This window comes from Rosa chinensis, chromosome 2, assembly GCF_002994745.2.
Source record: "Rosa chinensis cultivar Old Blush chromosome 2, RchiOBHm-V2, whole genome shotgun sequence".
NCBI lineage: Eukaryota > Viridiplantae > Streptophyta > Magnoliopsida > Rosales > Rosaceae > Rosa > Rosa chinensis.
Genome location: NC_037089.1, coordinates 33371699 through 33443787, shown reverse-complemented (window position 1 = coordinate 33443787; position 72089 = coordinate 33371699). Strand labels below are relative to the sequence as shown.

Sequence of the window (72089 nt, the reverse complement as noted above, 5' to 3'; positions counted from 1 at the left end):
GGTTGATCCTTTGAGAGAGGAGGGGGGAGAGGAGGAGGAGGTGGTGAAGAAGAGAGTGAAGCGAGGAGGAGGTGAATATAAGAGGAGGTGGTGAGAGGTGGATGTTGACATTTGAGAGAGAATGGGGAAGAGAAGAGAGACAAACAGAAAGAGAGAGGAAGGAGATAAACAGAAGGAAAAGAGAGATGGGGAAGAAGAGATAAACAGACAAAAAAAAAAATAATAATAATAATAAAGGGAATGGATAGTATGGACATTTCGCAATTGAAAAGGCTGAGTTGGTGTTGACTTTAATGCCACGTCAGCCTATAAACGGAGCAATTGGACGGAGTGTACCAATCAGACGGAAATTATGACCTCAGGGACTTTTTGGATGAAATTAAAATGTCTGGGACTGAAACGATGTTGGAGGCAGAGTATAGGGACTAAACAAAATTTAATCTTTTTTTTTTCTTCTATTTATCTCCTCCCCTCCCCTCCCCATCGCCACAGCACTTCATCCTTGCCATTGCCTCCGCCACTTCCACCACCATTACTACCCACGTTACAGGCAAAGGCTACTGCAACAACCACCCCCCCCCCCCCCCCCCCCCACACACACACACACACACACTACTACCAACACTTCCTCCCACATGTCCCTTTTCTTTCGTCCAAATTAATGCCACAATTCCCAGCAAATGCCACCTAATCGCCGCTTTCCTGCAACCAAATCAATGTGAAGCAGAACATATCATCTCCAAGCTTCAAATCTCTAAGTAGAACACCTATCATCTCCAAGTTTGAGCAATTAGTCCAACATCAGAAAGAGGAATTTGCAAGGGCCTGACAGATCAATATGGGTCTTGATCTTCGATTTTCATCAAGAAGATCGATATGGGTCTCGACCTTCAAGTGCTTCAGCAAAAATACCAGCAATAGGTGGAGATGGCGGAGACGGCGAAGTGAGCGGAATAAGATACTGAAATAGGTGGTAGTGGTGGTGGCGCTCCATTTTTGTGCGCTTCATCATGGTTTGGCGTTAGAGGTGCTCCTCTTCTCAATCTCTGCTTCTCTTCTCTCCTTTCCCCCAACAAAGGTACTCTCTCTACACACAATTTCTACACCCAAAATCACAACCAATTTGATTCAATTTTGCATCTTCAATTAATTTAGGGCTCAGAGTTTCCCAGAACAATGCCCCTTCGCTTTGAGCTTTCATGCAAAACCCAACATTCCTACAAATAGGAAGGGGTTGGGGTTTGAGGTTCAGGTGAGGAGGATTCGGTTGATTATGGTGCCGAGTCGTAATCCATGTACTCGTCGTGGCCAAGGGAGATCCAACGGCTACACTTCTCCCACATCTTCTTCATCTGCTGGAGCATTCGATCTCTGAGCGCTTCCAGATCATCATTGTCCAGCCGATCTAGGGCTGTGATTTTCTCTTCAAGCTTTTCCTCCACCGTCAACACTTGCTGCTGAATTATCTATAAACCAATCAAAGGAAAAGTTCAATTATGTTTCTGGAGATGTGTGTGTGTGTGTATTCCAACGATAAGGAAGAGAGAGAGAGAAGAGAGAGAAGATTGTACCTCTTGGATAGTTTGCCATTGTTGGATTAGGTGGATTTGCAGAAAGTTTGATTCAAATGAAGGAAATGAGATTTGAGAGAAGAAGAGGGAGAGGGAGAAAGAGGGCTGATCTGGGTGAGATTTTGTTAAAGATGGCAATGGAATTGGAATCCAGAGGGGAGAGAATTCGCAGGCGGACAGGGGTGGAAGTGCTGATGCCGGCGGCAATTGGGAGGGCGGATAGTAGGTCGTATTGTCGTAGTGTTGGAGGATAAGAGATAAAAAGAAAGAAAGAAAGAAAAAAGAATAGATTAAAAAAAAACAAAAACAAAAACAAAAAAAGAGAAAAGAATAAATTGAAAAAAAGAAAAAGAAAAAGGAAGTGAGGTATAATAGACATTTTACTGTAGAATGACTGGTACGTCAGCAATTTAACGGAATTTTTGGACGGAGTGTAACGGAATGGACCTATTGGTCTAAAATTGAGAGATGAGGGAATAAATGTGTGAAATTGAAAAGGCAGGGACTGAACTATTTTTCCCCTGAAAGTTCAAGGAGTAAACAGTATTTAACTCTATTCTTATCTATGAAACAGGGCCATACATTGGTATGTATTCTTTATCTCAAAAAAAAAAAAATATATATATATATATATATATCTACTCATATATACCTAAAACTTAAACGGTTAAGATGAAATATATGATTAAAAAGTGGGTTCAATGAGCGATCCATTAAAATAACCAAAAAAAGGAATCCCTCATTAGAAGGGCCCTGTATATATGTGTGTGTGTGTGTGTGTGTGTATTGTCTAATATATTAGACAATACATGCATACATATATGTGTGTGTGTGTGTGTGTGTTGTCTAATATATTAGCCAATACATGCATACATATATATGTGCGAGTGTGTGTGCGCGCGTACGCGTTCATGCACATGTTCTTCTCCGAAATTAAATACTGCAAGCTATACTTCAAGAACCCTAATTAACTTATTACTTAGGTAAAAAGTTAAATATAGATTAAATTATTTATTATTTGGAACAAGAGAATAGGCCAGGCCCAACCAGAAAAAAAAGAGGGCTACCCAGCCCGGCTAAAAAAAAGCTAGCAAGCCATGGTTTTTATGGACGAGCTTGGATCTTGAAATTTATAATGAAGCTCGGCCCGGCCAGTTATATGTAAAAATATTGTAAGGCCCGATGCAACACGTTGACGACCCCTACTCCAAACAAATGAGAAAGCATGAGGACAATCTCGTAACAAATGAACAATAAGGAAAGTTATGGTGGACAAGGCAAGAAGAATCAGTGGACACTATTAGTGAGCAATTTACAATGACATATCAGCCAGAAAAACATTTTAATATTGGTAAGGTAAAAGTCCGATTAAAGGGAGTATTATTCTCATCTTGAAGTAAAGTAAGGTATACAAATTTAACTGAAAACGAGTTGGAGCTTAATATTGGTAGCAAGCAACTCTATTTACATCTCTAGATGCACATTTATTAGAAAAATTACAAAAGATGGAAATAGAGTTGAAGGCCATGTTTTCTTTTTCTTTTACAATGTTGAAGAGAATTATAATTGTGTGTTTATTATTGATAATAGGAGCCCTTAATAGGGAGTTACAAGGTACACAAAAGGTAAGAATCCGAATACAATTGAATACCTAGAACATTTTCCTATTACAACTCTAAACCCTAGTTTGTAGAGGCACACATTATGTCGACATCCTTTAACACTCCCCCTTGTGCCGCTCAAACTTGGTGATGAAGTTTTGACCGTTGCCTCACTAAAAACCTTGCCAGGTAACAAAAATCATGTGGAACAAAAATAACCCTGGTCGAAGGGCAAAAAGAGCACATCACGTCCTTCACTCTTCGAGATCGAACATGTAGACATCATACGCCCTGATGTCAATATCTCCCCCTGATTGCTACAATCATGGAAGTTTGGATAACTTTCTTAATCCGATGCTCTTCACATGTTTCTCGAAGGTATATTTAGGTAACGACTTAGTAAATAAGTCCGCTACATTATCCTCAGATCGGATTTGGTTCACTTCAATATTTAGGAGTGCCTGTTGTTGCTGATTGTAAAAGAACTTAGGCGATATATACTTGGTGTTGTCGCCCTTGATCAAGCCTAACTTCATTTGCTCAATACAAGCTGCATTATCTTCATAAATGCACGTAGGTTCATCTGTGGTAGACTTCAAACCACAAGTTCCTCGAATGTGTCTAACTATAGACCTTAGCCATATGCATTCTCGCACAGCTTCATGTAGAGCAATAATCTCTGCATGATTTGAGGAAGTAGCAACAAGGGTTTGCTTTGTAGACCTCCAAGATATCGCAGTGCTTCCCATGGTAAAGACATAACCCATTTGGGAGCGACCTTTGTGAGGGTCAGAGAGATACCCTGCATCAGCAAAACCCATCAAGACACCGTTGTCATTTTGATGGAGGGGAGGAGAAGCACGGAAGGTGGCGTTTTGCCTTGTGGAGTCCGATCCCACACTTCCTTTATTTCTTTTCTCTCTGTTGGGATAAAAGAAGTCCATATCAATCGTACCTCTCAAGTATCGAAAGATTGTCTTTACACCAATCCAATGGCGGCGTGTTGGCGCAGAACTGTATCGAGCTAACAAGTTCACTGCAAATTAGATATCCGGTCTTGTGCATTGAGCTAAGTACAATAATGCACCTATTGCACTTAGATAGGGCACTTCAGCCTCTAATAAGTCTTCGTCCTCATCCCTTAGATGAAACGGATCTTTTCCGGCTCAAGACTACAGCCGATCATGGGAGTACTCACAGGCTTTGCTTTATCTTCATTAAAGTGCCTTAGTAATTTTTGAGTATATGCTGACTGATGGATCATAATCCCATCACCACGGTGCTCGAGTTCTAATCTGAGACAAAACCGTGTTTTCCCAAGATCTTTCATCTCAAATTCGGATTTCAAGTATTTAGCAGTTTCCTTTAACTCATCTAGAGTTCCAATTAGGTTCATGTCATTGACATAAACTGCTACAATTGCAAATCCGGAACTTGTCCTTTTAATAAACACGTGGGCATATTTCATTATTTACATATCCCTTCCCAATCAAGTAATCACTTAGACAGTTATACCACATCCATCCGGATTGTTTCAATCCATATAGTGAGCGTCTCAATCTTATTGAAAACGCGCTACGTGGTTTAGAGCCACTTGACTTGGGTAATTGAAGTCCATCTGGAACCTTCATATATATATATATATATATATATATCTGAATCTAGATCCCCATAGGGAGTTACAAGGTACACAAAAGGTAATAATCCGAATACAATTGAATATCTAGAACCTTTTCCTATTACAACTCTAAACCTTAGTTTGTAGAGGCACACATTATGTCGACATTCTTCAACATACAATGTATTATTTTATTCCAAAATAAGAATTCTTTTATTACTCATGCATTTCGTCAAACATTTGGTATGCACTATCAAATTCTGTTTTGATGAAGTATATGAGTTGTATTGCTATATCGAGTACATCTTATGGTGATTCTCTCTGTTCTACATGGTTTGTGTATAATTTTGCACATAATAAGCATTTCTAGGTTATCTTTTTTAGCTTTATCCGAAGAAATTTAGCTACATGTGGTATTATGACATATGGTGATCCATCAGAGTTGTAGGACCTTACCACAATCTATTATGCGCTAGCTGCATCATTATGGCACTTGATTGAATGGTTGAATTACAACATGCTGTACTTGCATAATTGTTAACGAAATAGATTCGATCAGTTCATGGTTTATTGTTGGTAAAACTGTTATCTTGTTAAAGTTGAATGAGAAGATGTTCAGTCCTTCCAAGTCAGATTAGTAATAGGAGATGTTCAGTCCTCCATTTTTCTGTTGCCAAAAAGCAGTCCATCCTTTGTTATATAGGAGAAGATCCCATGAGTCCACCTTTATATTGATTGTGAGAAGTCCAGTCCTCCTTTATGTTGATTATGGAGATCTTCAGTCCGCCGTATGCTTTGTAGTGAAGAAATTTTACGGATCAGAAGAAAATTTGATTTCAGCCTTAAGGTTCAGTTCATTGTTATACACTTCAAGGCCGATTTTCATAATTATTGGAGGCTACATTCATTGCTGCAGTTAACAGTTTTTCTAATTATATAAATGAAATCATATAGTTTATTTCAGCAGGCATCTTTTGCTGAGAAATAACAAAGGTGATCAAAGAAAGCAAGCAATATGTGCTTTTATGAGGAATGAGTACTTGGTTTCATATCTATGAAAAATCTTGCTCGTAATTGTAAATATGCTAGCAGCCCTTCTAGAAGAAAGTATAAGATGAAAAACAAAGCATTTCAACTGCTTGCTAGCCTTAACTCTTATTATAGAGACTTCAACGTACTGCAGGGTATATCTGCACTAACATCTTTTATTCAATACACGTTATGTGCATAGCGCACAACATCTCTAAGGGTTTGTCATGCCTGGAGTAGGAGGAGGAGGATTAGTGAGCAAGTAGACTACTTCCCTCACTGTAGGTCTTGAAGAGCTGTGATTCTTGACGCACATCATCGCTACCTTGAACATATGCTCGACACCTGCCAATGGGAACTTACTGAGCCTAGAGTCTACAACTGCAAGGACAGATGATGCATTGGATGACTGAGGGATTTCTGATGTGGTTTCCCTTACCCAAGTTACTAGGTTCACAGGTTCGTCGACTAGTTGCACCACTGGTTTCCTCCCTGTTACTAGTTCCAGCAGAACCACACCAAAGCTGTACACATCGATTTTCTCATCCACTTGTAGTGTGCAACCGTACTCTGTTCGATCATACCATCACAACAAAAAGAGATTCAGCATTATAATTGAATCCTTACATGGTTGGTTTGTTACTTTATCATTTTCAAAAAGAGTAAGATATAAATGATGACTATATGGTAGTGCTTGTGACATTGGCCTAGATAATTGAAATTACGCACCTGGGGCAATGTAACCAAAGGTACCAGCAAGCGAAGACATGCAATCTGTTGGTCCTTGAAAGTACTTGGCAAGCCCAAAGTCAGCAACATGAGCTTCAAAGTTAGAGTCCAGCAAGATGTTATGGGACTTTACATCCCTGTGTATAATCAGAGGCGAACAGTCATGGTGGAGATAACACAATCCCTTGGCAGCTTCCACAGCAATCTTGTACCTGATTTCCCACTCCAAATGCCTTCCATTAGGCCCACGCAAAAGTTGTCCCAAGCTACCATTAGGCATGTACTCGTACAGCAACAAATTCGTGTCCTTGTTCGACATGTACCCCAGCAGCCGCACTATATTTCGGTGCTTGATTTGTCCCAATGTTTTAATTTCAGCTGAAAATCCCTGATCCCTCTGCAGCTGTTTGATTGCAATATCACCACCATTTGGCATTGTCCCCCGGTAGACAACTCCAGCACCACCCCTGCCGATAATGTTCTCTGCTTTTAGACACTGGAGAACATCCTTTATGTTGAGATCGAGCTGTACTTGGAAAACTGTTAGCTTCCAAGAGCCACATTTCTCTATCTTTCTGGTCTTCCTCTTCCTATAAACCCTGATAACTACATATATAAGAAGCAGCATGAGTAGCAAAGTTAGCAGAGCTCCGGTCAGTCCAACGGTGATGACTTCATGGTCTCGAGGTCGTGGGTGGTTGTCAGAGCTGCATAACACCTTTTCCGGCGAACACAGATTGGGATTTCCTTCAAACGAAGCATTCCACCATAAAAACTGACCTCCGGTTGGGATCCTACCAATGAAATTGTTATAGGAGAGATCCAAAGTTGTGAGGCTCGACATGTATCTGAATACCGTAGGTATTGGACCTGTCAGGTTGTTCCTTGAGAAATTAAGAATGCCAATTACTGTCAGTTTGTCTATCCCTCTTGGGATTTCCCCGACAAAAGTGTTTTGACTAAAATCTAGGGACATTAGAGAGGAACAACCAGAGATTGAAGCCGGAATTTCACCACCAAAATTGTTGGTGCTGATGTTGAGTTTCTCTAGCAATTGTAAACTGAAGATTTCCTCGGGTACTGGCCCAGAGAATCTGTTCATATCTAGTGAAAGAGTTTGTAAATTCCGGAGATTTCCAATGGTAGGTGGGATTCTTCCAGAAATTTGATTACTAGAAAGAGCGAGGAATCTGAGTGAGGCACTAGACAGCTGCATCGGTAGTTCTCCGGACAGGTAATTACCATTGAGCTTAATCATGTTCACATCAGGCAAGCTGAAGATTCCGGCAGGAATAGTCCCGTTGAGTGTGTTTTTCCCCAATCTGATTTTGACTAGCGACTTGCACCGACCCAATGCCTCCGGAATCGGCCCAAATAAGTGGTTCTCCTTCAGAATCAACGTCTTTAACCCCCCTCCTTTGCACAAATCCCGAGGAATGAACCCGGTGAGGTGGTTACCGGCTACATCGAGGTATTTGAGCCTTCCATTCCGGCCAAGACTCTCAGGTAGTTCAAATGTAAACTTGTTCTCCCAAAGTTGAAGCACCTCCAGATGAGGAAGATCGCCGATGAAGTTGGGTATCGGGCCGTAAAAATTGTTCTTAAACAGGTTGAGCAGGGTAAGGTTCTTGAGCTCCGAGAGACTTTCTGGTATTTCTCCGGTGAGTTCGTTAATAGAGAGATCCAAAGACATCAGACTCACCATACCTGAAAGTTTTGGAGGTATATAACCACTCAAATGGTTAATATGTAGAAACAACGCGCGTAAGTTCTTCAAAAAGCCTAGACTGACAGGAATCGTGCCGGTGAGGTTACAGCTGGCCATGTCAAGCACTTGCAGCGACTCCATCGTTCCCAACTCTGGTGGAATTCCACCGCTGTAAGTGTTGTAGTAACCAACGTACAATTCCTTGAGATTCTGCAACAGAGCCAAGCTGGGCGGAAACTTTCCGCCAAGCGAGTTAGCGTGCAGGCCCAAATATTCTAAGCTTTGAATCTTTGAATAACTTTCGGGAATTTCTCCGGCGAAGTAGTTCCCGCCAAGATGTAGATGTTTGATCTTTTTGAGTTTGACGAGCGCTACCGGAAGTGGACCAGTGAAGTTGTTGTCATTGGCGTCGAGAACCTCAAGCTCTGTCATTCTAAGCGTGACTTCTCCGGGAAATCTTCCACTGAACAAGTTGTTGGAGATGTTCAAGAGCTTTAAACAAGTCAGGTTGGCCATCTCCCGGGGAAGACTCCTTGTTAAGTTGTTGTTGGCAATGGTGAGGTTGACGAGCTTGTTCAGAAGCCCAATCTCCGCCGGAAGCGAGCCAAACAGAGGCAAACCGGACACGTTGAGAGCAACAACTCGTGATTGGTGGTCACATGAAACTCCAGAGAAGGAGCAGTAGTACTGAGAAGAGGGGTCCCAGTTCTCTAGCCCTGAACCTTTGGGGCCAATCATGGCTTTCTTGAGCATCAACAGTGCGTCAAGGTCACCAACGCAGAAACAACACTGTGGAAGGAAAAGGAAAATGAAAGAAATGTGGAGGAGATTATGCCAAAAAGGGGAGCCTACCAGTACCATCCTTTTGTTTCAGTATCAGTAGGGCACCTGGTTCGCTCTGTAATTGGAATCGTAGTAGGGCAGGTTACAGATTCTAGTAAAGGATTGTGGACTCCCTAGTTTTTGAACTAGTTGTATATATAGACCCCGTTCTACGTAGGGATTTCTTTTTTCTTTTTGTGATACTCACTGGTCAGTCACATTACGGGTCATTAAAATTGGTCAGAGAAATTTGACTGAAAAGAAGTTTTGATTCATAAAGTTTTGAAAATGAGTAAATCGAACTTGCTTAGGAGTTCGGAGCTTGAACGGTGAAATATCTAGCAAGTTTAGTAGAGAGAAGTTAAAAGACCTAATGGGAGACATTAGAAAATAATTAAAGGTAAAAGTTTAGTTAAAGAGAACTTTAATAAGTTGACCCAAATTAAAATGCAGTAAGATTACATGGTTTTGATGACCTCATGAACCTCATCATAGTCCAACTGTCAAAGATTCCCCATTAAAAAAAAGGCATTAACAAATAAAGGGAACAAAAAAAAAAAAAAATATGGTGTTTCTTGATCATTTGTTATTTTTTTTTTTTTTTTAATGGGGAATCTTTGACATTTGGACTATGATGAGGTTCACGAGGTTTGATTTTGGGGAATCTTTGATTTTCAAGATTTCAGCATTTCAATAAAAGTCTTGAAGTTCTACCTTTTCTGTATTAAAAAGAATCCAGTAATTTCTTCTACCATTCACACCCAGAGTTCTTAATTGTTCTTCAAAAGATTCAAACAATTTGTTTTCCTGAGTTGTCATCATCGTCCTCAATTCTCATATGGGCTGAGTTATCATGCTCTCTACCATCACACAACCATTTCTTACTCAAATAGAAAACCTTAGAAGTTAGAACCCCAAATCTTGAAATTCCACCGGAAAGTCTTCACCCCAGCAAACCCACCTTTTCTTCTACCGATTACAGCAGTTTATCCAAGATTAGGAGAAGGAAAAAACATCCATTATATCAGATTCTTGTCAAGAAACACCATGATTATAAACATAAAGCAACTAATGTCCTATACACGAGTCAACATGACTGAACTTTCATTCAATTAGATAACCAGATCCAGCAATTCTCAGATTGCATGGAAGAAACCAAGAACGTAATAATTCAATGAGGACCCAATAGCTAAAACAAAAATGAAGAACAGATTAAGACGAACTTGGAACTTGGAATTTGGAAGACAAAAGGAGGCAAGGATTCGAGCCCAACTTTGTTTAAAGTATTGAGCGAAAGATCCAGAAATACAGAGGAAGGTGAAGTGGCAAGGACGATGTTGATATATTTTATTTTAATCCAGTTACGGATAAATGAGTTAACAGACTCAAACAGTGTTAAGTTAATAAGACAGGTGTCAGATATATAGACAAGAGACAGGTTTGGCACAGGTATTTTAGGGACATCAGATCTCCTCCCTTATTGTAGTTTTGTGGTAATTATAATTAGTCATGGATAGTACTTCGCTGACCAGGTGTGGTTAGCTCTTCTTAACCCGGTTTTGAGGTGTTCCTCTAGGAGGTTGACACATGTCCTTCTTTTTATTCTTTTTCAAATACAAGCATAAATTAATTTCTTAGAACAAAGAACTACCCTTCAATATGTCACAATTTCACCTAACGATATCATGTCTAAATGGTTACTTCACATGGCAGAATCACTGCTGTTGTAAGCTTGAGATACTAATCTTAGCTTGATAAATGGTAGGATAAACAGATATTTAGTAAAACTTAAATATTTTTTGTGACGGTGTACTGAGCTTCATACAAGAATTTAAGGCTAAATACTGTTTAGTACCCTATGGTTTGAGTCCAAAATCAATTCAGTCCCTGAACTTTCAATTTCATCAAAAACACCCTCACGCTATCATTTCTAATCCAATAGATCCTTCCGTCAAATGAAGCCGTTAAGTAGCTGATGTGGCATGCCAACTTGGCATTGGTGGGGCCTACATGGCAGGTAAATTTAAAATAAATGTCAGAAAATTAAAATAACACATTTGATTCTCTCTCTCTCTCTCTCTCTCTCAAAAAAAAGGGTTGGCCCTTTTCTTTCCGTAATATGTGTTTTACACACTGTTGCTTCCCAGCCTTCACAATGAATCTCAACTCTTTGCTCATTCTCTCTCTTCACCTCTGCCCTCTTCACCTTCATCAACCAAAAACTTCTCATTTCTCTTCTTCCCTTCTCTAATGTATCTCTTTTGCACACAATGCATACGCTTCAAAACCACACAAAAGTGACTAGTTCTGGGACAAACCTAGAAGCCTGAATAATGCAAAACAAACCAGCAAATATGGATTTTGTTTCTTTGTGGGTTTTAAGTTACGGTTTGGTGTTTCAGATTCTGGGAAATTAAAAATTGCAAAAACTTAGAATTTTATTTATTTATTACAAGCTATGGCTTGTGGAGTCACCAACAAGAATTTTGGAACGATGGATTAAAAATTGATTCTCATCGATTCCCAAATCCTCTAGTGTTTCCCAAAATCGATCCTCGTCGGTTATATATGGATTACATCCAGATCGACGCCGATGAAGTCCCGATGACTCTCGAGAATACCCAAACTCAAGATTTAGATTCTGATTGCGATAGCCTCCACTCTGAATCGAATTCCTGCTATTCTAAAGAAATGCAGCAGAAAGACCAAATTTGCATGTATAAAACAAGACCAAATTTGCGGCACACAAACAATGAATTTCTGTAATTGAATTCAACATTCTAGCCGAATCAAGAAGGCTCAATTCAAACACAAAACAAGACCCTACAAAGTCGAAGTACCAATTTCGGAACCTCAACAAGATCAAGTAGCAAGTGCCATTGACAACAAATCACATACATCAACAACTTCCTAATTCATTGAAAAAACGACGAAAAAATGATAATTTTGATACACTGTTGGGTGCCGTTTGAGCTTGGAGATCTTATCTGCAAGTTAGATGCAAGTGACGTAGATGCAGATTTAGAAGGAGATGTAGATCGAGGAAGTGGGTAGAAGGCGGAAGAAAAGCGTATCAAGAAACCGGGCTGAAGCGGAGGTAGATGGGGATCGACTGACCGAAATCTTCCTAAAGTGAGCTGAGGCGGCGATTCTACAAACAGAGAGAGAGAGAGAGAGAGAGAGAGAGAGAGAGAGAGAGATGCAGTCGATGGCGATGGTAGTCGAGGTCGATGGCGACAAAAACTGACTCCTGTTCGTCGAGGTTCTAGCCCATAGCGGCCTAGGCCTGGGCGAGCCAGTTGCTGGTGACGACGCCGTGGTGGGCAGCCTGAGTCTGGTAGTAGTGGAGCTGACATTGGGGCTTTGCAGGGCAGAGAGAGGAGAGAGAGAGAGAGAATCAAATGTGTTATTTTAATTTTCTGAAATTTTATTTTAGAATTTTAGAATTTTTCCTGCCAAAGCCAAGTTGGCATGCCACATCAGCTACTTAACGGCCTCATTTAACGAAATCATGACGGAAGGATCTATTGGATTAGAAATGATAGCGTGAAGGTGTTTTTGATGAAATCGAAAGTCTAGGGACTGAATTGATTTTGGACCCAAATCACAGGGTACTAAACAGTATTTAGCCCTAGAATTTCTTTATTCAAATATGAATACAGACTAAAAAATCTAGATCCTCACTCTCGGGTAAACAAGTAAAGGCTGTTTTAGTTACTCATAACTGAAATATAGGTACTTACTTGGAATGGATTCCCCACTTCCCACACAGACTCTTACAGAAAGAAAGAACACACTGCTACTATGGCTGTCTTTCTTGAGAGAAAATTATTCTGCTCAATTTTTTGATGTCTTACAAACTGAACTTAAGACTCCTTGATGTAGAATGGATGGCAGCCCAATTTGAAGAACAGTTAGATCGTGCTAAAGGAGGAAAACGAAAAGTGACTAGTAGACAGGAAACAGCTCGGAGTCCGATTGGGACGTACCTTACCTTTCCGAAAAGGGAATCGCGCCAGAAACATGACTCATTGCATTGCCATGAGCTGTAGCATTTTTCGGGCTTTCGGGGTTGTTTAGGGCCTCAAAACTGCATTTTTCTATTTTACCCGTTTTTGGTTTTTCTAGTTATTTTTCCATGGGCTTTAGGGTTTCAATGTTAGTCGCCCTAGGGTACTTTTCTCTTGCGGCTGCAAAACGCATCTTTCATCTTTTAATCAATAAAAATAGAGGTTTTCTCTTTTATCTCTGGTGGACTCAAGAATCATTTTGTTAGGTTTATTGCTGGTAAACCTAGATTACTATTCAGACTGCGTCACTCCTTATATAGGGAGCGGAACTCAAACTGAAATTCAAAACATAAAAATGTATAGAACACTCCATTATTTTCTGCTCTCGCGAGTGCTCAGGATGATTAAGGTCGATTGGTGAAAATCAGATTCCTAGGTGAAGTGTTTTTCACCTTCCTCTTTTTGAAAAGCAAAAGCATCTTTTAGGAAAGAGCCAAAGTTGGTTTCGGTGCTGCTGCTTCACATGTTCTCATCTGTTTCAGAATTGTGGCCTAGGACAAAATAGTTGCTTTCCATCCTAGCTTTGGTTCCATTTTCCTCTACATCTGTATCTTCATACATTTTGTAGTGGTTGTCATTTTCAATTTTTTCGATCCACTGAAAACAGGCCAAAGTGGAGCCTACTTCCTTTCCCTTAAGAGATAGAAAAAGGTCACTGCTAATGACCTCAGGATGGTCATATGCGGTTATTATGATTTTTTTTCCTGCTGCCAGGAATGCATTTTCAGTATCTTCTTCGATGATCTATTTGATGTATTTCAGAGACATAGCCTTCATCCAAGGAATGCTAGAATTTGGTTGGCCATTATATCCAACACAAGCAGGTTGCAGATATCTTACTTGAATGATTCTCACATAATGGTACGGAGAGATATAGTCAACTTCGCCATTTTTCTTTTGAATCCACTCTGGTGGAGTAGATATGAATTTTAGCCTGAGAATGCAGTCATTTTTTCTCACATTCTTGACAGTGTTGACTATGATGGATGGCAGACCCTTGAGATCATCATTTGTTTTGGTCCAAAGATTATGGACAAAATCATTTTCAACAAGCCAGAGCTTGTGTTCTTGAGGATGTTCACTCTGAACATTAACCACATATCTTCCAACATAAGGTCCAGGGACAATGAAAAGGGTTAGAGGAAGACATGTGTCACGCCCCGAATTTTGAATAAATAAATTCAAATCCGAAACGCGATAACTTAACAAGCACAAGAAAAATACATAGAAAATTTTTCATATAAACTAAGCAACTAAACAAACTGAGCTCACAATGTCAATACCGACTCGTTCTTTAGAGTCACATATTACATTACAGATAGTTTACAAATTGCATGTAGTGCAGATATAGCCTGCAGCAGCATTTCTGGTGCAAACACGACCAATTAGAGTGTGGCTTTGAAGTCTCTAAAATAAGAGTCGAGGCTAGCAAGCAGTTGATATGCTTTGTTTTTCATCTTCAGCTTTCTTCTAGAAGGGCTGCTAGCATATTTACACTTAAGAGCATGATTTTTCATTGATATGAAACCAAGTCATTCCTCATAAAAGCACATATTGCTTGCTTACTTTGATCACCTTCATTATTTCTCAGCAGAAGGTGCCTGTTGAAATAACTATATGATTTCATTTATAATTAGAAAAACTCTCAAATGCAGCAAATAATGTAGCCTCCAAATCTCCAATAATGATGAAAATTGGCCTTGAAGTATATAACAAGGAACTGAACCATAGGGCTTAAATTTCTGGTCTCTCTAACATGAAAATATTGTCGCACCTTTGTCATCCCTTCCTATCCTCATGGTATCGTCAACATATCTGTAGTAATCCTATGGTTTGACTGATCAGGAATCTGGCGAGCTAAAATAGTGATGGGGATAATCATTTTGCATACCTTGTAGTAAACCAGATATATATATATATATATATATATATATATATATCCATTGTGGATTGAATCAGAATTGTGTGTGTGTGTGTGTGTGTGTGTGTGTGTATTGTGCATTGAATCAGAATTGCATACATGTCAGTCTATATACATACATATATATACATATATATATATATATATATATATATATATATATCCATTGTGCATTGAATCAGAATTGCATACATGTCAGTCTATATATATGTATATGCACATATTATTTTTGATTTCAACCAGCCACAGATCGATCATATATAGAACATCCAATTCAAGCATAGCAATATCATCAGATGAATCAAAACATATGAGTATGTAGCTATTAGATTGCTAGCTTATTAGTATATTCAACTTTGAATTTTAGAGTTGGTGCTGCTTTTTCGGGGGCTCTGGTGCTGGTTCCCAGTTGTGGAGCTTAAGTGCTTAACTGCTATTCCAGGATTTGTAACTCTAGTTTGACGTGTCTCCAAGTTGCTGTTAGTTGTAATAATACTAGATTAATTTTGATGTCCACATCCCTAGACCTAAATTTATTAAAACATGCGATTTGTATTAGGAAAGATGGTTGTGTAGGAAATCTATGTTTTGCTTGTACTCAGGATCCGGAAACTGGAGAGGGAAGTGCCACATGAATTCACGTATGAACCCCGAATTCACGTATGTTCATAATCACTCATATATGTACTTTTCAAGAACTCAAAATAGAGCACCTTGTGGAAGAGGAACATATCAATTTCTGCTTGTTAGCAACTCCTTTTGTGTTAAGCTCTTAAAACTTAAATGACAGCATGTCATTTTGGTTGGATAGGTTCTACGTACAGTTTGAAAATCATGATATATAAAGCTTAGACCTTTCTGATAATTGCCTTGCCAACTTTATTGTAGAAGATATAATTTATTCCGTAGAACGTATTAAGGGAGGTTCAAAATAATAGAGATAAAGCAATCTATCACAACTTCTGATATTGTAAGCTTAGTACATTACAAAGCAACCAAAGGATGCATGCAGATGGATCGATGGATATCGATGTTACACAGATGTACTAGTAGAATTGAGCAAGAAAGCTTGTGATTTCCTCTCATAGTGATACTTATTCTCAGAAGAAGCATCAGCTGAGAAGATCATCACCCCATTAATTAGGAATCCATTGTCCTCCAATAGGCTTAAAGCATCAAAGAAAAGATCACCCTGAATTCCTCTTCCGTTCACTTCATAGGCTGGCAACAGCTTTGTCTTGTCAAATTGGTTGGCTCGTAGCTCGAAGGCCTTCAAATATCCTTTCGGGGTCTTTACCTTGTCAGTGTAGAACTGGTGATTGACATAGTCTATGGCATGTCCATAACCCTGATAGAGTGCAATGTAAGGAGCAACTGTGCTGTAAAACGGTGCAATGCTGGCCACGGAAATGACACCCTGGTCTTTCAAACGTGTGATAAGCTCGCCAATGCAATAAGCAAAATTAGCATTAGTTTTAGAACTGTTGCGGAACTTTTCGTAGTCTATGTCAATGCCATCAAGATGGTAAGTGGTGATGATGGAAGTGAGAGATGAGACAGCATTACTTATCCATTTTTCGGAGTTTTCTGGGATGTACCAGTGTAAGGTTTTCGTGCCTATACTCCAACCAGACAGGCTTACCATGACTTTTACGTTAGGGTGGGCTTTTTTTATAGCTGCAACAGACATTGGGGTTAATTCAGGTATCCAATATGGTGAAAATTTTCCGTTTTGGAAGTTGCCTGATTCATCTGCATCAACAGCAAAGCCAAGTATGAAATGAAAGTCGATTCCATCATTAATTGGTACATCGTCAAATGATACCGAAACACCAGTGGCTCCAATGTACTCCATCATCACCTTCCCTCCTGAAACCACAGAAGATAGGTAGGTAATCCATTCAGCCAAAATAGATGGATCAAAAAGCAGCTAATTTTGTACCTTAGAAAGCAGTACAAAAGCATATTTATGTCTCTTCTAATCAAAAATCAACGCCATATAGTTTGAATACCTACCATATACTTGTTGGAAGATGAATGCAAATCCGGCAACAAAAAGGAGAGAGAGCTGAAGCTGAACCATCTGGCTTTAGTTGTTAGCTTGAATGAAGATGAAGACCATTAAAGGGAAGCTGGTGTTTATAAGTTCATCTCACTTGTCGTTATGCCGGCCTCCAGTACGCACAATTGGCATAAGCTGGAACAAGAGTACTGGTATTTACAATAACTACAAGATGTCTGAAGTTTACAAGATTGCATCTATGTTTATTTATTGTCACTAGGACGAGTCAAAGAATTTGCTGGTTTCTCTTCTGTGATATTACCAAGGTTCATGCCAATGTCGTTGTTCTTAATTTGTATCTAGCCAACGCCAGCATCTCTCTGAGCCGTAAGCATTGATTGAGATTGGTTTGTTGGAGTGAGATTCCAGACTACTTGACAAGAACCTTTATTTTGGATCGAATTGTAGCGGCCAAATGGAGTGTAGTGATTAGTGTTTTGAAGAAAATAATCGAAGTTTTATATAAAATTATAGTCGGTTATTTGCAACAAGAATGTTGTTTTGAGGAAACTCTAATCTCAGTGATGCTCAAGTCATTGCATCACTTGGTCACCAGAAAGGCTCATGGACATTTTGAGTAGGTTCCGAGCCTCTACTCTTCAGGCAAAAGTGCATCACGGTCAAGCAACTAATATTCAGCAGATACCCAAGACTATGGACAGAGGAGAATATCAAGATAGCTTGATTGCCAAATGGTGATACCATTTTGCCATAGGCTCAGTCTGGCTCAACAAAAATTTTCATAAATGTATACAACAATGAACATATTGTACAGGTTCTAAAACAAAAAAAAATGAATATTGACTATGAATATATTCTACACTGAATCTACATGGAAAGGTTGAATATTTAATCAACCCAAGTACTTTTTCGAAGCACATATACACTCAGGGTAAGGGTTTTCATAGAAAGATTCTTCAGTTCTCAATCGTGCTCGACCTTTCGTTTCTGGCAGTGGCCCTCTTCTCCTCCTTGGAGCTCCTTTCCTGTCAATTTGGTATTATACCAGAATGTTCCTTGACAACTTGTCTTAAAAACTTGCATTTTATCTGGTGCACGTGTGCATGTGCAAGTGAGAACATCAGGTAAAAGTTCTTAATTCTTTATATTTTCCTGCTAACTTGCTAGAAATTCTCTCTACGGAGATGAATGACAGAATAACTATGTTTGGCCAAAATTCCCGATTTGCTTCAAAGTGGCTTGGTCATTTAGGTTTCCACTTTTGCAAACTCACTAATGACTAGCAATTCTTATAACTCTTCCTTTTATCTATTCCCTTGAAATAATAACAAAATGTTTTCAGCATGGTTACCTATTTTTGTGCATGGTCTGTATAATATCTGACAGCGAAGATCCTTCTGTTTGTTGTCCATTTTCCAGCATATCAAAAACTTCAACAAGTCCTTTCCTACGCATAAACACAATAATCAATGATGATATGCTACAGAAGCGAGATACGAAACACAGAATGGAAGGAAAATATAATGCAGCAATGGCTTCAGAGACTACAAATCCTATTGATGAAAGGCAACAGGATTTAGCATATACAGGTCAATAAGAAGCTTACAATATAAGAAACAAAGTCAAGCGAACATATGAGCCGTCATCAGTAAGAGTAACAGAAGAATTAAATTTAGATTAATTTTTCAAGAAAAAAAATTTCTCTGGTAATGCCAACAATACCAGCTTCCTACAAAGAAACTCTATGGAAACAGAACTTCTCAAAGAATTCACTCCAAAGAAACTTATAATTTAGTGTATTAATGGGCTGATAGAACAATCAGTTGATTTTATTCTGGTCTCCTATGATAGTCTAGGGACCTCTAAAGTTCACCAAGAAACCACAAAAAAAAAAAAGTATATAAACAGGCATGTTTTGAACAGATCCTGAAAAGCAAAGAAGGATATTGAGGTTTGAAGTACTTTCATATTGGAACATACCAAGACAAAAGCAAGAAATGAGAGAGACCATTAAGGATATCTACCTATCTGGAGTGATCGTTTTGCGGTGACCTAAGAATCTGCGTTGGCCCTCAACAGCTCTTGCCATGTTACCAGAATATGATGGGACAAACACATCACTTTCAACTGAGATCACATAATCAAGAGCTGCAGTTTGAGATGCATGATTAGTAAATGCCCTTAGTTCCTCCTGGGTCGCAAGTGTTTCCTGTCACACACCCGAGAACGGTTCATAATTGCACCTTAGAATGTCCTCAAATCAAACTACTTTGGCAATACAAAAAAAAAAAAACTACGAAACTGACCAACCTTGAAAACTATATTTGGAAAACGGGATGTGAGCTCCAAAAGGTGAGTACTACCACCATAGATCTCCCCGGCTGCAATATATATTAACGATGATGGTGGATAACCGAGAGCTTGAAGAAATATGCCAATCTCCTTGGGAGTTAGTGGACAGAAGCCACCTAGTCTCTGCTCAGTAGAGTTAATCTTTTTAACTTTCCAGTGATTTGTGTTCTCCCTAAAATATTGACATTAAAAATTTAAGCAGATACCTAGAGAATGATAACAAGACAAAAAGTACTATAACCAAAAACAAATGTTTCCTCAAATGAGAAATTGGAATCAGTCTGATGAACAATAACAGCTATCTCCTCTGACCAAAAACATTGAAGGTATGGAGAATCATATACCCTTCATCCCAAAAATTCAAAGTGAATTTTGGTTTAGAAAAGTTGTCTGGGAGTTTGTTTTAAATTGAAATATGAAACTTTCTGAAATACATGATCATTTACTTGTCTATATGATGAAATGTTCTTTCAAGAATAAGAGTTAACCAATAAAAAAAAGCATTTCCCGCTCAATATTTTCCAGCCCTTGTGTTAACCTAGTCACAATCAAGAAAGGCACTTCCCCACTGAAATAAGTTTTACCAGTTTTACCAAAGACCTCCATAGAAAATGTATGCAGTAGAAAAGAATCATTTAAAACTAGTATTTTGTGGGTAATAAATTGACCCTAAGAAAGTAATACCATCTGATTTGTCATTTAGCAAAACTATATCTTTATGACATTCTAAGTACATATCAAACCTACAACTGAATTACAAAGTACGGTGATAACCTAGAATCAACAAAAAGGGATCTTTCCAAACTCTGGCCATGTAGACTTTAGAAGGTTGATTGGTCTCAATTGCATAGATACATGTACATGCACAAGGACAAAGTTTATTACCTCATTATTCTTAGTTCCTCGGATTCCTCATCAGTCAAACCATAAGAACAACCAGTAAAAGACAACATGTCTTTCTCATATCTCAAATGAAGAGCAATATATTTTCCCCCACGTGCTCTAAGCCGCTCCACCAGCTTCTGCGGTGTCAGCGTCATGCATGCTCAGAACCTAATGTAACAGTTAGCCCCATAGGAGACCTCTTAAATGCATTAATATTGAATGGAAACATATATGTTGGATGATATACATCGTGTTTTGTTGCATAGCAATCTGGATTTATCTTATAGCTTGAAATGCAATCTCAAATTCTGAACGCAATGTGACAATTGCACATTCCTACGTTAAAAAGCACTCATGAATCATGCATTCATGACCAATCTCAACCTTAATCTAACCTATATTGCGAACAGCTTCATTAGCTTGTAGACTGTAAACTTCAATAAGGAAAGTCTGACTTATTGGCAATAATGATTTTTTAATAAGGGCGGGCGGGCGATAAATGATCAAAGACAAAAGCAATTCAAATTTCAAACCTTTCCAAAGCTCTCAATTGGGGGAGAGAAACGGAGCGCATGATACAAGGCACGGCATCTCAACCTCTGGATGTCAAGAGGAAGATCATTGTTTGCAAGTCGAGAATCTGATTTTGCAACATGAATCACCTAGAACAATTTGAATCAGTATCTAATAAGCAAACATAGAGTTGAAATATTTAAGTCACTGAACAGCATTTAAGAACTTAGAATCCAAGCACATAGGTGCAAGTGCAACTACATTTCCAATACACTGAATATGAGAATGTCCAAAGACATAAATTAAAAAATGGGAAAACCCCTTTGCAAGCTGTTAATGACAAACTTTATGAAAGGCAGCATTGCTTTCTCAAGACACAGACAAAACCTCAGATTTTGCTTTACCTAACATTTAAATAAATGTATTTAGCAAAGTCTGTTGGTGATGGGAGCTTGGCGCACAAGGGCTCTTGATATATCAAAACCATGCGACTGCCAACTGCTCAATAAGATAAACTTTAATTTGATATAAGTATGTTTTATAGTTCCCCTTTCATGTTATGATTGTGATATGTGGAGCAGTGCAATTAATAATATAAGCTTCGAACTTGCACAGTGATAATGATCATTGTATGGTATCACTGACACATACTAACGACAATTTTGTATAACTCAATCCATTTTCTTATCCTCTGCCTCTTTTTTTTTCCCTGGAATGAAAGATCAAGACAGAGCTAAAGAATAGAAGTTAATTACCATAAAAATCAAACAATTAAGTTGATGAGCCTTTTTCTAGAGCATGATTGATTAAGTAAATCAATATTGATTATAAGCTCAATATTAAAATGAGAAATCATAATTATAAAGGCTTAAATCGTAATGTGGAGAACCAGAGGAACTAATCCAACATCACTGAGACAAAAGTTGCAGGAAGGTGCTCAATCTAGAACCAGACTTTTGTTTAGGGTGTTGAACTGCATAATATTAGTTACCTGATATTCTTTCCATAGCTGTGTCATGTCTTCATAGTAACTGGTGCTAGCCCAGGATGTGAAATGCTTCCTCGCCCGAGGAACATTTGCCAATTCCTGTGGGAGCTCCTTGACAATCTTGACATCTTCTTGCAGAGTTTCAATGAAGTGAAGTTCATCAAATATATCTGAAAATGTACTGTGCATACTAATAAAGTTTAGTCAAAAGAATAAGGTGCTAAAATGTTAAATAATAAACTAAAGCACTCAAAACACCGTAAGAGGGAAATAGAGTAATTGTAACAACCTCGAGTCATGCCAGAATGAACGTTTATCCAATTGAGGAATGACCAAGGTCGCATTCATAATGCGTGCCACAGCCACCATGTCTGCAATCTATGAAAAGATTACCATTTACCATTACTTAAATTCACCAAAAAATATTTATAAAAAGAAAAATAAATAGAAACAATTGTCAGAAATCCATTGTTTGCAGCAGAGAAAATATCAAGGAATCAAGAAAATACAGTGGGAGCTTCTACAGTATTTCTAAGCAAATTATTGTTTGTACTGATACCGTAGAGAGTATAGAGGCTAGCAATTACAATAAATAGTGTAATGGAATGTATATGTAAGCTCTGTCAAAAAGTTACCGATATGTGATTATGAGTGCAAGTAGACAACTAATAACCAAGAATTCTGTAGCCCAAACAATAAAACATGAAAAATATGGATCTCAGTAACATACGCCTGTTCGCATCTGATTTAGTCCTCCATTACTCCTCACAGTCATGTAGTGGTCCCATCCAGTGGCAGCTGAAATTGTATATAGTATTTAGACAAGAAATCACTAGAAGATAGAAAGAAACAAATAGCACGAATATGCATGTTCAGACGTATGTGCAACTATCTGGTTTAACTAAAGAGTGTAAGAAAAGATGCAGGCCAAAATGAATATCTTGTATGCATGTGCTAACATGACTGTGTTTGTGTGTGCGTGAAAGAAAGTTTTTTTCTCTTTTGGTCTGAAGTGTGAGAGAGAGATTAATGGTGATGTACTAAGATTAAATAACCAAGAAAAGAAATTACTCTGGAAGCTGACCTAACTGTCAATCCGGAACCGGGGAACGTAGCACCCCCTTTCAATTATCCATGGGCGGCATAATTGTATGGATAACGACTTTATCACTTAAAAGATTGGATTTTAGCCCAGGTGCATTACTAAATCACCTCACTCTAATCAGTAAAATGGCTGTTGTGTGTGTGTGTTGGGGGGAGGGGGGGGGATCCATTACTACAGTAAAGATATAACATATAGCAAAAAAACATCTATGATTCTTACCTTTATATCTAGAGGTCGGCTTGACACATGAGCGTAAACCATAGCTAGGAGGAGCATCCCAAAGTTCTGCATCTGGCATCTGCATAATGGAAGCTTAATACCGTTTTCAGAAAGAAAACAAAAAGTTGAGGACAGGCGAAGTTATTTAAAGATTATGTAGTTAGCTACAAGGAAAGGGAAGAAGATGCTAATGAACAGACTAGAAAGCCTTATTTAATGGCATGTAACCATTTCATAAGAACAGAGATATTCGTTATTATAATTTATAGTTTGAGAAAAAAGGGTTGGGGACCGGGGGAAACAAACACGAAAAACAGTTACCCTTCATATATTAGGAAAATGAAAAACAGTAGCTAGTGAGAACACACTCACACATGCTTAATGAAAATAATATAGAGAGATTTCCAAATTCTAGAATAGTACGTAATTCGTTTAGCACAGTACTCATATGAGAACAGTGCCTTATTGATGTGGCACTAAAAATATGTTATTGGAAGTCCAATGTATTCTTGAATGTGTGCCTTTTGCAGCCTGTTTTAATCTGTAGTGATGCCAAATACCATCAACCTAGTTTCACCCAATTATAGCTAACATGGGCAATACCTCGATTTCGACTCTCTCACATATAGCAAGGTCCTCCCTAAAGAATTCATTTGAGTTTTCAATCACAACAAAATGAAACTAAAGATTGAAACTTTGTTCCTCATTGTCCCCATTTAATACATAATCAAATAAGAAATTCACAAATACTCACTACCCTCAACCCAATGAAGCTATAAACATAAACACAATGACCCAGTTCCTAAAGGATCAATCTTCACCGGATTACAAACCCAAATAAAGAAAAAGTCAAAAACCCAATTCAAGTAAGAAGCGAGGGGATCATACCCGGTCAGTTTGGGAATGTTCATCGGAGAAAGGCTGTTGCTTTCGCTGATCGTCGAGCAGATGCCATTGCCTTGTGTAGAAGATGAAGACCAAAAAGAAGAAGGCAAAAATGAGGATTAGGTTGAGTTTAATGGCGTGTGGAGATGGTGGTCTGGGTCTGTGATAGCCTCTCTGTACCATTTTTGGTTTCAGCTACAGATCTCTACCATCCTCGTCTTTCTTCTTCTTAAAAGGCGACAAGCGTCATGTGTAGTTGAGCAATACGGTTGCATCGGTTCGTGTTTTTCTTTTTGGTACTAATCCAATGAAGTGTACAGTAAATTCGATTAATTAACTACTTCTGCACATGTTAATTTGCTTTTTTCCTTAAGAGTGTGTTTGGATGAGGGAAAAAATATTGGAATTTAATTGAAAGTGAGGATTCCATAATTTCTAAAAGTCAATTCCCTCGTTTGGCATTATCAGATTGGAATTTTTAAATTTCTCTATGGAAAAAAACGAAGGAATTCGTTATTTAAATTCCTCACTTCAATTTCCACCAAAATAGGTGTCATTTACGAATTCTTTGCGCAGTATTCAATTTTTATTTCCAAAACAAGACTTTTTTCTATTTTATCTTTTTATTTGTTTTAAACTTTCTTAATTTATTAGACATTTCAAATCCTAAATAGATGTAACCAAACAACAAAAATTGCAATTAATGGAATTTTAGATTGATGGATTCCAACATTTATAAATTCCTGTAGATTTTATAATTTTCTCATCCAAACGCACAGTGAAAGAAAGTTATGATGGAATTTCTCCTTTTTTGATGAGTGATGTTGTAACTTTGATGAGTGATGTTGTAAAAAAAAAAAAAAATTAGTTTACTATTGTATAATATTTAGGGATGGCAAAAATCCCCAGTGGGGCAGAGCTCCATTGGATACCCGCCCCTAATGGGGGAGAATTCGGGGACAAATAGGGAATAGGGATGGGGATCCCCAATCTCCGCTATCTAAGATTGGGGATGGTATTGTGATCCCGATCCCCAAACCTGCCCCAATGATATATACATATATTTATATATATATATATATATATTTTTTTTTTTTAAAAAAAATTTATAATATAAATCACAAATATATACATTTACTACTTTACTTCAATAGCTACATTTTTACTTTAATAGTGTTTTGACTTTTGCACTCACTAAATTATGATTTATGAATTTAATCATATTTTAAATTTATTTGTTGTAGATTTTGATTTTAAAAAAGGCAATATGAGAAAAAATTATTTTATTTATTAAATTCTTATTGGGGATTTGGGGTGAGTTTGGAGGTTTAGTCCCCAATGGGGATGGGGAATCCCCAATATATTTTTATTAGGGATTGGGGCGGGGATGGGGGTAGAAAATGACCCCGGGGATGGGGATCACAATATGGGGATGGTTTTGTGATCCCCATCCCCAACCCGCCCCATTGTCATCCCTAATAATATTTATACGATATAACATATTATCATGCCTTTAAAAAAAAAAAACATATTATCATGTGAGGGCATTTTGGGAAGTTCAAAATTTAAACTAAGTTTAGAAGAATTAGTAGCAAATTACCAATAGAAACAATCTCAACCCATTTATTACCACTAGCAAGCCTGTTTTTTTTTTCAATTCCCTTGTGATACTGTAGTTAAACCCTGCGCAAGGTCCAGCCCCATGCGGCCATTTTTTGAATTGATTCTATTAACTAATAAATTACCAAAATAACCTTTATCAGCTTAATGTACTGAGATTCAGTATCATTCTGACATGCACAAATTACAGTTCTTTCTAGTTTCTAGAGGCAATTCTAAATGATTAACCTATTGGATAGTTTGTATATGCATAAAAGAGACAAGGTTATTTGACCTTGCACCATTATTTTTGGTTTGAAACCTAGTAATTAAATCGATACATTAACATTAACCAATAAAGAAGACTTCAAAAAGCTTGCATCTATGTCAATTTACTTTTGTCAAAATCCTATCAACTCATAAACACAAATCTACATCTGCAAAAGATCAATATTTCGCTATTAATCTCATTCAACAAAACAAAACAAAAAATTCAGATTGATCAAATGCAAATCCTAATCCTAACACAATCTAACCTAAATCAATCTTTGCTTGCCTTCAGTTATCCCCTACTTTCGAATACTAGCTCTCGTCAAGGCAAAAAAATTTCTCTATCATGGTTCTTCTCATGTTTTTCAATCGATACATCCTCTTTGTCTATTGCAGCAGCCTTTCTCTTTGTCATTTATAGTTAATCTGTTTATATGATAAATGCAAATATATGAGTACTGACCTTCAGTAGTGTATTGACCTTCAATACTTTACTGACCCTCAATTTGATTAAGAAAATATTCATAGAGCAATACTAACAGCAATAATAAGATCAAATATCCACAGGGCCTATAGGTATATACATAATTGCAATGACCTTCCCATAAAGTAAAGCTAAGAAATCTGTCTAAAAATGCAAGCTCAATTGAACTGATAATAGATTTGAATTGGATACCTCATAGAATCAAGCGAATTCAATCATGAAGCTAAAGCTATTAATCGTCATAAATAAACATCAAATGAGGTTACAATACACATAGGATTACTAAGCCTTGGTATCATACTGACCCTCAGTAGCAATGCACATGGTTCTCTAACTTTAGTTACACCATTCACAATCTCAAACCTCTTAAATCAGCCATCACATACAAAAAGGCACATATGTCATCATTTCTACTAATCCTCAATAGGCTATTGTTCCCGAATAGACTATAGACCCTTAATAGGTTACTAACCCTCAATAAGATTAGTAAGCTGGCTTTACCCATAGATGTACTGAAGTTTATAAATTCTTCCCCAACTCAACATACATATATAGCCTATAAGAATGCAAACGACCTAATCACAAAAAAAAGAGCAGAACAAAATATAATCCAAAACCAGAAGTTGTCTATACATCAAAATGCAAATCAATAGCAACAAGAATGAATTAAAAAAGTAGAATAAAGCTTGATAATTCATCAAGAAAGATGATATACTTGTCAAAATATCATTATTACAGAGCGTTGTCAAAAGATTAAAAAAAAAAAATTAAAACTGATCCTCAATAGGATTAGTTTCATATATGCATCTCTAAGGCAAAAAAACACTCGGTGCTTCGATTTTCACCTGATAAATAGATGATAAACTCAATCCAAGATTGTAATTTGATAACAAAGCACAAGGATTAGTATACGAACTAAAATAATCATCTGACATTTGAAACCCTAACTTTCTATGGATCGCATGAGCAAAGGAGATAAACAAATCTACAAAATTCAACAAAAATAGCACAAAAATTAGAGGCTATAACCCTCAGTAACTAGAAATTTCTTAGGTTACTAACCTTTAAGGCATCAATCTAAGCCACTTACCCTCAATAGGCAACTGACCTCCAAGCCCTAGCCTCTCCACACCTAGCATCCTAGCCCAGCCTCGCCGCACCTAGCTTCACTGCACTGAGCTTCTCCGCCTCGCCTCGCCACTCCTAACTTTGCCGCCCAGCCTACCTGCGCCTAGCTTTGCCGCCCAGCCTTCTAGCTTCATCGTTGACCCTCACCGCGGAGCTTTGAGAGGCCTAGTTTCGCCGTCTTTCTTTGCCATAATGGAAGAGAGGTTTTGATTTTGGGAGAAATGGATTGGAGGGGTTACGTTTTGGGAGAAAACATAAATGAAGATTATTGTGGCAATTGTCGTAATTAATTAGAAGTTGCTGTGCTTTTTTATTTTTGTGGTAATAAACTATAGCCCATTGTAGTTATTAGTAAAAAGGTCAAGAATTAGTAGCAAATTACCAATAGATACAATCTTAGCTTAATATAATAGATATATTAGAACAAAAACACACATAAGCAAGGTTAAATTTTTGACAAGTTGATAATAAAATTCTATCTTAGGTTAGTAAATGATAAATTAGGTCAAAGTAATTCATTATGTTAAAACAGTCAAGTTGATGACCTTATATTAAAACTGTAATATCCCATATCTCAATTTACCCGTGTACTAGTCATTCGGACGGTAAACGACACTTACTTTCACTTTTTACTTTGTTTCGATACTTTTAGTGGCCCTAAAAGTTGACTTTTTGTTCAGGTCAAAATTTGAGAAAATGTTCTGCATGAAAGGCGTAGAGGACATTTAACCGAGCGCGTGCATGTGTGGTACGTAAAAATTGGAGTTTGTATGCGAAAGTTATAAGCGAAAAAGTAAAGTTACTGTTCATGGTAGATTGGTATATATTTGAATTTTTACTGTGGCAGCCGGTAACTTCCTTTTTTCTCTCTCTCCTCCTCTCCCCCCATTTTCTCTCTACCCCGGTTCGCTCTCTCTCCTCCACACCTCCGGCAACTTTAGATTCTGGCCACTTGGGGACAAACCATGACCATCGTTGGCTTCGCCTCCTCCTCCTGGACACCCCTGCGGTGGTGGCTCGCCATGACTTGACCGGAAAACCTCGAATCAACGCCGAGAACTTTATGGTGGCAATTTGAGTCAACACCGGTTTCCTCACATTCCAACCACCTCTGGCCACAAACCTTCGTCCATTGGAAGCGGCTTGAGACGTAGATGATGCTCCTCAAGTATGACATAGCGACTTGAAGCGTGGAGGAAGAATCGAAGGGATTAATTTCTGGGTTACTATTCATGAATCAGGTTCAACCTTCTCCTTAATTGTTGAGGTACTTCTACTCATTTTCTGACTTTGTCTCAGTTGAGAAAGTTGTTGATTCTGTTGAGTAGGTGCTGCTACCAAAGTTTGGTGGCCATCGGAGTTGGTGGCAGTGGCGGCGGCTGCAGAGTGTAGGGCAGTTTTTTTATTCTAGTTTTTAGTCCATTAAATCTTATAAATGTTGTAGAGCTTGTATGTGAAGTTTGGGGAATTTTGGAGGAGTTTGGAATTGTTTGTGATTTTCTGAAGTTCGGAGTTTTGTGATTGAATTGTGGGAAATCCGGCCTTCGGATTTCCCTCGTTTTCGTTGTGGAATATGTAAATCGAGGAATTGGTGTTATGGGTGTGATTTGGGTTGAATTTGAGAAGTAATAGAGATAGGGATTTTCGGGTTTCGTTTAGGTTTGTAATTATTTATTCGAATTGTCGTTTATGGAAGTGTACTTGTGTACAGGACGATATATCGAGCTATCGCTTGACGAAGAAACTCGTTTGCGTTGTCGCCAACTAGTACTATGAGTGGACATTTGATTTTGAATATTGATGCATGCATTTATTTCTTAAAAGTAATTCTCTAGTTATTTATCATATTACATTTTGAGCATATGATGATTTGCTATCGATAGTGATTTTGGTTTTCAGATTATAAAGTGATTTTAGATTTGATTGCGTTTTGAAATTTATGAAATATTATAAAGTGATTTCGGGAATGAATTGTTTTCGGATTTTAAATGGAATTTTTGTTGAGGAAACGATTGATCTAATCATTCTTTTAGCCTGTGGGACACGTTATTGATTTATGTGACTTTCTACGAGAATTTCCGGGTACGGTTGAGAATTGTACCCGTGTTTGCTTTATTTGCGGGACTTATGGGGAAGCCTTATAGATTTACTGGATTTGAATGATTTTTACCCACCATACCTGGGTCGATATATTTTATTGCTAGCTAGCCTATTAGTACTCCTCCCTACTTACTATGTGTTCGTGGGTGAGTAGAGCAGAGCATGGGATGCTCCAGAGTATAGGACACTCTGACCTGAGCTTGGGAGGCTCCTTTCTTTCGTATGGTGATACTTCTTCCCCATATCTTATCATTGCTTGACTAACGGGGCTAGTCCAATTTTCACTATAGCCAGCGGGGCTGGTCTTATCTTCTTGAGAAACGAGATTTCGGTTTTACGATATATTTTTTTTGAATGTTGTGACTAGCGAGGCTAGTCGGTTTATCGTTTTGAAATTCTTGGATTTTAAAGCTAAATGTGTTTTCTTATTGTTGCATGCATCAGATTTTTAAGAGAATAATTGTGAGAAATTATGAAATCCTTTTTCTTTTAAATTGTTTATTTTTGTCCACTCACGCTAACGTTTTTCGTCTACTTTCCCTGGGCCTTTCGGTTTCTAATGCCCAGTTTGCAGGCGTTATTAGTTGAGGTCAGGCGTACATGGTTCAAGGCATAGTTGACGAATAGCTTCCGCACTTCTTCGTTTGGCTCTGATCTATTGTGGGTTAATGTTTTGGGTAGTCCACTTTAGGGGTGACTCGGCCAATTCTTGGTAGAGTTATCTCTAAGGTGGACCCCGCAGGGCCACCTCGGATTTCAGGGTGAAATTTGGGGCGGGTCCTGTCAAAAACAGTCCATAAGCTTATGACTTTATGTTTAATTAGGCTACTTAATGACATTTTTATTTTGATTCTATCCTTAAAGCCAGTGACATGCAATATGACATAGCCAGTTACAGTGATTTGGTGAATTCAAAAGATGCCTAAAACTTGAATTGTTACAAAAGATCTATAAAAGTAATGTTTCATTAAGGAAAACTAAACATAACAGTAGCACCATAAAAAAATATAAAAAGACAATTAATTTAGTAAACTGGAGTTTACAATTGACCAATGACATGACCAGTCTCTTGCATTTTAAGTCCTACACAAATTTCTAAAACTCTGTTCCGCTAATGTCTTGATTATATGAGCTCTACATTGTAAAATATCCTTCTTGTTGAGTTTCTTCGGAATCCGCTCATCTTTCGAAAGTTTCTCCATGTAGTACATCACAAAAATTCCACAATCCAATCTGTTGGCCACAGAGAAATTCAAGTCAATGAATTTGAACTATATAACAAAAAAGTGACATTTTAAAGTGTTGTATAGTTACAAGGTTTCTTCTTGTGAAATGAGAAGATCATCAGTGATTTTGACAATTACTGATAGGAGCATTTTAATTCGACATTTTAATATTTAACTCTCCATATTTTGCTTAGTTATTTCCTTTACTTAATCACTTTTAATTTAGTTTCTATTTTCTAGATACATAGGAGAAAAGTGGTAAAAAAGAGAAGAAATAAGCGTAAATGAATTATAAGTCATTATAGAAACTTTCCTCTTTCCTTTTAGGAAATATTTCCTATTTTGTTTTAGGGAACTTTCTTCCTTTGAACTTTCCTATTTTTGATTTTCTTGTTTTAAAGAGAGTCCATCCCATTGAGAACTCTTAAGTGATGAAATCAAGGAAATAAGAAGGATAAGATGAAGTACAAAAATAAGGAAGAAATCAAAGAGTTTTCATTCACATAAATTCTTCTTATTTCGTGGAGATAAAAGGGTAGTGTTCATAGTCAATATTTACTCCTAATTATCTTATTTCTTACTGATTATAGACTCCAATTAATTTCAGATTTTTCTTGATTATAGGAGTTCGTTGTGAGCACAAATCTTGCAAGAAGAAATTTGTGCAATTCAAATGAGAGGAATAAGGATGTATCTGGTCACTATTTAAGGAATATACCATGAGTCATTAAGGGGAAAAGAGATTAGAAAATTCAAGACTCTATCATGAGAAAATCAATGAAATTTGGAGGAGAAATCACCACACCACAACACACCAAAAATTCTCTCCATTCGCTAGTCTTCAGAAGCTCTGCATCTCAACTAAGGAGGAGAAGAAGTCATGCAATACATCAAGATCCTAGCCTCCATCCACCCGTGTGTCGTCCCTAGAAGATTGTTTGCTTTCAAGGATCTTCAAGTTCTTAGTCTCAAGGCTTGTCATCCATCTTTCACGGTGTATTTCATAGTTTCTTTTGTTTTCCTTTGTTTGATTCATAGAGTTATGAATTCTAGTTAACATGACTCTAAGGGCAAAATTTAAAGCCCGTTTATATGTTTTGAAATAGCTGTGATTTCTTTATGTTGATTTCTAAGTTGCTTATGTGAGATTGCTTGATTGATTTTGGATTACAGAAAACTTTTGCATGTTTGTGTTCTTTGGTGGCCGAATTAGGATATATACATATAATTAGAGCTAGATTTAGGTAAATAATTCACCTAATAGTTTTGTGACCCTAAATCATAAGTAGTAAAAACTTTGGACAAAAGTCGAAATCAATGAAGAAGGATTGCAAATAGATGAACTTTTTCATACTAGGTTGTGCACTTTGGTTGACATCATTTCTTTGTTCTTCATGCGTTGAATGTGTTCTTGATTAGCTAGCTTTCTAGACTATGATTGTATGTTCAATAGGTTTAATTTAGGTGCTTTCACTTAGATTAAATATTGAAGGAAAGTAAAATATGGGAAATCGTTTGCTTTTTAACGTTTCACATGGTCAACTTCTTTCTCATGACATGGAAAATCAACTATATATAGGAATTGTAATTGGATTTCTTGCATACGGATGTGGTTTTGATCTTTGTTCCTTGTGTTCCACCCTTGTATATATGTATTTTACATTTTTATTTTTGTTTCTTTTAATTTTTTTATTTTATAATCCTAATCCCCCCTCTTTGTGTTTACTTGTGTATATCTTCATTCTTTGTTTTATTTTTGTAAATAATACTTTGTACTTTTAATAATTATTTACTTGTTTTTGCAATTACAAGTGTACCATCAATCCCCGGCTAGAACGATCCCTACTTATTTTATACTGACAACTACATTTTGCAGAGTTAAATTGAAGGTTTGTTTTTAGCGTATTAGTTACATGATCAGTGATATGGTCAATGACATATTCATGACTATAACATGGCCAGAGACTTGAGATTAACAATGACCTGGATATAACAGTGACTTAGCAAGTGACACGTGATTGACAGTGACTTGGCTATCGACTTATGATCAACATTAGACATGAACAATGACTACTTGACTACTCCTTTATACATCATAAGATGTTTTGATTTTGACCACAACCTTTCTCATCTGTAGCACATGCATGTACTACACTCAAGTTTTTCTTTTTTTTTTGGAAATGAATGAAAACTTCATTAATAATTACCAAAGGGAGGAAATCCAATGGAGGAGCCCAAAACAAGACCCAATTACAAATAAAGGAAAATTATAACTCAACCATAAACCCACACCGATAGGCAAAAGAGTGTAACCCTAAAAATTAAATAAAACCTCAATTCCTACAATAATAACACAGCTACCACCGTCTAAGCTATCCCGCACAGCAGCCGCCGGCAGGCTCCAAGAGGTCATGAGAAGTGCCAAATCGAAGGGATGAGAACCGAAGAGCCGCTGCCAGTAAAATCTCAAAACGCAGATCCATACAAAACCAAATTTTAAGGGATGAGAGAATGGAACCAACACCAAACATTAACTATCTCTACTCCACCAAAGAGACTCAAAGCAGGGAGGAAACGAAATGAAATAGGACAGAAGCCAGTAGCAAAGAAAAAATCTAGTGGTTAATGGGGGGTGAAACACCCATGCGTGAGCACCCATACACCTCTAGGTAAGTGTTTCTCACTTTTGAGAGGTAGTGACGACAACCTTCAGGGAGTGGGCCTTTGGTAGAAGGAGGGGAGCTAATGTGAGGTACTGGATGAGGGGAAACATGGAGGTTTATGGATCTGAAAAGTTTTTGGAATGGTCGACATAGAAAAGAAGAACCAGGTCCTCTAGAACTGAACATGTGCCAGCAAAATCACCACCAAATGGGTGTAAATCACCACAGGGTGTAAGAGAATCAAGGGAAAACGATTAAGAACAAGGGAAAATAGAAAAGAGAGGCCAAAGAGAACCCGCCCCCAACTTTCAAGCCATCGATCTAGATCCAGATGGATCCAGATCTGGGCAAGAGAGAAGGGGGAGGGAGATTTGGTTTTCAGATCTATTTTCTCTCTCTAGTTTTAGATAGAGAAGCTCTCTCAATGAATTTTTGCCTTAACAGTTATTACATCGCCAGCGTATAATTAAGCCCTATTTGCATATATTTGAAAACATGGTGATGGTGATGGAAGGGGAGAGGGAGAACTGGAGGCGATACATATGAGGGATGAGAGATTGAGAGAGAGAATCCTAAGCGGACTGGAGGCGACTACACCATTCTTCAGACTGATCTTCACGAAGACCTCGTCTATATATGTTTGACCAATCACTTTCCTTCACTCTGGATGTGCTTTATGCAGAGGAAAAGTCCATGCTGGGTTGATGAACAGGGCTCCATTTGATCGATACACTCTCAAGCTTTGATTGCAGGAGAATAAACATAATTACTGTTTGGCTCCAAAACCAGTATGGGTGCAAACTGTCTCTTTTGAGCGTGTGCGCAGGCATGCCAGCACCATGGGGTGTAGTCATCGGGGGAGTCCCTTGACCTGATTTCTGAATCAAACGATGTGGACGAGGAGAGCACGAACCTCGTCACAAGGTTCTTTTCTTTGCCTTTCGGAGAAGGACTTCTTGCCTTACGGATAAAGGTTTTGGTTGTGATCTCGTCATGTTCACCAAATCGATACTTAATGTTGTAGACTGAGCAGAGCAATCACTGGGAAGTTGGGAGAAAGCACAAGGTTTTGCTAAAGCGTGACTTTAGCTTCATTGGGTTGCGAGGGCATTACCCTTGCTTCGCTGGTTGAGATAGTATCGGTGGCAGTGATACTGGCAGTCGGCTCCTGGGGAGACTGGGACTGGAAGTACGGTCGCTGGGTTGGTTTGGTAACGCTGACAGTCAGCTCTTGAAGAGACTGGGATTGGAGTGTGGTCACCGGTAAGAGACGTTGCTCCGGGGAGACTTGGATAATTGTAGAGATTAATTGGAGAGCTGTCTTTCGTTGTATCGTCTTTAGCCTCTATATATAAGCTGCTCGTAGATTCTCCTTCCTAATAGGAATGAAATACTATATTTTAGGCCACAGTTATTGGCCTTGAATCCTCTTAATAGTTTTGATAACTATCGTAGGCAATAAAAGATTTACTCTGTCGTATCAATCTTTTAGGCAAGGTTAATTACCTTCTGGGGTCCTGAACGTAATCTTCTTAGATGCGGTAGGATATGCAGGTATCTTAATTGCAAATATATCCTCGCAACGACTCCCGTGGCTCGCGGCATGCAATTATACTATCCCTTATTTATTGCAATCAAAGATGATTGCAATTTACTCAAACTGCTCCACTTCCATGAAACCTTAATTGCATGGAAGACATGATCGCTTGCACACCATTGGTAGAGAATGATGGCCCACCTACTATTCCTTAATTGTCTCACCATTCATAGGAGTCTGTCCATACATGCGATATGTATTATTCCTCTTTGACCACCATCAAGCATGATTGCATGCAACTCACAGATTTCACTACTGGTTAAACCATATATAATGTCTCTCTTTCTCTGTATGGACATGAGCTTGTATTCTTCCTCTCCTCAGTTGGATATGAAATCCCACTAAATTCAGGTACTGGCTTTTTAGGCCTATTTAATACCACCACCAATGATTCTACCATGAATCAAAATGTTCTTGTCGAGTTTGATTCTTGTATAAATAGTGACCGGGACCCCAATTAAATTACAGACATTGGGATCAACATAAATTTACTTTCTTCTGCTGTGTACACCCCAAATGGAATATATACTAGCCTACATAGTGCAGATACTGATTGTTAGAACCGATTGGTATGGCTATTGGAATAGCTAGTGCTCCCTTATCCCACATAGGAGATAAAGCCATACTATGATCTCTTTATATATGTTTCCACAAGAAACATATTAAATAGACAAAGTAAAGGTGGAGGCCCATTGAATGGGAAACAAGACCTTTGCAATGAAAATATTTGATATATATATATATATATATATATATATATATATATATATATATATATATATAGGCACTTGGGCCTTGGGCTGAAATTAAAATTCCAATAAAACCATTTCTTTTTATAAATTCGGATAAAGACAATATTTTTGGATAATCTGATCCAAAAACAGTTTTTGGAAAAACTGATCCCAAAACGGTTGTAACTGTTCAAATCAAATTCAAATTGATTGAACAGTTACGTCTTCTTCTTCTTGTCCGCTCTTTATAAAAGAGGAATGAAGGTTCATTGCAGAATAAGAAAAAAAAATCATTTCTGACATCTCTTCTCATAAACACTCGAGAGAAACACAAGTGAAGTTCGCTAGGTTTCAAGGCAACGGTGCCACGCCTTGGAGCGAGAGTTGTATCCTGCAGGGCAGTCGTCTACGATCAACCACAGCACCTGTGTGGGGACGAAATTCTGTCTTAGGACATTGCGTTGCATACGCAAGCCTCTCTCAACCAACCAAGTCAGTAATTGCAATTTTTGTTAATTCAGTTTGCTTTAGTATTGTGATCTTCGGATATATATTATAGTATATTTTAGTTGCGATTTTCTTATTTAGTTCTTAAATATATATTGTGTATTTGCTACAAAGGATTGATCAGAAGGGTACTCATACCCCATATGGTATAACAATCTAAGACAGAATTTTCGTTGTATGATTCTGTATTTCAGATGGATCAATCGGCGGTGGTCGCTAAAACCTCTCATGCTGAGAAACCAGAAAAGTTCAAGGGTGTCGATTTTAAGAGATGGCAACAGAAAATGTTGTTCTATCTCACAACCTTGAACTTGGCACATGTGGTCACGCAAGAGAAACCAGTGGCAGAACTTCCAGCGACTATGGAGACAATGAATGCCATAGACGCATGGGTCCATAGCGAATTTCTGTGCAGGAACTACATCCTTAATGGACTGGAAAATACGCTTTATGATGTGTATGTAACCTGCAAATCTGCAAAGGAACTATGGGAGTCCTTGGAAAAGAAATATCTGTCACAGGCTGCAAGTGCTAGCAAGTTCATCATCGGCAAGTTTATGCACTATAGGATGGTGGATCACAAATCAGTTCTCAACCAAGTTGAAGAATTGCATATCATTATCCACGAATTGCACACTGAAGGCATGGATTTAGATGACAAATTCCAAGTGGGTGCTATCATTGAAAAGCTTCCTCCATCCTGGAAAGACTTCAAACAACAATTGAAGCATATGACGGAAGACATGTCGGTGGAGAAACTGGTTTTAAAGCTTCGAGTGGAAGAGGGCAACCGAGTGAATGAGAAGAATGATGTCTCATCTATGGAGGCCAAGGCCAATATTATTGAAGGAAACAACTCAAAGTTCAACCCCAACTTTCAAAAGAAATTCAAAGCCAAAGCCAAAGCCAAAGGCAAGGCAACCTCCATTGCTCCAACGGGAAAACATTTCAAACCTAAAGGAGGCTGCTGGGTATGTGGAAAACCAGGCCACAAGGTACAAGTGTGTCGCCACAAGAAAGAGAACAATGCTGCTGGAAACCAAGGTAATAATAACCATGCAAATGTTGCTGTTGTAACTGAATTTGTTGGTATGGTTTCAGAAATTAACTTGGTGGGTGATACAAATGATTGGTGGGTGGATACTGGTGCAACAAGGCATATTTGTGCAGATAGAAATCTATTCACCACTTACCAAGAGATTAATGGTGAAAATCTGTATATGGGGAATGCCTCTACATCTGCTGTGAAGGGGAAGGGCAAAGTGATACTCTCACTTACTTCTGAAAAGCAATTGGCCCTCCTTGATGTGCTCCACATACCTGATATTCGCAAAAACCTTGTGTCTGGTCCTGTTCTCGTTTCTAAGGGGTTTAAACTTGTCTTTGAGTCTGACAAAGTTGTAATAACTAAAGGTGGACAATATGTAGGGAAGGGATACCTCACTAATGGTCTCTTCAAACTGAACATTAAACTTATTGATGCTTGTACTACTATTACTACTACTATGAATAAAATATCTAATGCTTCTACCTACTTGCTTGAGTCTATTGATCTATGGCATGCTAGATTACGGCATGTGAATTATCGCTCTTTAAACAGAATGGTAAACTTAGGATTGATACCAAAGTGCAATCCTAATAAAGCTGCTGCACATAAAAGTGAAGTGTGTACAGAATCCAAATTTAAACGACAATCTTTCAAATCTGTGGAAAGGTCAAATGAAGTATTGGGATTAATACATACTGACCTTTGTGACTTCAAGCAACACCATCTCGTGGAGGGAAAAATTATTACATTTCCTTTATAGATGATTGCAGCAAATACTGCTATTTATATTTAATATATAGCAAAGATGAAGCCTTGGATATGTTTAAAAATTACAAGGCAAAAGTAGAGAATCAACTTGACAGAAAAATTAAGATCATAAGATCTGATAGAGGTGAAGAATACGAATCCAATGCTTTTTTGGATTTCTGTTCTTCACATGGAATTATTCATCAAACGACTGCACCTTACACTCCACAACAAAATGGAGTTGCAGAGCGTAAAATCGAACTTTTAGAGAAATGATCAATTCCATGTTAAATAGTTATGGAGTTCCACACAATTTGTGGGGTGATTGTCTATTTGCTGCAAATGAAATATTGAATAGAGTTCCTCACAAGAACACAAATCAGTCACCATATGAAGTTTGGAAAGAGAGAAAACCTTCATATAAAAAGCTGAAAGTGTGGGGTTGTCTTGCTAAAGTTCGAGTTCCTCTTCCAAAGAGAACAAAACTTGGACCTAAAACTATAGATTGTGTATTTATTGGATATGCAAAGAATAGTGCAGCTTATCGTTTTCTAGTATTCAAATCTGAAATGAGTGACATAAATGTCAATACAATAATAGAGAGTGATGATGCTGAGTTCTTTGAACATATTTTCCCATACAAGGAAGAAAGAATCAGCTTCACAAACAAAAGAGCACGTGATATAAATCAAAATTCATCTACAAGTGTTCAACAAAAAGAAGATGATGAAGCAATTGAACCTAGAAGAGCAAGTAAGAGGGCAAGAGTTACTAAGGACTTTGGACCTGATTTCCTTACTTATATCACCGAAGGAGAACCACAAACTTATAAGGAAGCAATGACATCTCCAGAATCTCCTTTTTGGAAGGAAGCAATTAATAATGAGATGGAATCCATTATGTATAATAATACATGACAATTGGTAGACTTACCTCCTGGAAGTAAACCAATTGGTTTTAAATGGATTTTTAAGAAGAAATTGAAATCCGATGGTACTATAGATAAATGTAAGGCTCGCCTAGTAGCCAAAGGATACCATCAAAAGGAAGGGTTAGATTTCTTTCATACATATGCACCTGTTTCTCGAATTACTTCCATTAGAATGCTAATTGCAATAGCTTCTGTATTTAATTTGGAAATACACCAAATGGATGTAAAAACTGCATTTTTAAATGGTGAACTAGAGGAAGAAGTGTATATAGAACAACCGAAAGGCTTTGTGGTTAAAGGTCAAGAGCACAAAGTTTGTAAACTTGTGAAGTCTTTATATGGGTTAAAACAAGCACCCAAACAATAGCACGAAAAATTTGATTATACACTATTGTCACATGGATTCAAAATAAATGAATGTGACAAATGTGTGTATGTGAAAAACTATCGAAATAATTCGTGTGTGATCATTTGTTTGTATGTGGATGATATGCTCATCATGGGTACAAACAAGGATGTAATTAATTCCACAAAGAGTTTTTTGAGCTCATGCTTTGACATGAAAGATTTGGGTAAGGCAGAAGTAATACTTGGAATTCAAATTCATAGAGGTAATAATGGTTATATCCTTACTCAATCTCACTATGTGGAAAAGATGTTAAAGAAATTTGGACACTTCGATGATAGACCAATCACTACTCCCTTTGATCCCAACACTAGACTAGTCAAAAACGAAGGAGATGGAATTTCTCAATTAAGGTACTCTCAAGTGATTGGGAGCTTAATGTATATCATGAATAGTACTAGACCGGATATTGCATTCTCGGTTAGCAAACTAAGTCGATATACAAGTAATCCCGGAAAGGATCATTGGAATGCCTTAGTTAGATTATTAAGGTATTTAAAGCATACCATAAACTATGGTCTACATTATAATAAATATCCAGCCGTGTTAGAAGGATATAGTGATGCTAATTGGATTTCCAATAGCACCGGATCAAGATCCACGAGTGGATATGTGTTTACACTTGGAGGTGGAGCCGTGTCATGGAGGTCGTCCAAGCAAACGTGTATTGCACGATCAACAATGGAATCGGAATTTATTGCTTTAGACGAGGCTGGAGAGGAAGCGGAATGGCTTCGAAATTTCCTAGAAGATATTCCATTGTGGCCTAAGCCTTTGACTGCCATATATGTATATTGTGATAATAAAGCTACCGAAGCTAGAGCCAAAAATAAAATTTACAATGGGAAGTCAAGGCGTATAAGGCGAAGACATAATACTATAAAACAATTGCTCCATAATGGAACAATTTCCATTGATAATGTGAAGTCAAAGGACAATATAGCAAATCCTTTGACAAAAGGCCTACCAAAGGAGCAAATTGTTTCTACATCGAGGGGAATGGGTTTAAAGCCAATTCAATGGACTAACTCGGCGGAAACCTAACCTAGTTGATTGGAGATCCCATGGTCTAGGTTCAATAGGCAAACTAGTTGAGATGGTTCAAGAGTTTTAAGAACACACTATTCATTCATTCATTTGATGTACCACGTGTGTTACCTGTCGAAGTATAGGGTGAATACTATATTCTTAATGATACTAATATCCTTTAATTAGGAGGAATATGGCAGGATATTCTTAATTAGTGTCACCTATATGAGAGTGATGTGGGTCGCATCTATGAGAATTACATGGCTGCATTCTCTAGAGCTCTCATGAATTCAGGATATGTTCAGGACCAAAATGAACACAACCGTAAGAACCGAAATGTGCTAGGTTCGGTAGGTGTGACATTTGTTGTCTTGGTTTACTATAAACGCGAATAGTTCAAGAAGTCATTTCACTACCTCGCAAAGTAAATCCGACTAGTGATCCCTAAGGAAGGTTCAAGTCCAAAAGACACCTCTCCTGATGCCTATCGAGTCTTCTTTTCTCTCGAATTACCATAAAAGATGTTCTTATTTGATATCTTATTTTCTATTCAAATGTGGGGTATTCTCGGAGTTTGATTAGAAAATGTGGGGTATTGTTAGAACCGATTGGTATGGCTATTGGAATAGCTAGTGCTCCCTTATCCCATATAGGAGATAAGGCCATACTTTGATCTCTTTATACATGTTTCCACAAGAAACATATTAAATAGACAAAGTAAAGGTGGAGGCCCATTGAATGGGAAACAAGACCTTTGCAATGAAAATATTTGATATATATATATATATATATATATATATATATATCAAAGAGGGCCTTGGGCCTTGGGCCGAAATTAAAATTCCAATAAAACCATTTCTTTTTATAAATTCAGATAAAGACAATATTTTTGGATAATCTGATCCAAAAACAGTTTTTGGAAAAACTGATCCCAAAACGGTTGTAACTATTCAAATCAAATTCAAATTGATTGAACAGTTACGTCTTCTTCTTCTTGTCCGCTCTTTATAAAAGAGGAATGAAGGTTCATTGCAGAATAAGAAAAAAAATCATTTCTGACATCTCTTCTCATAAACACTCGAGAGAAACACAAGTGAAGTTCGCTAGGTTTCAAGGCAACGGTGCCACGCCTTGGAACGAGAGTTGTATCCTGCAGGGCAGTCGTCTACGATCAACCACAGCACCTGTGTGGGGACGAAATTCTGTCTTAGGACATTGCGTTGTATACGCAAGCCTCTCTCAACCAACCAAGTCAGTAATTGCAATTTTTGTTAATTCAATTTGCTTTAGTATTGTGATCTTCGGATATATATTATAGTATATTTTAGTTGCGATTTTCTTATTTAGTTCTTAAATATATATTGTGTATTTGCTACAAAGGATTGATCAGAAGGGTACTCATACCCCATATGGTATAACACTGATGAAGTATTGATTTCTTACAATGGAACTGCTAAGAACTCTAGTGTTTCTTGGACTTATCAAACAACCTCCAACTCTATAGTAAAAAGTAGTCTTTCTTCCCAAGTTGATCTGACTGCTGTTTTGCCACAGTCGGTCACGGTTGGATTCAGCTTCTACTGGTAGTAGTGGTTACTTTGAGTTAACTAGCCTCAAGGATTATGATCTAGGTCCTCGTAGTTTTGTACAACCAGGTTTGCAGGAACTTTAGGCTGCATGTCACCAGAATACATTTATTCTGGTCATGCAAGCCAAGAGCTAGACAGATGTTTTCAGCTTTGGGATGGTTTCATTAGAAATTGCAACTAGAAAGAAGGAAATCTGCTAGAGTGGCTTCTCTCAGCTGTTGATGAAAGATTGCATATGACTTTTGACCAGAAACAGGCAGAGCGTTTGTCCGTTTGATGATTGTTGGCTTGTGGTGTGCTAATCTGCATAACAACCTTAGGCCCTCAATAAGGCAAGCGGTTAAGGTTCTAAATTTTAACGCAGCAAAGCCGGATCTTCCAATGAAGATGACTGCCCTCTGTATTGTTTACCCGGAAAACCAGACCAAGGTGTGGAAATTGCAGTAACTAGTCCTCAAGTATCAATGTAGAGGTGTTGATGATCAAAAGGTTTGGTACCTGTTTCTGTTGATTAACAAAATTGTACTTTATTCCTATTTTTGTTGAGAGGAATGTAACCATTACACTTGTAAACCATGTAAACAAATGTACCAGAAATGGAGATCTCATCATTAATTTGATCAACGATACAGTGTGGGAAATTCTAGTGTGGTGGTGGGTATCTCATACCCAAATTTCAAAAGTGAGAACAAATTTTGTTGTCAAAGTTGTAATTTGAGTCCTACTTTGTGTAATTTTAGTTCTAATATTGGTAATTACACCTCTTACGACATTTTACAAGTTTTTGAACAAATTCGTTGTCAATGTTGTAATCTTAGTTCTAATAATGGTAATTACAACTCTTATGACATTTTTACAAGCTTTTGAACAAATTCATTGTCAATGTTGTAATTTTTGTTTAACTATATGTAAATAGTGTAAATGAATATGGTAACTTTTGTTCTCAATGTTGTAATTTTGGTTCAAATAGTTGTAAATTTTTGTTCAAATAGTTGTAAATGAGGGTATCTCATACCCACCAGTATACTAACTTGTCTCATATAGTGTTTCTTCATTTGATCAAGAATAATAAATACATATAAAATTGTAGTAGTATATATACTGCCTAAATTTTTAAGTTGTTCTGATGCCTAGAAAAGATGAGTGCCCCTGTAGCAATCCAGAATCTAATTATACTATAGGGACTTGAAGAAAACAACAGAGATCATATTAGCTGTAACAAAAGACATATGCAGCACTCAGGGACACTGAAACATAGTACTTTTATATCAATAAGAATATAAGCTATGTAGTAAGCATGAATCAAGAGACCAACCTAATGGAGGGAGGGTATATTCAGCAATTTGTTCCCATGATTTGAGTTATATCTCTGTAGTCGATTTTGTACACTGCGAGTTGAGCTATGAGGAAGCTCAAGCTGGAAATGCTTTTACCTAGAATACTAACTTTTTCTAGAGCTATTTTCCTCTCTTCTTCTGTCATTTGACAACACTAATGAGATGGATTCTGGGATAATTTTGTAGAACTATACCTTGTTAGGATTTGATGAGAATGAATTAGGAAAGGCAAGTCCTAGTTGGATTTGGTTAGTCTTCCTAAGAGCAAGTTCACCCGTTGGGTCACCAGGTCAGGGTCACCAAGTCATCAGGGCAGGAAACTATTCATTGCCACTGGACCTTTGCTTCCACCCGTTGGGGTCAGGGTCACCAGTCAATTACTGTTCATCGAATATTTTATTAATTTTTTTAATGTAAATGAGAAATGTATGATGTAAATAAATACTATTTATGAACATTTTGGAAATCCAAGTAAAGAAAATTTGTTGGGTAAACAAATTATATACTCATTTTCCGACCACTCATTTTTTTTTTAAATCCACCGACACTTTTATCATAGGAACAAAAATAATTTCGGAAGTAAAAAAGATTGTTTTTTTGTGAGAGGTAAAATAGGAGGTGAGGTATTTATAGGAAATTTTATAATTTTTTTATTTTTCATACCTTTGTAATCTACCCGTTGTAATCTAACTGATTTTTTTTTTCACCTTCATTCGTCCTTAAGTATCCACCGTAGGATCATTTTCACATTCAAACCCAACGACCCAGATTTCAAAGCAGCCCAGCTACTTGCTTTTCTGGCCTTCCACGTGCCTCTCCTTCTCTCCTGCCTTTGTGCCACAGTGGAGCCCTGGGTCACGGCCTCAGTCACCAAGTTGACTGAGCAATTGTCCTGGGTCAATTACTATTGGCTTGCCCCAAGCTCGGTGGAAGCAACATTTTGGACTTTTTCCTGACTTGGGTCATGATATGACGTGGTGCCCGGGCAAAAGGAGGCCCGGTGAACTTGCTCTAATTGGACATGGTTGATGTCAAAGTTCATTCCTATTAGGAATAGGATCTTTTCTTTTGTACAAGAAGATTTGGTTTTCCTACTACCAATTGGATTATAATTGGGGTGCCTATATATAGAGGGCATGTGTAGTAAACCAAGGCATGGTCGGTACATGCGATCATCGACAAGAGAGTGTATATCTCTTGGGTAAGGCCGGGAGCAGAGATGTCAAGAGTGAATACAGCTCTTAGGTGAGAGTGAGTTCTTGGAATATTCTATGAGTGTGGGTGTACAAGGGTTATGGGTTTAGGTTATGGTGATTAATTTAGCTCAATTGTTCTTGCATTGTAATTATTCTCATAGTGAAGAACAGGTATCTCTCGGGAGGATGTAGGCATGGATTTATGCTGAACCGCGTTAAATCTCGGTGTTCTCTTGTGGTTTGTTTACTTTTCTGTCAGTCTGCTCTGTGAGCCTTGATGGGAAGGATTCTAATTTCCTTAACAAATGGTATCAGAGCCGAAGGTTCGGCTGGGATACCTCATCATTCAAGGTGGAGTCAGTTAGATGGTTAAGGTGTTAACTCAAAAGTGCATTAGGTGGAGCCAGCTCGGGGAAAATTTATAGCAATGTGGAGCAGGTCAGAAACTCAAGAAAGTCCTTATCAAAGGTAGTCGATAGGTGGTGCGAGCCAAACTCAGGAAAAATCCTAATCAAAGGTGGAGTTGCAAGAGACCAGGATATGACTCAAGGGAATGATGGTTGGTAAGAGTGTATATCTCACCAAGGTGGTTCGTGGTGTCAACGATTGTGCTTGTTCGTCGTTCATGGTATTCGTTCGCTGAAGGTTTGCATGTTGATCGTGGTTGCTCGTCATGGCTTCAAATATTGCCTCATAGTTTGAGGTGGAGTAGTTTGACAGAAAAGGAAGTTTCCCTCTTTGGGTATAAGTGAGTGAAAGACATCCTAGTTCAACGGGGCTTAGTAAAGTGTTGAAGGGAAAGGATGTGAAACCGGAGAAGACAGCGGATAATGCACGGAAAACTGTCGGGGATTTAGTAATCATAACAGGTCTAAATCCAGAGGTAGGGATGCTACAAGCATCGTGACTAGGGTCATATGAAGCGAAAGGCTTGGATGGCATTGCTGTAGCATAAACCGATTTTCATATGGAGATGCTCTCACAATCTCCATAGGTGACACATATTCTTTGACTAGATATTAGATTTGGGATTGGCGTAATTTGGGTGGTGTGACGATGTCCCAAAGTTACAGAGGAATTTGATATTCAAGAGCTAGTTGGTTTCCAAGGGCTATAAGTGGTTATAGCAGGTGGAGCCGGGAAAAAAAATCACACATGGCGGTACGGTCCTCATACAGGGAGAACAGTGTAGTTGGTATCATTTGGTATGTTAGACCTCGATGGATAATGGGAAACAGAAGTGCGCATAGGTGAGTCTCGTTTGAGGGTACAGCAGAGATGTCGTTGACAAGTTTCCGAGTTCAGATGATGGTGAGAAGGCTAGGAAATCCTGCTAGGGAAGGCGTTGTTTTGAGGTCCCTCTTCAAAGTCAGCTGTTGATTGTTGACTCGGTGCAGTCACACATAGGATTGACTGTTACGAATCAGGGAGGACCACAATTGATTCAGGCTATGTGTTGCTGGTTAAAAAAGAGAAAAGAAAAGGTCAACGGTTAAAGATGGTGCAAGGGAATTTTGCATGGCATTCTCATCAAGGTGGAGATTGTTAGGATGTGATGAGAATTAATGAGGAAAGGCAAGTCCTAGTTGCACTTGGTTAGTCTTCCTAATTGGACATAGTTGATGTCAAAGTTTATTCCTATCAGGAATAGGATCTTTTCTCCTGTACGAGAAGGTTTGGTTTTCCTACTACCAATTGGATTATAATTGGGGTGCCTATATATAGAGGGCATGGGTAGTAAACCAAGGCATGGTAGATGCATGTGATCATCGACAAGATAGTGTATATCTCTTGGGTAAGGGAGCAAAGATGTCAAGAGTGAATACAGCTCTTGGGTTAGAGTGAGTTCTTGGAATATTTTATGAGTGTGGGTGTACAAGGGTTATGGGTTTAGGTTATGGTGATTTAGCTCGATTGTATCTTGTACTATAATTATTCTCATAGTGAAGAACATGTATCTCTTGGGAGGACGTAGGCATGGATTTATGCTGAACCTCGTTAAATCTAAGAACAAGCTTTGTCTTACAAAAAAAAAAAAAACAGAATATCAGAAATTTCTTAGTCAAGCTGATATACAAATTTAAATGTCATACAATCTCACAAATAGATAGAGACTCAGGTCTCGAGCCCTTCTATGATATAACATTAACTTGTTACAACTCTTTCTGTCTCTCAAGTTGCAAACCACCCTAACCAAAAATAAAGGAAAATGGAGATATCTTTCTACATCATGTTCGTGCTACATCTCTTCTTTTCCTCTCTTTGTCTTCTCATCCTATGAGATCGAGATATCTGTTTTGAGATGACTACCAAAGTCGACTATGCAAAATCTTCAAACGGGGCAGTTGAGCTTAACAGAAACAATTTTTACTTGTTGTGTTGGTTATGGGGGGAGGGTGAGTTTGTGGGACTCAGATATAGGAAAGCTCACTGATTTTACTACCATTGACACCAAAAATCATGCTGTTTATGGAACATGGGATCACATTCTTCCTTGCTCCTGGCCTCCTGCTGGATTTGAAATCCCACTGTATTTGGATGGTGCCTATTTAGGCCTACCTAACACCACAACTTATAATTCTGGGTATTTGACCCAGAAACCAATTGTTCTAGTATGTAGAGTTTGTTATATCCCCATAGCACATGAGAAAGTCAATAGCAACACTTGAATATATATGCCCTATCTGCAGTGCTTGTTAGGAGACAATTGAGCATGGATGAATCATGATCATCACTGGGAATCAAAATTCAGAAGGACTTTATTACAACAATTGATAAATTGCTCCTTTTCGCCTTCAATCTTATCCAAGGTTCGAAAAATCGTTAGGCGCTAGTCGGGCGGTGGTCAAGCGACTAGCGCTCAGACGCCTAGTGCTAGTCGGGTGCCTAGGCGGTTTTAAATTTTTAATTTATTTTTATAGCATATAAAAATATAAATCTCAGTATATATAGACTTTTTTTTAGGAGAATGACTATAGAGTTATAAACCTAAGGATATATTAACACTTGTTACAATTTATTGATAAGAATAATAATAATATTAGATAAGAATATATATATTTTATTCCCAGAGTCCAATGCCACTCAAACGTACATGACCTGACCATTCCTCATTCAACACGTACATGCAAACCCAGTAGATTAAATGGACACCAGCCAAAGAAAACTCAGAGAACCCCAACAGATTAGATCGACAGGAATCCGACTTGGAACAACCGGTTCCTCTTCTTCAAGATCTCTTCCGAACTCCTCCACAGGGAAACCTCGGGGATCACAACTGAGATTTTCGCTGTCGGTTGCATCCATCGACCAACACGTCTAACTCCAGATTCGTCATCGGTTGCATCCAAAATTAGCCAGTCGGGATCTACGCCGTCGTTTAGTCCGCCTAGTGCTCAACCGCCCAGGCGCTTAGTCGCCCGCCTAGGCCACCAAGACGGCCGCTGAACCTCAATCCGTCGAACCCCTCCGATTTGGCATTAGTCGAGGCGGAGAGCCGCCGCGCCTAATCGGCCTGGGCGGCCGAGTTTAGAACAATGATCTTATCAATATTTTCATTATTTCCTATAAACAAATGAATTAGTCCTATATAATTTGACTTGAGGAATAGCTTAATTTTTGTATTTTAGATCCAATTACAAGTATGAAAATGTGCGTAACTAATGATGTGTAAAGTTAAAACCAAACTTATATATGGTCGTTGTTATTATCCTAAAAATACTGTATTTAAACATAAATATTTAGCAAAACAACATCAGATCTCACAGGCTATTTCAAGTCTCAGTGACTCCGAGACGTCTCCATCGCCAATATCGTCTTGACCGGCATATCGATCACACACACACACTCTCTCTCTTTCTCTCTGAATTATCATGTCTTTCCACGTCTCTTGTTCTAGTTTTCAGGTTAAGGACTAAGGTAATTGTATATAGTTATCCGATTTCGTTTAATAATTCTCTATGCACCATTGTTCTTATAACTTTTATCATCATTGTGATCTATTGTAATGAATTTGTTCCTTTATAACTTTTAATTGAAGAGGTTGAAGAGGAAAGGGAGTCGCAGAAATGACAGAGGTTGATGAAAATCTGGTGGAGAAAATCCTGTCAACTCTGCCTCCCAAGGCTCTGATGCGATTCAAATGCGCCTCTAAAGTGTAGTATGCGCTGATCAAAGATCCCAGGTTCGTAGCTAAGCACCTCTTCAATTACAATTACAATTCCAATTCCAAGCTTCTGCTCTTTATGAAGAGGCGTTTAGTCTCCGAGGACATCAAGGACACTGCTAATGAGACTAATTACAATTACAATGCAATAATGATGATGATATTGATAATGGTGAGGACAGCATTATTATCTCTAGTGTCGAGGACATCAAGATTCCTCTTTGTATGAGTCTAAAGACTAGAGGCGAAGCAGTTCATATTGTAGGGCATTGCAATGGAATCATCTGTCTACTTCTAGGAGTTCTAGCTAATTCTTTTCAGCTGCTTTTATGGAACCCAGCAATTCAGGAATTCAAGCTTCTTCGCCCCCGTCCATACCTTCAAGATGTTGATTGGGAAAGAACTCTGTGGTTCAAGTATGTTCAAGGGTCTGGATATGATCCTAAATTGAACGAATATAAAGTTGTTAGCATTGGACTAGTTTATCCAGATGATTTTAGGGATGATAGATATGTTATTCATCATCCTCCAAAACCAGCAATATACACTTTGAGTACTGATTCTTGGAAAGAGATCAAAACCAATGCTTTCGAAACAGAAACCACTCTCCTTATACCCGAAAATTTCCAGATTCAATTCAAGCAAATGTTTTATTGGTCAGGATATGAGCAACATGAGGAACTGGATTTGTTTGATATAGACGAGGACTCCATTGGGCCGGTCATCATTTTGTTGGATATTGAGAATGAGGTATTTCATGATATCATGTTACCTGATAGTTTATATCCTCGCTTTGTCATGTTCAATCCCAGTCTCTATATTAATGGTATGCAACTTCGAGTGTGGAACGAATCCCCTGCTCTTTTTGTATTGGTTGATAAACTTCAAGGTATTAAACCTGAAGAAGATGAATCTTTTGTAATATGGGTGCTGGATGAACTTGGTGGTGCTTGGACAAAACACACGACTCTTGAACCCACAGAGAAGCCATTGACACTTTTGAATAGCAATAAGATAGTTATAAATGATTTCATGGGACTTGTACTCTGCTATGAACTTCGTAGCAAAAGGCTTAAAGATATTCTTATTCAAAACACGCCTTATTCTCATATATATGTCCGGTTAGATGACATTGCAGCTGTTATCTACGTGAAAAGTATAGTTTCAGTATTGGGAGCCCAGAAGCTCCAAAGCAGAAATAATTCCAACGTGGTATAGTTACTAAACATTTTCTTTTCCCTTTCTATCCAAATTCTTCAATAAGTTTGTACCATCAAGGACGTTCAAATTGTATCTTTAGTTCGGAAATACCTTACATGTCAACTATTGATGTTTCATTCTATTTTTTAGGCGAACTTTTCTCTACTCACGCACTTTCCATTCAGTCCTTCAATAGTGGACAGGGAATCGACCTCATATTCAATATGGGCCATCCCATCGGGTGATGTGTCTCTTAGGATCAAGAAAGTGATGGAAAGTCTCAGGGCCGAGTTCGGTGGGCCGGAGATCGAACCACATATCCCTTTTGTGGTATCTATTCGTATGACGTATGAAGATGTGCTCAACAAATTTAGATCTCTCCGTTCTAAAAATCTCCATGCAAATCAAGCAAAAGTTGATCTAGTGGTTACTAGAAATTTTTATCACCAATGTGTTTCTCTACTCATTGATTTTACAATGGAAGTATCCGAACAGCTATTTAAATTTTCCTTGTTATGATGTTTAGTTTTATCTTGATTCATATGAACTTTCAAGTGTTATTTTCCGCATTTGGTCTTGGATAGATGTATAATTCAACTAATTTGAAACAATGAATTTGATTTGAAGATTTCATGCACCTTTTCATTTTTGGCACCCATATTTCTGTTTTTAGGTATTAGTAGAGCCAAGTATTCAATTACTCTCATTTTTCTAATACACTGTGAGTAATTACATGAATTGATTTTTTTTGTTTTTGTTTTCAGTTAATATGTACAACTGAGATATGCAATGACCATTTCGGTTTACCTTCACGTAAGTTCCCTTCATTGTTGAACTGCTTTTTCCGGTAACTTTTTTTCAGAGTTGATGCGTTGTTTTGAAATGGACTAGAGCTGTTGTGTGCTTATTTTATCTTATGAAATGTGATTTGTCTCTCCTCCTCTAGGGATGGTAGGCCATATTTGAGTCTCCTTTACGGGCGTCTGACAGAAGAAGAGAGGAAAATAGCTCTAGAAAAAGTTTGCAAGCTAGATAAAAACATTTCCAGCTTGAGCTTCACCATAGCTCAACTCGGATTGTACAAAATCGACTACAGAGATATAACTCTCAGATCTTGGGAGAAAATTACTGAATATACTCTCCCATTCCCTTAGGTCGGTCTCTTAAGTCATGCTTACTATAAAAATTGTATTCTGTGTTTAAGAATAAAGGAATTTGAGAGAGATTGATGAGAGAATTGTGTGTTTCATTATTGAGAATAGGAGCCCTATATATAGGGATTACAAAGTACATGTTCTAATGATACAAGGAAAACTATTCCGAATACGACTAGGAATTCTATAACATTCTCTCCTATTACAGTCATGGGACTACTTCTAGTTTGATTAGGCACACAAAGCTGATTTCCTTCAACACTCCCCCTTGTGCCGCTCAAACTTGGTGGTGACGCTTCATCCGTTGTCTCATTAAAAACCTTGCTCGAGGAGGAGAAAAAGAGTACAACACGTCATTCACTCTTCAAGATCGAACATGTGGACATCATAACTCCCCCTGATGTCAATACCTTCCCCTGATTGCTACAATCGTGGGAGTTCAGATAACTTTCTCAATCCAATGCTCTTCACATGTTTCTCGAAGGTGGATTTAGGTAACGACTTAGTGAATAAGTCCGCTACATTATCCACTGATCGGATTTGATTCACTTCAATCTTTAGAAGTGATTGTTGTTGCTGATTATAAAAGAATTTAGGCGATATATGCTTGGTGTTATCACCTTTGATGAAACCTAGCTTCATTTGCTCAATACAAGCTGCATTATCCTCATAAATGCATATAGGTTCATCCGTGGTGGACTTCAAACCACAACTTCCTCGAATATGTCTAATTATAGACCTTAGCCATATGCATTCACGCACTGCTTTATGTAGAGCAATAATCTCTGCATGATTTGAAGAAGTAAACCTAGCTTCATTTGCTCAATACAAGCTGCATTATCCTCATAAATGCATATAGGTTCATCCGTGGTAGACTTCAAACCACAACTTCCTCTAATATGTCTAATTATAGACCTTAGCCATATGCATTCACGCACTGCTTCATGCAGAGCAATAATCTCTGCATGATTTGAAGAAGTAGCAACAAGGGTCTGTTTTGTAGACCTCCAAGATATCGTAGTGCTTCCCACGGTAAAGACATAACCTGTTTAGGAGTGACCTTTGTGAGGGTCAAAGAGGTACCCTGCATCAGCAAAACCCATCAAAACATCACCTTCATTTTGATGTAAGAGAGGTGGGTGGGGTCGGCCACCCTTAGTGGCGGCGGCGGCGTTGGCGGCAATATGGCCCTTTATGGTGTTATGGTGGACGGTGGCGCCATGCCTAATGGGGTCCGATCCCATTCTTCTGTCATTCCTCTTCTCTCTGTATGGATAAAATAGGCCTATATCGATCGTACCTCTTAGGTATCGAAAGATTGTCTTTACACCAATCCAATGGCGGCGTGTTGACGTAGAGATATGTCGAGCTAACAAGTTCACTACGAATGAAATGTCCGGTCTTGTGCATTGAGCTAAGTACAATAATGCGCCTATTGCACTTAATTAAATAGGGAACTTCGGCCTCTAATAATTCTTCGTCCTCATCCTTTGGACGAAACGGATCTTTTCCGGGTTCAAGACTACAGCCAATCATGGGAGTACTCACCGGCTTTGCTTTATCTTCATTAAAGCGCCTTATAATTTTCTGAGTATATGCAGACTGATGGATCAAAATTTCATCACTACGGTGCTTGAGTTCTAAACCGAGACAAAACCGTGTTTTCCCAAGATCTCCATCTCAAATTCGGATTTCAAATATTTAGCAGTTTCCTTTAACTCATCTAGAGTTCCAATTAGATTCATGTCATCACATAAACGGCTACGAATGCAAATCCGGAACTTGTTCTTTTAATGAACACGCATGGCCATATTTCACTAATAATATATCATTTCCCAATCAAGTAGTCACTTAGACGGTTATACCACATCCGTCAGGATTATTTTAATCCATATAGTGAGCGTTTTAATCTTATTGAAAACGCGCTCCGTGGTTTAGAGCCACTTGACTTGGGTAATTGAAGTCCATCTGGAACTTTCATATATATCTCTGAATCTAGATCCCCATAGAGATATGTTGTAACCACATCCATAAGCTGCATGTCAAGTTTTTCAGAAACTACCAAACTTACAAGGTAGCGGAACATTATAACGTCCATTACGGGAGAATACGTCTCCTCGTAGTCAATTCTAGGGAGTTTGTGAGAAACCTTGCGCCACGAAGCGGGCTTTATATCTAACCACCTCATTTTTCTCATTATGCTTTCTAATAAAGACCCATGTATGGCCAACAGGTTTTACATCTGGGGGTCTCTGCGTTATAGGCCCAAATACCTATCTCTTTGCTAGTGAATCCAATTCAGCCTGGATAGCCTATTTTCATTTAGGCCAATCCGCTCTTTGTTGACATTCTTCAACAGAGCGAGGTTCGATATCATCATATTCTATAATTCCATTTGCAATATGATATGCAAATGCATCATCAATAGCCATAGAATTTCTATCCATCATCTCATGTACACTAGTGTAATTTATGGATATCTCCCTATTCTCTGGAATTGGTTCTGACATTGGAGCGTCCCCCAATGATGTCTCTTGGACATAACCATAATCTAGAATATTCTCGTGAGATTGATTATTCACATCGATGATTAATAGATTATTTTGTGCCAAACTCGCTTTCTTTCTTGGGCGAGAATCCATCGAACCTATGGGCTTCCCGTGCTTCCTAGCAGGAGCCGTGGGCATAGACACAACGTCACCAAGGGAAGGGACGTTGGCGCCATTCTTAGGTACTATTGAGATGGCGTCATGTCCTCTAATTTTAGGGACATCAATCCTTGCAGGCACATTTGCAGCAGGTATGTGTGATCTTGTCACTTTAGCTATATCAGAAAACGTATTAGGCATCTATTCTGCTACATTATGAAGATCGAGAATTCTCCGCACTTCAATTTCTGACTGTGCGGTTCGGAGATCAAGATGAGACAAAGTGGGGACAGACCACGACAATTCCTGTCGTTCCTATCGAACATTTATGTTCTTATCTCCCCCTAATGAAGGGAAGACTGTCTCATCAAAGTGACAATCCGCAAATCTAGCTAGCAGTAAAGAGATCGCCTGTCAAGGGTTCTAAATAGCGAACAATAGTTGGAGAATCATATCTAACATAAATGCCTAATTGTCTTTGAGGACCCATTTTGGTGCCTTATGGCGGCGCAATTGGCACATAAACTGCACACCCAAGTATGCGTAAGTGTGAGACATCAGGCTCATACCTAGGCACCTTTTGGGATGCAGAAAAGGGTTGAGTGGCAGTAGGCGCCAGACGAATAAGCACAGCTGCATGCAATATTGCATAGCCCCAAGCAGAAATAGGGAGATTGGTGCGCATTACCAATGCTCTAAGACCATTTGTAGTCATTTAATGGCAGCTTCTTGATAAGAGCATATTTATGCGATGTTAATAGTGTTAATCTCCGTACTTTCTTTGTTAGTTTAGTGTATTTTCCAGTTATTTACTTTGTTTATTTGTTTTATAGGTATCTTGGAGCAAAGAAGGAGAAAAGAAGTAAAAGAGGGATTGAAAGGCAAAATTGGTAAATCTGCATGTGCAGATCAGTCAACTTTGATAGATAACTGAGACCAGCTCAGAACGATCCAGAGGATGATCTTTATATTGATGGAAAGCCTCAGATGTCTAGTTTCCATATCTTTTTACAGCTCATCTAAATCATTTTTCTAGAGAAAGTTATGGCCGATTTAATACAGCAAGGTCGGGCAGTCCGAGAATCTAACACTTTGACGGAAATCCATGATTTGAGGCCCGAATTCCTTTTAGAAGCCCACCGACGAGTATTAACTGAATATCTCTGTTTATTAGAGATATATGACATATTTTTAAGGGTGAAAATTATTAGGAATCTTAAAGGAGAAGCTACTTGATTCCTAAAAGGAAAAGAAGTGAAAATCTCCTAACCTAAGCAATAAAAGAGGGACGTGATCAGTTTGGACGTAGAGGGCCGCACAAGAGAAAGAAAGAACGACATCTTCTGCCATCAACTAGCCGCCATCTCTTCCTTTTCCTTTCTTCTAGTTTTTGTTTTGTTCATGACTATGTCTAGCTAAATACTTTTGTAGCTAGGGGCGATTTCAAAGCCCCAAACATGTTCACTTCATATCGATGACAATTCTGTTTTTGGTTTTCTATATTATCTATTGAGTGTTTGTTTCACCGTGTCTACAAGATGAATCTTTGCTTGTTTGTTTAGGTGCGCAACTAAATGAATAGGTTAGGGTTCTAATGCTAGGAGTAACACTAGATTCGTATATGTCGTGTGTTGATTCCAATTGAGTAGCAAAATGTTTTCTTGAATTACATGTGACTCAAACCCTAGGTTTAGCAAGACTACCAATGTACTTGTGACCCTAGATTTATCCAAACCCTTTTCTTGCTTAATGATTTTGATATGTTAAACTTAGCGAGCTTGTGTCTAGGCTGCATAATCGGAAATAGATTAAGTGGTGAGCTTGTATTCACTTAACGAGGAACTAAGAAAGGGTAATGGGTTAATTCGAGCTTGTGAGTTAATTTCGGGTAAATTCAATTGAGAATTAAGATTCTCTAACTGAGCTTTGATATGATTGAGTGTGTTTGGTGGTGGAGAATGAGTCCTTAGCTTTGTTTCTGTCAATAGTTTTGAAGTTATAAAATCTGTTTCTGCTTTGTTATCTTACTGTGTTCAGTTTTACGTGAATTATTTCATATATCAAATCAACTCCGATTGTTCTGAAATTTTATATGCGTATTATTAAATGTGTTTTTAGTGTCTTGTAAAATTTATAGAAAATTTCATCGAGTCTAGGTTAGTTAATTAATTTATTTTCGTTAACTGTTCAGTAGCATGGTTTAGAGTAGTTTGTGACATTTGTTTAGCAGTTTAGGAACAATCTTCAGCGGGTAATGACCCTTTCTTGAGCACTATATTACCAACGATGATATTTGAGTGCAAGGTTTCAGTTGTGCATCTTTTAGACGTATCACTTCTGCGAGACCATTTTGGGTGTGAACATGAGAAACAGGATGTTCAACTTCAATCCCAATGGACATGAAATATTGATCAAAAGTTTTTGATGTAAACTCCCCAACATTGTCTAGTCCTATAGACTTAATAGGATGATCAGGGTAGTGAGCCCTTAACTTAATAATTTGGACTAGGAGTTTAGCGAATGCAGCGATCCTTGTGGATAAAAGCATGACATGTGACCAGCGTTTCGATGCATCAACCAACACCATAAAATATCTAAATGGTCCACAAGGTGGTTGAATAGGTCCACAAATATCACCTTGGATTCTTTGTAAGAATGGTATATTTTGTTTAGTGTCCTTTGCATAGGATGGTCTCGATCTTAATTTTGCTAAAGAACAGGCTTTGCAGAACGAATGATGGGCTTTAGAAACAACCAATGAGAATTTTGGTTGAGCCATGAAGTCACAATTGACTTTAGAAGTAGGATTTGGAAATATGGGAGCATAGGTGGCGTCAAAGCCACCCATAGGCCGCAGGGGGATGGCGGCGCCTGCCTGTGAAGGCCAGTTTTGGGGGTGAACGGCTCCGTGAGGTGCAAAGGCTCCTTCGGGGTCCAAATCCTGATTTTTACTTCTTTTCGTTCTTGAAAAATGGATGTCTGTGTGAAGTCTTTAATATACGGATCATCATATCACGACCTGGATGTTCCAAACGGTCATGCCAAAGCCTATATATGTCGAAATCCTATAAATCATCTCTCATAACATGATTGGATTCAATTATTCGAATAGTGGTTGCATACAACCCACTAGATTGACACATAAGTTTCTCTAAGACTCGTTTATGTCCGTAGTCATTAGAGGTGATGCAAAGGAACTCTTGTCCATTCTCACAATGTGTTTCCACATGAAAACTATTGGCTCTTATATCTTTGAAGTAATAAAGTTCGAAAAATATGCCAACGACATGAGATAAAATAAATCGATACTTTATTAATAATAGTCAATGATTACATCAAAGTTTCGTGACCACAATCTAATCCAAAATAAAATTCAAACATTAGACAAATTGTAGTCACTCAATCCGTTAGGTAACTCTAATTAAATATGACCAGGTAAGTAGGAAGAGATGTCAGTGGAGTGAGGCTCACTTAAGTACCACTAATCTCAAGCTACTTTCCTAGACATCATACTTAATTAGATGAGCCTGGTGAGAAAGAGTTAATCCAATAAGTCATTTTATTGATTAAGGAATAATTGCCATTACATAATTCTTGGAAATATAAAAGACTATACTAATAAAATCTGCGGAATTTTGTCTATCGCTAGATTTAAAGTCTTCCATAACTCGATATCTTGATCACCATTGATCAAGTACTCCTTAAAATACCATGAAGAGGATGCTCTCTTGATTGAGATATATTGACGCAATACATATGGTCCCTAGGACCAATGGCGTTGGAATAGTGCTACCATGGCCAAAAGTGGCGCCATGGTGTCCAACCTTATACCCTCAACGTCATGATTCCTATGGTCACGTTAGGGTTTTCTCAATCAATTTGTTCTTTTGTGATTGTTTTTCCACAGAGACGCATCGTTGTTTTGATGCGGTGGGTTTCCGAATAATATTTCATAACTCTTTCAAAGTTTAGAGAAGCGGAAATTATTCCATCGTGCTTCTAAGTTCGGAAAATCATGAATGTTACTAAAACGTTTATGAGGCGCAACCCAAAGGTTTTTAGCGGTACCCTCATTCATGTACTCAAACTGGAGGGCCATCTCTATGTGGCACTTCATCAGGGTAAATGCCCTGGAATTATCTATCTTAGTTTGAGAGCCTTGAGTGGTTCCTTTAGAACAAGACTCCTAGATTGTAGGCAATAAATAAAGGGCAATTAGGTGGAGCTCAACATTATGAGCCCAGATGAAAATATCTCATGCCCGTAGAATCTAATGGAGTAAAATCGAGCTCGTTCAAGTCTGACATCCTAGAAGGAAAGCAAGAACGTATTTAGTTTCGGAGTCAATTCTTCCACGAAAACTAATATAAGATTTCTGAGCCTTAATGCTACCAAGAAATCGATTTCCAAGAATATTTAGATTAGACCGAAACAATTATGTTTATATGGTCATAAATCGATGCTTATGGACGCTCTTAGTCCGAAGTCTTACGAACACTCTTAATTAGTAATATTTCGATGCTCACAAACGCTCTTAGTTCGTATAGCGTGAATCCCCACGATTTTGCTTTTTCAAGAATCGAACCCATATTATAAGAAAGGTGGGATGTAGAAGAAGGGAGGTTGCAAGTCCCCGAGAAAAGAAAGAAGAAATTTAAATTTCAAAAGCAGGAACTTTAATTTAAAACTTGTTGAAATTCGGAGCAGATTTGCTTCTGAACAGCTCTCACTTCGATTGATATACCGGTCTCAAAACGACTCCAATAAGGCTAAAATTCTGAGGTCAGATAGAAGAGAAGAGATGAACAACGTTGATGAAGGAAGGATTTTGATCTGAGGTCCCTAGAAAGACGTTTCGGGGCGTGCAACCAGGCTGATCTGCACAGGAACGAGCATCCTGCTATGTTGCAGGGGCAACAGGCGTGTGGTGATGCTGCAGGGGAAGTAGGCGGCACATGGGTGCATAAGGGCTTCAAGGGCAGCGTGCAGCGCAGGGGCGTGCAGGCGGGCAGCAGTTACTAGGCTAGCACGGGCTAGGTGCAATGGTGGAAAAGGTGACGTTGAAGAGAATTTCGGTTTTTAGATTTTTGGTTTTGTGGTTAAAACTCGTGCTGAAAACGTGTTTAAGAATAAAGGAATTTGAGAGAGATTGATGAGAGAATTGTGTGTTTCATTATTGAGAAGATGAGCCCTATATGTAGGGATTACAAAGTACATGTTCTAATGATACAAGAAAAACTATTGCGAATAGGACTAGGAATTCTAGAACATTATCTCCTATTACAATCATTGAACTACTTCTAGTTTGATTAGGCACACAAAGATGATTTCCTTCAACATTCTGATCGATATAAAGAGAACCATGTTCCAGTATCCCTGCATATGCCGTAGTTATGTCTTTAATTGGATCCGTTATGATCTTTGTTCTTTTGTGAGAGTCCCCGGAATATGTATAATTAGATTATGGATTGTTTATATTTTTGTTATGACAAGGTTATTTCCATACAAACTTATACATACAAAATCCAAGCATCTAAACTTCTGATACCAAACACCCTATGACATACAAATATATGTTAAAGTAAAATGACAATTGGAATTGGTCTACTCATTTCATTTCATAGTCCCTTTATATAGAGAGAGGATTACAACGGAAATATGAATTACATTAAATACATTGAATGCTGATTGATCTTTAATTGTGCTGATTGATGGTAATCATTGATTCCTTGATTCCCTCTCCATCAGTTGCTTTGACGAAGGCACATAATCTGTTTTTCCTTTAACACTTCCCATTGTGCCAAGTCAAAGACTAAATGGTGCATGAGTTGTTGCCTCACTAAAAACCTTGCCAAGTAACAATAAAAACCCTGTGGGACAAAAAATACACCTTGGTCGAAAGAAAAGAGCACAACGCACCTTTTACATTAGAGGATGACATGTGGGTGTTAGACTTCTCCTGACGTCTACACCTCCCCCTAATCCATACATTAATCAAGAGAGCTTGGAAAGTCTTCGCATTCCTATGCTTTTCACATGTTTTTCAAATATGGCCTTGGGCAATGATTTGGTGAACAAACCTGCCACATTCTTCTCAGATCTTACTTGATTCACTTGAATCTTGAAGAGAGCTTGTTGTTGCTGATTGTAGAACAACTTTGGCGATATGTGTTTTGTGTTATCTCCCTTAATATAACGTAGCTTCATCTGTTCGATGCAAGATGCATTGTCTTCATAAATGCAAGTAGGCTCTTCAGTGGTAGAACTCAAACCACTAGTCCCTCGAATATGTGTAATGATAGTTCTTAACCATACACACTCACGAACCGCCTCATGTAGAGCAATGATCTCTGAGTGGTTCAAAGAGGTAGCCACAAGGGTTTGCTTGGTTGATCTCTAAGATATCGCCATGTTCCCATTGGTAAATACATAACCAATTTGAGAATGATCTTTATGTGGGTCAAACACGTATCCAGCATCAGCAAAACCAACCAAAACATCATTTGGCGTTTCGGTGTAGTGAGTGGCGTTTTCGCCATTAATATTTCCTTCAGGGATTGAAGTTCCATCTACGGTCCCTCTTGTCTCTCCGTAGGGAAAGAACAGTCCCAAGTCAATGGTTCCTTTTAGGTATCGGAAAATGTTCTTGATACCGTTCTAGTGACGCTGCGTTGGCGCTGAGCTAAATCTAGCTAACAAGTTCACTGAGAATGCAATGTCTGGTCTAGTAAATTAGGCTAAGTAAAATAATGCGCCTATTGCACTTAGATAGGGAATTTCAGCTCCCAACACCTTCTCGTCATCTTCCTTTGGACGAAATGGATCTTTCCTTGCATCCAAACTTCGACCGATCATGGGAGTGCTAGCAAGATGTGCTTTGTCCATGTTATATCGCCTGACTTTTGGACATATGCAAACTGGTGGATTAGTATTCCACAAACTCGGTGTTCTAGTTCAAGGCCTAGACAGAATCGAGTTTTCCCAAGATCCTTCATCTCAAATTCAAATTTCAAGTAGCTTGCGGTTTCTCTTATTTCATCAAGAGTACCAGGTATGTTCATATCATCGACATATATTGCTACAATTGCAAATCCGGAACTTGTTTTCTTTATGAATACGCAGGGGCATAATTCATCGTTCTTATATCCTTTCCCAATCAAGTAGTCACTTAGACGGGTATACCACATCCGTCTGGATTGTTTTAATCCGTAAAGTGAGCGTTTCAACCTAGTTGCAAACGCACTCCATGGTTTAGAGTCACTTGACTTAGGTAATGTAAGGCCATCAGGCACTTTCATATATATCTCTGAATCTAGATCCCCATGGAGATATGCAGTAACCACATCTATGAGCTGCATTTCCAGTCCTTTGGAAACTACTAAGCTAACTAAGTAGCGGAACGTTATAACGTCCATTTTGGGAGAGAATGTCTCCTCGTAGTCGATTCTAGGGTGTTGTGAGAAACCTTGTGCCACAAGGCGAGCCTTGTACCTTAGGACTTCATTCTTCTCATTACACTTTCTGACAAAGGTCCATTTATGTCCTACAGGCTTTACACTTGGTGGGGTTAGCACTACCTGACCAAATACCTGTCTCTTTGTCAGAGAATCTAATTCTGCCTGGATTGCTCCTTTCCATTTAGGCCAATCTGCTCTTTGTTGACATTTTGCAACAGAGCGTGGTTCGATATCATCGTGCTCTATGATTCCTTGAGCAACAGTATATATCATCAATGTGTATGGAAGATCTTTCTATCAACTCATACGCACTCTCATAATCCTCTGAGATTTGTTTGTTCTCTGGAATCACTTTTAACATCGGAGCGTACTCCAGTATTGATTCATGGACATAACTATAAACAGAGACAATCTCATGAGAGGGATTCTATACATTGATGATTGGTTTGTGCCTTACTCACCCTCTTCTTCCTTGGGTGAGTGTCAATCGAACCAAGTGACCTCCCCCTCTTCCTTGGGGAGCCATGGCCTCAACCACATCTCTACTAAGTGCGGTTGTAGTGCCTCTATCTACGGCACTGTGCCCCTTGTTGGGGACTTCTAACCTTGCAGGCACATTTGCAGCTGATATATGTGATCTCGTCACTTTTACGATATTAGTAAACGCATCAAGCATCGAATCTACTACGGTCTAAAGATCGATTATTCTTTTCACTTCACTTTCACTTTGTGAAGTGCAGGGATCAAAATGAGACGGAGTGGGGACAAACCACAACAATTCCTGTCGTTCCTTTGGAAAATCCTTTTTCCTATCTCCCCCTAACGACGGGAAGACTGTCTCATCAAAGTGATAATCGGCAAATCTAGCGGTAGAGAGATTGCCTGTCAAGGGTTCCAAATAGCGGATAATTGTTAGGGATTCGTATCCAACATAAATACTTAATCGTCTCTGAGGACCCATTGTAGTGCGCTGTGGGGGCGCAATAGGCACATATACTGCACAACCAAATATGCGTAAGTGTGAAATGTCAGGCTCATATCCAGTTACCAACTGGTACGCAGAAAATGGTTGGCTAGCAGTGGGTCTGAAACGAATGAGTAAAGCTGCGTGCAATATTGCATAACCCCATGTAGATATAGGCAGGTTGGTGCGCATAACCAATGCCCTAGCCACCATCTGTAGCCTTTTGATGGTGGCTTCTGCGAGACCATTTTGTGTATGCACATGGGGTACAGGATGCTCTACATCGATCCAAATAGATATGCAATAATGATCAAATGCTTTTGATGTAAACTCTCCAGCATTATCAAGTCAAGTCTTATAGACTTGATAGGGTGATCAGGGTGGTGAGCCCTTAAACGTATAATCTGTGCTAGGAGTATTGCAGCATTTCTTATGGACAATAAAACGACATGTGATCAAATTGTCGAAGCATCCACCAGAACCATAAAGTACTTGAATGGTCCGCATTCTGGATGGATAGGTCCACAAATATCTCTTTGTATCCTTTGTAAGAATGGAATGTTTTGTTTTGTGTCTTTAGCATAGGAAGGTCTCGATCCTGTTTTTGCTAAAGAGCAGGCTTTGCAAAACGAGTGATGTGCCTTTGAAATAGTCAATGATGCATAATGGGATAGTGGTAGTGCTTCTGGTACTTCAGAAGGCAATGACTGCATTTGAGCAGTACTAGAACCGACACCGTGCAGTGTGGTGGATTTTTCTCCCATTTTTCACTCGAAAGAAGGGATGTCCGTTTGAGTTCTTTAAAAATACGGATCATCATGTAACGACTGGGGTGCCCTAGGCGGTCATGCCAAAGCCTGTATGAGTCAGTGTCCCACATTTCACTGTTGGTGACAGTATATGATTCAATGATCCGAATCGTAGTGAGGTACAGTCCACTAGATTAACTCATAAGTTTCTCTAAAATGCGTTTCCTTCCACATTCATTAGAGGTAATATAAATGTATTCAGTTCCATTCTCACAGTGTGTTTTTACATGATAACCGTTGGCACGAATATCTTTGAAACTTAACAGGGTTCGATTAGCTCTTGGTGCATACAGAGCGTCTTTGACTTTAAATATATCTCAGATTCTTTAGAGTATTTCTATTTTAGTAAAATGATAATTTTTTTCATTTTTTTTCTCTAGATGTATTGCTTTACATCTTTATATTACAATTTCGAACCATGTAAATATGTGTAGTAAATAAATTTGAATAAATTCAGTACTTCAGAATAAAATTCGAAATTTATTAATAAGCCAACGATAAGCAAATCAAGGTCTTTGTTCAGAAATCTGATTCATCAAACCATTATTGAAATAAACTTTAAGACCAAGTAATAGTCTAATTAAAAAAAAATGAGGCATTATGCCTTCACATCTGTCTTTGGAAAATAAATAAAGCAGATCAGTCAAGATTGAGAGCATCCATTGACTTAGCAAGTTCCTCTTTGCCATTAAAGTCTGTAATTGTAAGGTTGACGTCTAGGTCATGACCTCCTTCTTCCATATAGTGAGCCTCTTGTTCTTTAGACTCTCTATACCTCTTGTAATTGGCTGCTACTCTGTTGTTTGCTTGGCAGTTCTTGTACCAATGCCCAATGAATCCACACCTATAGCATGGTTCATTGTCGACTCTTTCATTTTGCATCTTGTTTCCATGATCCCCATGTCCCTTTCCACGTGGTGCATGGTTGCCACGTGGGTAGGGATCAGTACGTCTAAACCCCTTTGCATTGGAGTTCTTTTCACCTTTCATTTTTCCATAATTAGCCTCGGAAATTTTCTTTGTCCTAGTGGGCCTGACATTGTTATTCAAGAGAATCTCATTATGTCTCTCAGCCACTTGCAGTAGGCTTATCAACTTATTGAAGGTTGTGATTCTTTTGTTATCATACTCCAACTGATACTAGTTCGCTAGTATAAAAGCTGAAGTAGGAAAGGTGGTAAGAGTCTTGTAGATCATATCATCTTCTGTGATTTCCCTTCCACAAAAATTGAGACGTGCTTTTAAGCACAACCTATCCTTGTTGAAGTCATTGACCTTTTCATAGTCAAGCAAGCGAATTCCATTCCACTGAATAGCTAGTTCTGGGAGTAAAGTGTCATGAATGTTCCCAAAACGTCCTTTAAGGGCATCCCACAATTCTTTGTGTGTCTTCAACTGAAGGTACTCCTAGCGTAGGCTAGGATCAATATGTCGCCTCAGAAACATTAAGGCATCTGCTTTCACCTTATTAGATAGTTCATCATCTTTGGGGTCAGTAATGGTGGCAGTGTAGTCTTTTGCCACAAAGGCAGTTTCCATATCGGAAACCCAATGGTACTCAAGTCCTTCTGAGTCCAAAATGTCAAACTCAGGTCGAGTTGGATCAGCCATCTACATAAAACAAGAGGGAAGATATAAATTACGCAGTCACAAAGACATCCACGTGAATTATTTTCCAAAATATGAATTAGATTTCAAGACCAAGATTCGTAATGGTCACATTTTTTCGATGCTATGTGAAAATACTTTATCACAGTAAGTGTGTATTTATAATGCGCATGAACTTTCATTATCATGGCAAAACACAATTCTTTTTGTATAGCATTCTAAACAAGTAATAATCATAGCACATAATAAATAATAAAAACATAGCATATATTAAAATAAATTACATGACATGCTCAAATTTCACAAATGTATACCAAAATATATGATACATATATCATGCGTAAAAATAAAATATAAATAATAACATAATGTAAAGGCATGCTTAGGAATAATGATATAGACGTAAATAAAAAGCACAAAACATGCTCAAAATTTCATAAATAATATATAACAAAATATAAACAATAAAATATATAATCATGCTTAAAGATAATCATATAAAGCATAAAGAACAAGACATACTTTAAATGATCAAAATTATCTAACTAAACATGCTCAATAACAAAATATAATGAAGGTATAAATAATAAGGTATGAAGCATGCTTAAAAAAAATAGAAAATTTAAATAAAATTCACATGCTTGATTAAAATCATAAAATAAAATAAAGAAAACATACTTGATTTCGATAAAATAAAACAATCCTAGCGCACGCGCGTGTTGATGCAGGCATGCGTAGCGATGTTTTTGGACTTTGAGGGAAACTTGGCTGCTTCCTCTTTCTTTTCAGTAGTGGGCTTCTTTTTTTTCTCTTTCTCGGCCGCAAGGCCTGTTTTTTTTTTTTTTTTTTTCTTTTTTGACTAACAGAGATGGGCCGCAGGGCCTTTTTTCTTCTTATTGTTTTTTCTGGGCCGGGTTTTTTTTTCTTTTTTTTCTTTTCGCTTCTTCTTCTTTGTTTTTTTTTCTGTTTCTGTTCCTTCGTTTTTTTTTTTTTTTGCTGTTTTTCTTTTCTCTTTCTCTCTCCTTCGAGTCTTCTTCTAGTTTGCAGAGGAGGCGTGCTGGGTGCAACAGTAGGTGAGGAGTGATCGGTGGTTGCTGGGATCGGTGAAGGTGATACGCTCAAAGCAAGCATATAATTTAACCCTAGAAATATCATTAGTAGTATAAGCAAGTAGGGATCGTTCTATTCCGGGGATTGAGGGTACACCTGTCAATGTAAGACAATTTAAACAATTAAAATAAAACAAAGTATAATATTTACAACATAAACACTATTTACGATTTTAGGGGGTTTTAGGTTTTTGGTTTTTCGAAATTTAAAAACAAGAATTAAAACTAAGTATAAACAAAAACACAAACACAAGAATGAAATGTAAGAAACAAAGATCAAAACTAAATTTATAATTGAATTCGAATGAACCCTACATTGTTCTTCCAAGTCATGTGAAAGGAGTTGATCATGTGAAACGTTAGAAATTAAGCAAACGATTTCCCATATTTTACTTTCAACGCTAATTAATCTAAATGAAAGCACATAGACTAATCCTATCAAACATGTAATCAAGCCCTAGAAAGCTAGTCAATCATACATATTCAACGCAAGAAACACATAGAAAAGCTATCAACTCAAGTGTACAACTTAGTATGAATAAGTTCACCTAATTACAATCCTTTTCAATTGAATTCGATTTTTGTCCAAAACCTTTACTACTTTTGATTTAAGTTCATAACACAAAAAGTTGAATCATGTTCTTAAATCTAGCACCATTCATATCAAAACCCTAAGTGTTTCGAACCACATAAGATTAAAATACAAAAGATATCTATAAAGAAAACTCAATCGAACAATCACACATAAGCAACTATGGAATCACAACATAGAATTCGAAATCCTTTATTCAATCATAAAATTTCAGATTATAAACCTTGTTCAAACATAAACGTTAACTAGAACAATCTTTAACGAAATCAAACAAGGAGAATCAAAAGTGATTACAAGAAAGAAGGTTGAATTACACCGTGAATGGAGAGATGGATGAATAACTCGAATGATGAACTAATGAAACTTGAAAGCAAGCTTCAAAGTACACGGCTTCAAGATGGGATGGTGGAGATGCTCACGGCCTAGTCCTTGCTTCTTCCTTCCTTGCTTGAAAACGCCAAAGGTTGAACTAGAGAATGGAGAGAGCTTTCGCGCGTAGAGAGAATTTTCTGAATTGTCAAGTGTCTTTTGAGACGTCTAGGGTGCTTGTATATATAGGGAACGGCAATGCTTTGCCTCCAAGCCGTGATTTTCTGTTTATTTTCTCAAGGAATTAAATTAATAATTCCACATGCCTTCCACCAATGAGAAATTGCCAAGTAAGCCCTAGTGTGTCATCCAACCAATCACAAAACTCCAAGATGATTCCCTAATATATTCTTGCAGAAATTCCTTGAATATTTTCTGATTTTCTTCTTGTAATTCGGCAAAGATATCCTTAGGGTTTCAAGGAATGAATCTAGACGCCATTTGGTCCTTTTCTTGATGTCCACACTTTTTCTTTCCATAAACTTCACCCTAGAAAATCTCTTGCGTAATCTTTTATTTCTTCTTGATTTTTCACACCACTTTTCTCTCCTCCCTTTGGTTTTCACGGCAAAGCATCCCTAGGGTTTGCTTCTTGCGTCACAAACCCTAATTCCATGGGCTTTCATGGGCCTTGATCCATTTTGCCGAAAATCCAAGTCAAATCCATATAGTTCTTGGGCCTCGTTGCTTCAACTTCAAGCCTTCTCATCCTCCAACATCAAAACACATTATTTTTCCATTTCTTTTTCATGGTTGCGTTGGAAACTTGCTTGGGAAGCCTTCCTCCATTTCGCAGGATTTCCTGGTTGAACTAGGAAAGCTTATTTCTTCATTTCTGCTCAATTGTGTGGCCCATTTCTTCTCATATTCGCTCGTCTTGACGTTCGCAAGCTCCTCTTTCCATTCATGAGTTCATTTCCACTTTTTAGCTCGGAGGTCCTGAAAATAGAAACTAGTATGAAAAATAGAAACTTTCCTAATTTGAAAAATAGAAACTTTCCTAAACTGAAAATGGAAACTTGCCAGAAATGAGAAATGGAAACTACAAAAATGGAAACTTTCTAGAATTAGGAACTTTCCCAATCAAAGAATGGAAACTTTCTCAAACAGGGATTTTTCAAGGAAATGGCGCAGAAAATGTAGGGAAATGCAGTTAAAACATCGCATTAAAATGCTCCTATCCGAAGGTGGGAGCAGATCGGTGAAGGTGGCTGCTGGTCACGCTGGCCCACGAGGGATCGTCGGGGCTGGGCAGTCGCTCGGGCTGCTGCAGGCTGGAGGCTCGGTGGTGTGCTGCAGATCGGTGTATTGCAGGCAGCAAGGTAGTGGGCTGCTGGGATCGGCGCAGGCGGGGCTGATGCGCCGGGGGGGGGGGGGGGGGGGGGGGGCTGGGCTTTGGTTGCGGCCGGATGCGGAGCTGTGGTCCTGCTGTTGGGTGCGAAGATCAAATGCTCTTGGCTGGGTGCAGTGAGGCCGCGAAGGGGTGGAGGCGGATTTCTCGATGCTGCATGGTGCAAGGCGCGGCCTGGTGGGTTGGGATGGAGTGCAACGCTGGACAAGGCTGAGGCCGGTTTGGCTAGTGAGGTGCTGATGGCAGAGGGTGGGGCTGTTGCACGAGGAAGAAGAAATTTATTTTTTAATCTTTGGTGGCGGCAGAATAAGAAGAAAAGGTTTTTTTTTTTCTTCTAGGGTTTTGATTTTTTCTTTGGTTATTGTCTCTGAGCGTGTTGATAACGTGTTAAAGTAAAATGACAATTAGAATTGGTCTACTCATTTCATTTCATAGTCCCTTTATATAGGGAGAGGATTACAACGGAAATATGAATTGCATTAAATACATTGAATGCTGATTGATCTTTAATTGTGCTGATTGATGGTAATCGTTGAATCCTTGATTTCCTCTCCGTCAGTTGCTTTGATGAAGGCACATAATCTATTTTTCCTTTAACAATATATAATATATAACAAACAAATTTCGTGTCGATCTCCGGCTCTAGCGGACTAGCATTTCGATCTCTCTCTCTCGCTCTCTCTGAATCATCATATCTTTCCCCGTCTACTGTTCTAGTTCTCAGGTTAAGGACTAAGGTTACATAGTTAGATCCGATTTTGTTTAATAATTCTCTAAGCACCATTGTTTTTATAACTTTTATTATCATTGTGATCTATTGTAATGAATTCGCTCTTTTATAACTTTTAATCGAGGAGGTTGAAGAGGAAAGGGCGTGGTAGAAATGACAGAGGTTGATGAAGATCTGGTGGAGAAAATCCTGTCAACTCTGCATCCCAAGGCTTTGGTGCGATTGAAATGCGCCTTTAAAGGGTGGTATGCACCGATCAACAATCCCAGGTTCGTAGCTAAGCACCTCTCCGATTACAATTCCTATTCCAACCGCCTGCACAGTCTGCTCCGTATGAAGATGCGTTTAGTCTTCAAGAACATCAAGGACACTGCTAATGAGACTGCAGAAGAAGAAGAAGGAGAGCTAGTGTTTTCGTTGCTTAATTTATGCAATAATGATGATCATATTGATAATGGTGAGGACAACATTATTATCTCTAGTATCGAGGATATGAAGATTCTTCTTTGTATGAGTCTAAAGACTAGAGGCGAAGCAGTTCATATTGTAGGGCATTGCAATGGAATCATCTGTCTATTTCTAGGAGTTCTAGTTAAATCTTTTCAGCTGCTTTTATAAAACCTAGTAATTCCGGAATTCAAGCTTCTTCCCCCCTTTCCATACCTTGCAGATGTTGATTGCGATGAAGATGTGTGGTCCAAGTATGTTTAGGGGTTTGGATATGATCCTAAATTGAACGAATACATTGGACTAGTTTGAGGGATGATGGATATAAATATCATATTTATAATCCTCCAAGGGCAGCAATATACACTTTGAGTACTGATTCTTGGAGAAAGATCAACACCAATGCTGTCGAAACCAAAACCACTGTCCTTGCGAGAATTTCCAGATTCAATTAAAGCAAATGTTTTATTGGTTAGGACATGAGCAACATAAGGAACTGGTTGTGTTTGATAGAGAGGAGGACCTCATTGGGTCAGTCATCATTTTGTTGGATATTGAGAATGAGCATGGCCGTCCCATGACAAAGTGAGACCTAAACTAAAATTTAGAGTGGTCTTCCTAATAACTTTTTTCATTGAAAATAAAAATTATGTCAGTAAAGCAAAGTTCAAATTGAAACATAGCAGATTATATAAATAAAATAAAAAGTAACAATGCCGTTAAAGAACAATAGAAACTCATTTTTTAACCACAAAATTTTGGAGGTATGTGAGTCTATGAGAGTCTGTCAATGGCTTAAATAGACATAAAAGGAAGAAATGTTACCATTTGTCTTTGGAAGAATCAGAGTGGAATAAAAAATTCATGTTTCAGCAGCCAACATTTCATTTTTGCCTAAATTGGTGAAAGTGAGAGCAAAACTTTTGGTTATCTTCTTTTCTAATCCCAGAGTGATGGATTGAAAAAGATGAAACTTGGGGTGTTTAACTTACAATACAATAATAATAATAATAATAATAATAATAATAATAATAATAATAATAATAAATGAGGCCTCACGGAGTTACGGGATTTGATTTCATCGGTCTCGGCATCGTCTTCTACAGACTGCAACTCTGCGTATTTTTTCTTTGACTATCTATATATAAGTATTTTGAGATGGAGGCCTTCCCCAAACCGAGTCCCAAGGCCGCTGCCTTGGTCAAGGGACGGCTCTGAGGGTCTGAGAATGTGGTATTTCATGATATCAGGTTACTTGATAGTTTATATGGTCCCTGGGTCAGCCGGTCAGGACTAATGGAATGCACCTTCGAGTGTGGAATGAATCAACTGCTCTTTTTGTACTAATTGATGGACTTCAAGGTTTAAAAAAAAAAAAAAAAACCTGAAGTTGAATATTCTTATGTAATAATGGTCCAAAGGGCGTTTGGACAAAACACATTATCTATTATCTAAAGGGCGTTTGGATTGTTCACAGGCGCGTCACTGTTCATTAGCGTGGTCATTGTTCATTCGAGCCAGAATTAAATGACACTTTTGCCCTTGGTGCTTACGTGAATTACTGTCGGCCATCGTTTGTTTTTCTTCTTATGCGTTCTATATTTTCAGAATTTTTGAGTAGAAGAGACTGGAAACGCCTAGAATATCTATCAGATTCTAGATCTATCTAATCACTGTTCTGGCAATTTACCTTTGTACTATTCATAATCTGAGCATATAAGCCATAAGATTGACTCACGAGTGGCTTCGGGAACTCTCCATTTACGTCGACTCCAGCTCCTCCACTATTTGCGATCTCCGATCAACGTCAACCTCCATAAAAACTGAGTTAGTATCATCAATCAATCACTTTCTTTAGGCTTTTTCTCTTTAAATTATGCATTTGATAAACTGTGGGTCTCTTATTTCAATTGAATTTAAGCTTGAATAGGATATGTAAACCCAGAAACACATATTTTCAATTAGAAAGAAAAATTCGAATCTGGTTTACAAATTGAAATTTGGGATGTTAGTAGTCAACTTCTTACTCAAATAGATCAATGTCTTTTAGATTACTGTATACAAGTGTATAAGTTGATTGATAAATCATTGTCTTTTAGTAATTCCACAGTTGTTAAGAATCTGTAACGTTTGTTCTCCGAATTTGATTGCGGTTATTAAGTTGGTTTACAACAACAGCAGTTGCGCTTGAATCTTTCTTTTGTTTTTCTGAAATACACTAAAACTACAGATATTTAGCTATTGTGGATTTGTAGTTTGACTGATAAATTCTTTTCAGGTGTTCAGAAATGTCATGCATCAATTCATCAACCACAGTTTGAAATTGGATTAAGGCTTGCAGAACCTTACACTTTCATCAATTATTGTTGAGCTTCAACCAGGTAATTAAAACGTTCAATTTTATTTCATTTGGTTATAAAGCAGGTATGGCTGATCAAATACATCTACTTCATTCCTTATGTTAGCTCTTTTCCCTGATAGGCACTTCTTTACCTTGGTTTAGTTACTGTTAGGCAAAACTAATACCAGAATTTTCAAAACAAAATAAATGCGCCCTAAGTATTGGAGAGAAAAAAAATTCAGCCAATCTATACATTATTTTGCAGTAGCTAATACGAAACATCAAATGCAAATTCCCCTCAGTTGAATCTAGAACATAAAAAGGGAATGCCACAGTATGGCAGCCTAACCTTCAACCCAAATCTGCTTCAAACTCAACAACCCTGAACACAATCTATTCACCAAACGTCCAAACCCAACCCACAAATCATCTAATGTTCTCAATATTCAACATAAGAAAATCTAAAGGCAGAAGCTTTCGCCCTCAAGCATTAATTAACAGTCTACCCAAAAGGAAAG

The 72089-nt window shown here is 38.1% G+C and overlaps 4 protein-coding genes and 1 long non-coding RNA gene across 9 annotated transcripts in view; 2 read left to right on the top strand and 3 right to left on the bottom strand.

The window, feature by feature from the left end:
- Positions 1-5825: 5825 nt before the first annotated feature.
- Positions 5826-9210, bottom strand: LOC112188678 (receptor protein kinase CLAVATA1). 2 transcript variants are annotated; one of them, XM_040515169.1, is made up of 3 exons: positions 6549-9210; positions 6259-6389; positions 5826-6164 (listed from the first exon to the last, which is right to left on the bottom strand). In XM_040515169.1, exons 1-3 carry the CDS (start codon positions 9115-9117, stop codon positions 6141-6143), a joined length of 2724 nt encoding a protein of 907 aa, XP_040371103.1. In that variant the 5' UTR covers positions 9118-9210; the 3' UTR covers positions 5826-6140. The 2 variants fall into 2 exon arrangements, with proteins under 2 accessions (XP_040371103.1, XP_024183611.1); XM_024327843.2 differs by having other exon boundaries at positions 5826-6389.
- A 6751-nt stretch (positions 9211-15961) lies between these two features.
- On the bottom strand, positions 15962-17415 carry LOC112188680 (chitinase 2). The gene is made up of 2 exons (XM_024327847.2): positions 17086-17415; positions 15962-16938 (listed from the first exon to the last, which is right to left on the bottom strand). Exons 1-2 carry the CDS (start codon positions 17150-17152, stop codon positions 16103-16105), a joined length of 903 nt encoding a protein of 300 aa, XP_024183615.1. The 5' UTR covers positions 17153-17415; the 3' UTR covers positions 15962-16102.
- Positions 17416-17816: 401 nt separating this feature from the next.
- LOC112188679 (O-fucosyltransferase 38) lies at positions 17817-24322 on the bottom strand. 3 transcript variants are annotated; one of them, XM_024327844.2, is made up of 11 exons: positions 24043-24322; positions 23155-23233; positions 22561-22628; positions 22120-22208; positions 21834-22011; positions 20863-20991; positions 20330-20466; positions 19403-19616; positions 19117-19301; positions 18444-18539; positions 17817-18117 (listed from the first exon to the last, which is right to left on the bottom strand). In XM_024327844.2, the coding sequence occupies exons 1-11, from the start codon at positions 24220-24222 to the stop codon at positions 17985-17987; spliced, it is 1488 nt and encodes a 495-aa protein (XP_024183612.1). In that variant the 5' UTR covers positions 24223-24322; the 3' UTR covers positions 17817-17984. The 3 variants fall into 3 exon arrangements, with proteins under 3 accessions (XP_024183612.1, XP_024183613.1, XP_024183614.1); XM_024327845.2 differs by having other exon boundaries at positions 17817-18112; XM_024327846.2 differs by having other exon boundaries at positions 18067-18180.
- A 24101-nt stretch (positions 24323-48423) lies between these two features.
- LOC112184172 lies at positions 48424-51146 on the top strand. The gene is made up of 5 exons (XM_040513376.1): positions 48424-48545; positions 48667-50004; positions 50143-50322; positions 50757-50839; positions 50939-51146. Exons 2-5 carry the CDS (start codon positions 49018-49020, stop codon positions 51144-51146), a joined length of 1458 nt encoding a protein of 485 aa, XP_040369310.1. The 5' UTR covers positions 48424-48545; positions 48667-49017.
- A 19789-nt stretch (positions 51147-70935) lies between these two features.
- LOC121051464 overlaps positions 70936-72089 on the top strand; it is a 1954-nt gene continuing 800 nt past the window's right edge. Inside the window, exons 1-2 of one of the 2 annotated variants that reach the window (XR_005805787.1) lie at positions 70936-71057; positions 71509-71611. This is a non-coding gene — a long non-coding RNA (uncharacterized LOC121051464). Of the gene's footprint in view, positions 71612-72089 lie in introns of both variants that reach the window. The other variant, XR_005805788.1, reaches the window with a different exon arrangement.

Coding starts and splice junctions, on each gene's coding strand:
- LOC112188678 (XM_024327843.2), bottom strand. CDS start 9,117: ATGGTACTGGTAGGCTCCCCTTTTTGGCATAATCTCCTCCACATTTCT. Junction 6,390..6,548: donor CTTTGGTTACATTGCCCCAG/GTGCGTAATTTC, acceptor ATGATCGAACAG/AGTACGGTTGCACACTACAA.
- LOC112188680 (XM_024327847.2), bottom strand. CDS start 17,152: ATGGTTCAGCTTCAGCTCTCTCTCCTTTTTGTTGCCGGATTTGCATTC. Junction 16,939..17,085: donor CATCTTCCAACAAGTATATG/GTAGGTATTCAA, acceptor CTGTGGTTTCAG/GAGGGAAGGTGATGATGGAG.
- LOC112188679 (XM_024327844.2), bottom strand. CDS start 24,222: ATGGTACAGAGAGGCTATCACAGACCCAGACCACCATCTCCACACGCC. Junction 23,234..24,042: donor AACATTCCCAAACTGACCGG/GTATGATCCCCT, acceptor TCCATTATGCAG/ATGCCAGATGCAGAACTTTG. Junction 22,629..23,154: donor GCCGACCTCTAGATATAAAG/GTAAGAATCATA, acceptor ATACAATTTCAG/CTGCCACTGGATGGGACCAC.
- LOC112184172 (XM_040513376.1), top strand. CDS start 49,018: ATGAGTCTAAAGACTAGAGGCGAAGCAGTTCATATTGTAGGGCATTGC. Junction 50,005..50,142: donor GCAGAAATAATTCCAACGTG/GTATAGTTACTA, acceptor TCTATTTTTTAG/GCGAACTTTTCTCTACTCAC. Junction 50,323..50,756: donor AACCACATATCCCTTTTGTG/GTATCTATTCGT, acceptor TTTTGTTTTCAG/TTAATATGTACAACTGAGAT.